The 72,089-nt window shown below is 37.6% G+C and overlaps 1 protein-coding gene across 1 annotated transcript; it reads right to left on the bottom strand.

The window, feature by feature from the left end:
• Nucleotides 1-28,885: 28,885 nt before the first annotated feature.
• Nucleotides 28,886-68,687, bottom strand: LOC149237948 (uncharacterized). The gene is made up of 4 exons (XM_089369433.1): nucleotides 68,421-68,687; nucleotides 55,677-56,571; nucleotides 55,052-55,516; nucleotides 28,886-29,136 (listed from the first exon to the last, which is right to left on the bottom strand). The coding sequence occupies exons 1-4, from the start codon at nucleotides 68,685-68,687 to the stop codon at nucleotides 28,886-28,888; spliced, it is 1,878 nt and encodes a 625-aa protein (XP_089225559.1).
• Nucleotides 68,688-72,089: the final 3,402 nt, after the last annotated feature.

Raw genomic sequence — 72,089 nt, 5'->3', positions numbered from 1 at the left:
ATTCTAAGTGGTCCCTATCTCTGCAAGTATGACAATCTCTAAAGAATCACCACATTGACCTCTGCTTGTTTCTCATGTGCCTTAGTAAGTATCTCTTATGATTGAATGATTCGGTTATTATCTTCTTTGCAACTCCTTATTTCTACTTTCAAACTTCTCAAAGTGTCTGCTATGTGAGGGGAGTACTCATCACCATGTTGCTCATCTGATTTATAGGGAGAATCTCATGACTTGTAGTCTACAATCTTTCTAGTCATCTTGATCTTCTCTTCCTGCAGGGTATATCATGTCAACTAAACCAAATCATAAACAACCAACGTACCTCAGTTTAGTTCAGGTGAGGATATCTCATCTACAAGGTCAACCAAATTAGCACAATACATATATAAACATAATCATATCAACATTTAATCATCATTTCAATCATTATCCAGTCATCAATGCATAGCCATACTAAGCACATACCATGACCTCATACATGCCACAACTGTCACCAAGTCAATCTATTCATAACAACATATAAACATTGACATGCATGACCAATGCACAACTGACATGCACTCATGACGACCTCATCCAACAACAACACCATCAACTTTTCACATGGTGACACCACTGCAACTATGATGAATTCCATGCATATGCAACAAGCACATAGACCACAAGCATAAGGAACACATATGTAATCGACATGCATGCACGACCAACACACACCACCCATCCAGTCCAAGGGGTGAACCATGCTCTAATACCACTCTGTAACCACCCCCTCCCACATTTACCCAAGTTAACGGTCCGTCGGGGTAAACATGTAACGAGAGGCTACTATGATGTGATTCAACTCCCCATTTACAGTTAAGGAAATGGAACCCACAAAACAAAACCATTGTAATGTCCCCAATTAAATTAATTTTGCTAAGATGAATTTATATTTTTCAATTGTATGTTGGGAAATATTTTGGCATGTAAACTTAGGAAAAGTGGGTGGAGGGAGTCTCCACTTAATTTTTTGGGAGATGGAGGCCACCAACATTAGAGAATATGAAATATTAAATTGATAGTGGAATATGGTGCCCACATAAAGTATGCATTTGGGGGAGAAAAAAATTGAATTCCTTAAGGCAAATCGAATTCGTGGAGGGACCCACAAGGAATGCATGGCCAGTAATTACAAAAGGAAGGAATGAGGGAGCAATAGGGGTCTTTTGTCTATTTGAAAATTGAATTTTCCTTAGTTGTTTAGCTGAGCCAAAATTGTGTTGTTTAGCACAAGAGCTTCCCAAGGAGAGAAGCTCAACATTTCTTCGGTGGACTTCGAGTGCCACCCTAGGAAGGATTTCCTTCATCACTGAGACTGGAAGAGGCATCAACTACAGGTCCCACGCATTTCTGGAGTAGATCACGCAGTCTGGGAGCCACCACTGCACAGAGGGAGGATTCACTGGTTGTTTGTGGAGCTAGGTTGTTGAGGAATTGACCGAAAAAGATACAGGAGTGTCCTTTGATCATTTTCATGAGTGTGGAGGGTAGCTACAGCGAAGAGGACAAACTTGCATGCAGCTCTCACTTTATCATACACAGGATTGCATCATCTCCTCCATGGTTGCGTAGTCATTGAAGTGAGACTCTTTTGGGGAAGCATCCTCCGAGGAATTTTGGAGTTAGGGTGATGGGAAATCATTGGGAGGGTAATTTGAGGAGGATTGCTAGAGTTTGGAGAGGAGATTAACAGGAGTAGCCACAGTGATAAAATTCAAATTTGGTGGAGGGCCAACCTGTGAAGGGTCAAATTTCGAAAGTTGGAACTAAGGGAAACCCTTTCTAGGTTTTTCTGGGTTTTGGGCAAGGAGCACTCTCTTAATCTTATAGAATTTTTTGGGCACTCTAGAGTGGGAAAATCAGGGGTGAAGTCAGGCGGAAATGTAGTTTTAGAGAAATAACACAGTTTTATGGAGGTGTTGATTAGTGCAGTCGTTTGGCTTTCTCGTACTCATCCCCTAGTGCTTGTAGCTTGCCTTGTGCAAGCTCAAGTGAATTTTCTCCAACTAATTTGTACCACAACAGATATTATTAATAAAATTTGGCCAGCTTGGGGATTTGTAGAAATTTTTGGTTTATGTGTATGCATTTCTGAAAATTTTTGTGTTATTTATTTGTGCATGTCTTTGTTATCATTGTAAAATTTCTACTAGGAATATTACAACCATTCTGACCTTCCACACATTCTATAGAACCTTTAAGAGCCAACCAACCCTTCTAGGTGACCAGCCCCTGAGACAACTTGACATTTCCCTACCCTAGAGCCTCAATCACTCCCATGACAAGGCATGCATGCAACAGTGGACTTTTTCAGCTAGTTTTGAGCCAGTGACCCCGGATTTTGTGCCACTTTTTCAAGGCCATGACTTAGGCCACTACGCAGAACTTTGAAAACTTTAGAAATGATAAATAACATTGAGATAAGATTAATAATGTAAATATTTAATCAATGACTTGATTGGACCCCTACTAGCCATGACAAACATTTCGTCAAACATGTCACAAATATGTAATCTACAGTTCATAACAATAGTTCTGAGCATAGGGGTCTCACACTTTGTTGAGATTCATAAGGAAGCATTGATTCCTTATCAAAATAGTTGCATTATCATCTATTAGATCATATATTCATAATTCCTTCATTTTCTAATCAAAACATGATGAAAGCATACTTCAAGATTGTCATAAAATATCCTCATACCAGTGTATATTCAAAAGAAATAACAAATATATGACAACCATAAAAACCACATATGAATAAGTATATTTACCCATTAAATACAAAAGGGAAGGAACTCTTATTTCCATATGCAAAATGAAACCAGGTCTGGGACTTCCACGTACCACCCTATCATAGATTGGTTGAACCAAATCTTTCTTTCAGCCAATCACCCTCGTGCCATATTCTAAGCATGAATGTGGGATCTCATGGAATAAATCCAACGAAACCAAACCAAGGATTCCATAGGCAAAACCACCTCAACCCTTGACCAATGATTCCACCTCATGGTCGAACATCACTAACCACCACCAGATTGGTCTCTACCCAAGTTGTCCAAGGATCTAGAGCACTTTTTCCAACCAGGGCTTCCAGGACTAGTAATTCAACCCACAAGTGTTGTCGAGCTTCTAGAGCGTTTGTCCAACCAGGGCTTCCAGTACTACTAATTCAACCCACATGTGTTGTCGGGCTTCTAGAGCGTTTGTCCAACCAGGGTTTCCAGGACTAGTAACTAAACCCACCAAGGGCTTCCACAACGTTTTTCCAACCAAGGCTTTCAGGACTAGTAACTCAACCCAAGTTGTTACAAGGCTTCCAGAGCATTTGTCCAACCAAGGCTTCCAGGAACTAGTAACTCAACCCATAGCCATAAGGAACATTAGAACCAACTAGAAAACAAAAGGAAATAAACCCACAACACTATGGCTATCCAAGAAATGGAAAGGCTAGGAAAAACCACTGTCAATCCAAGCAATCCTCCATGCCAATGACAGATCATAACCAAGAAACCACATGCATGTGTCATGCATGCCAAAACTAGCAAGGAAATCATACATACAACTTGGTACCTGCAAGAAAAACTCATTGTAGTTGTTGATCATGATGTACTCTTACGTTTTCCTGCTCTTCCTTTGCCTTCTTGATTTAAATCCCAAGTATGCCACACTCCTCCAAGAGTCCTCCAAGAAACTCTAAGTGTCCAAGAGTATGAGAGAGAGAGAGTAGAGAATAGAGAGCTCCAAGCTAAAATTGACAAAATCCACACATTGATCCTCATAAGCCTTTTTATTAATGAGGCCTCTAATTTCTTCAATTTTCCTTCATTTTCCTCCTCACATGCAACCTATGACCTTTCACCTTCCTTTTCTCCTAATTTCAATTTTTTCATAAATAAAATTCCAATTAATGACACTTTGCCTTTCCAAATCCTTTGCCAATTTACATAGCCGTTAATTAATCACAAGTGATCCCCATCACTATGTGTTCTCCCAACATTCAGCTTGGAATACATGTCCCATGACCATGGTTATTATTTTTCCTTTATTAACTTTATTACATGGATTTTTTATCAGGCTTATTACATAGAGCTTCGACTCTTAAGTGGTCGGATTTCTGAAGGGTCAGGAGGTCCCATAATTTAGAAACCTTAATATGCCCAACTGAAGTTGGGACCAACAATCCTACAGATTAGTCGAGGGTCGGGCCAACCTTTTATGCACAACTTCCAAGGAAACGGTTCCCAACTGGGTCCCACCCGAGTCGAGGGTTAGTATGGTTGGGGTCATTAGGGTCATTGGGGTCGTTGGGGAGTTAGCATTCAATCCTCCGATCATTGAATTTGTAACCCAAAATTTTGTCCCGACTATGTCTTAATTACATTCCACGAACATGATCCTTCCTTTATTGTATGCATGCCTTGTCTCGACCTACACACACTTTTACCAAACCACTCCTCTCTATACTCACTCGCATTCATAAGCATCCAAATAATTAATTAAATCAACACAGTCATCCAATTCATTAAATCAGCGCAATTTCTACACACAATATTAACATAATACACAATATTAGTAATATATCGAGAACGATGCAATACATGATGGCCTCGTTGGGCCAAGATACTCACCTCATTAAATTGTGTCAGCCCCCTTTTACAAATGCCCAAAGGCTACGATTTATAACAATAACAAATAAGGAATGGATCACTATTAAGGGTATGATCTTATCGCTATATTTGTTCATGATCCCTGGAAACAAAAATATCACAAAAAAATGTTAACAAACTCAATCAATTCAAGGAACTTTCATCCTCATGGGCACGTATTTTGACAGTTACACCTTCTCGAAGGTTTGGAAACTCAATTTTGACTCAAGAGGGTTGGATTCTCTTGGATCAGCATTTGAGGCGTTAAAGAAGAAGATCAATCAAGCATCGGTTCTATAATTACCAAACTTGCAATATCCCTTCAAACTGGAGACAAGTGTGAGTGGGTATGTTGTGGGAGTGGTCTTGATGTAGGGACAAAGGCATGCATGCTAGCATTCTAAATTATTTTATTGGGTGGTTCTTAAATACCCTATCTATGACAAGGAGATTTATGCCTTAGTACAAGATATCAAGAAGTGGAAACACTACCTAATTGGAAAGGAGACAGTAATCCACACTTATTACCGGCCATTATAGTACCTACAAGCATAGAGTAAGCTACAATAGACTAGGCATTACAAATGGATGGGGTTTATATATCAATTTCATTTAGTGATCAAGTATAATAGGGACAACACGAATAAGTTGGTTGACATGTTTTCAAAGCCACCAACAACAAAGATCATAGCTTTGGGAATACAGCAAGGCATATACATAGGATGAGGACATCAGGAAGTGTTTACACAACTGCAAATCCAAATTCATGTGCACAATGGTGACAACATCGTTGACTATCATCTTCGAAATGGGTTACTCTACAAGTTCAATAAGTTATTTGTTTCCTAAAAGTGAGTGACTACAACTAATTAGAAAGGCTCACACCTCCAAGGTTGCAAGAAATTTTGGTGTAGGGACGATAGTGTCCAAGTTGCATAGGTATGTGTATTGGCCCTGGATGCAAGAACAAGTAGCTAGGTTTGTAAGGGGGTGCATGCTTTGTAGTATCAGTAAGCTTAGAAACAGGAAATAGGGTCTACATCATCCCTTACCCATACCTACTCGTCCTTGCGAAAGGATTTCCATGGACTCTGTGGGAAGTTTACCAACAACCAGGAAGAGACATAATGAACCATCCATGATAGTTGACAAGTTTAGAAATATGTGTGTTCTAATTTCATATAAAAATACCATTATTGGGAGAAAAAAAAAATGAACTTGTTCTTTGGATAGGTCTAGGTACACTTTGGAATACAAAAGAGCATCATTTCAAATAGGGGCACAAGATTTCTTGGTGCATTTTGGAATACATTATGGGATAATATGGACACAAAGTTGAAGAGTTATATTGCATTCCATCCACAGACATATGGGCAACTAGAAGTAGTCAACAAGACTTTAGTGCAGCTTTTGAGGGGCTACAATCAGAAGCATCCAAATACTTGGGATGAAATGTAGTATACATACAACACTTTTATAATAGATCAATCCACACTTCTACTGGTAAGTCCCCTTTTGAAACTTATTTTGGATATTTTCCACCTTCACCTTTGGATACTACATATGGGAAATAAGGAGTGAGTGAGGATCTTACAGGGGATGCATTAATGGTAGAAAAAAAAAATAGAGGATTAGGAAGATCCATCTACAATTACAAGTTATGATGTCGAATTCATAAGAAAAAAACAAGGCTAAGCATGATCAGCATAGAACATAGAAGTCCTTCAAGGTGAGAGACAGAGTAAAATTACAGCCAAACAAGGAGAGGCTATAGGGTGTCGGTAAGAAAATCAAGGCTATTTGATGTGGTTCCTTTGAGATAATAGAAAAAGGTTGTAGAGAATGTCTATAAACTCGGTCTTCCCCCATACATGCACATTTATTTAGTGATGAATGTAGCAAATTTGAAACTTTATGAGCCTTCTATGTTGGATCGGGAAAATGAACAACTCCTCCCTTATATAGAGAATTTAGCACCAGATGCTCAAGAAGAGTTTGTAGAGGATACAATTTTGTGGAATATATCTAGAACTCTTAGATAGGGTAGTATGGCCTTCAGAAAATTGGGTTGAAAGGATAGCTTTCAAGATAGGCTAAGTGGTACACCCAAGAAAAGGTTGGGGGCAAATTTCCTCACCTCATTCAGTAAAAGATTTCAGAGAAGAAAATCATCCAAAAATGAGGATGTGTGATCTATATTGGATCATTATATTGTTTTTCATCGATCTTGATGCTCTTAGAGTGGAAAAAGTGGAGGAATCATATCATGGATCATTTTTATCGGTGGGTCCTAGTTTGGAAAATTGGGGTCTGAAACCTTCCAAAAGTAGTTTTAGGAATAAAAACAAAATAGGAGGGTACACTTTGTCCCTTGATTTTTGAACCCATATAAATATTCTACACACATATACCTTTCCAAGGACTCAAGAGTCACCTCAATTAAATTCCATATGCAAAATTTATGCCACCCAGAAGTTGACCTTTTTATTTCGACCACCATCATTTGATAGGATGGCATGTCAACCAAACTTTTTCATGGAAAATGGGATATCCATGTGATCATGTTGAATAAGACTCTATAAGAGTCCATATTGTCACTCTAGTAAGAATTAATGAGTCAAACTTAACAACTAGTAAGCTATCGGGCTTTGTTATAATCAGGCCACTAGTAGGAAAAGGGGTTCCATTCTATTCGAGTGCATTTTGTTCCAAAGATGAGTAGAGTAGATAAGACTCGATAGAAAGAGAGAAAACAAAGAGTTTTTGTGCAATATAGAAACCCACGGACCACAATTCTCACTACTTTATATTTGCATCCATTTCATTCAGAGAAGGAGAGAGCATAGTAGACTCACCTTCTAGTTGGGATTTCTCCTCAAAGGGTTTCCCAAGTCATATCTTGTGTTATTATTGTTGTGACTGATTGTAATCTAATGTTCTATATTTTCTAACTTTTCCATATTACATGGATAAAAACAATAACTTAACCATCATAGTATAGCTTTTAGATTTTCAGTATAAATTATCATATCTATTGTGACGAACTATCTAGTGGAATATCCACAACAATTTACAGATCATTTACTAAGTTAGTAATTTGATACAAATTTACAAGAACCATGAATAAAGCATAATGAATTGATGGCATATTAGTCATGTTTTTTTTTTTGTTGAGTTTATTGTCAGAGCCTTTAAAATGTTGTAATTTTGCAAGATTCAAAGTTTCTTATTGTTGAAATTGCTTTCATGATTGATATATTTTATGTATGATTTTTAATTATCACGTTGCAAGACTATGATATATATCTTTCTCATTCATTTCCCCACAAACACATATATAAAGATTATGTGTATTACATTTGTATACGTTGAATTTATCAATATCAATATTTTATCATATGTTATGTTTATTTCTCAAACATTAATTGTCTTAGTCATTTTATTGTATTTGTATTAACATTATATAGAGGTTATGAGTATTATTTTAGAGTATTGTAGGGTAAGAGTTTTTTACCTTGATCACCCACTTGTATTTATTTAGAAAATAATTAGAGGTAACACATTTCACATTATTATTATTTAAACAAATATGTCTGAGCATTTTATCATCTAGTTTCATTTATTTTTTAATGTGTACTCATAAATCTTGGTATTTTATTAACCAATGGCATATTGCAAAAATAGGAGAAAAGAGGAGAGGTATTTTGAGAAATAAATATTGAGATAGAAAAATGGGTATTGTGATGGTTTTTATCCAAAATTAGAGAAAATTGGATAGTATGTGAATTCATTAAAAGTTATTACAGCAAGTATGGTCACCATAGTGGTTAAAACATTTCATCGGTTACGATGGAGATTTATGTTTCTACCTTGTGGGGAAAGTGGAAATGTTTTGAGGTAAGTATTATTGGGGAAAAAATCATTGTGATGAATTTTATTGAGTCCTTGGTGTAGAGGATGGGTGGTAGGGAAATTAGTGGCCTAATTGACAGTGATACCATGAAATCAAAAGAGAAGATGGAGTTGTATTAGTTAATGATTTAAGAAATGAATGTATTAGTGAAGAGAGAAAATTTATGTTATTGTGTTATTTTCTTTCTCCTATTAGAAATAAAATTATATTCTTAATGTTAAAATTATGGTTGTTGCAACCTATTTTTTAAAAGACAGTCTTGAAAGTGAATATTGTAATGTCAAATCTTATTGTGCTGGAAACTACAAATATATTTTCTCTGCTAGTAAATAGTTTTTTAGCACAATGAATTTTAGATATTTTTGTTTGCGAAGGCAGTAGGTGAAGTATTTTTGAGAAGTTGGGCTTCGTGCACCAATTTGACATCGATGCACCAAACTACTTAATATAATTGTGCACCAAAGTGCTTAATATGATAGTGCACCAATGTTTCATGATCCATGCAAAGCCAAAGTGACAAAAACCCAAAAAATATTGAATTCTCCAATTTGACCTTGGCTCATTAGTTTTCCACTTTGATCTACAATTCTATGATTCATGACTAATGCATATCCAATTGGAAACAACATAGAGAAGATCAATTCTCCACTTGGTATTGGCACATCAGTGGGCCATTTTGGTTTCTAGAACATTAGTGCTCGACTTTGGTCTTGGTACATTGATGTTCCCCTTTGTCATATGCACATATGCTCCATTATTCGTATGTATCACATGTTGGTGGGGAGGGGGTAGGGGATTATGGAGTTAATTAGTTAAAAGAATCAAACACATGGAATTATGGACATCTAAGAACTACTCTTATTTTTAGAATTTACTATATCCTCCTCTTATTTTTCTAGTCCCCTACTAATAAATTAATTTATAATGTTAATGGCCCCTTATGGAAATTTCACAATTTTATTGCAAAACAATGTATTAATTAAAAAATTATCTTCAAATAGAACTTTAAAGTCTCCTAACCCTAACTATTATCATTATACCAAAACATATTTTAAGAAAATTATATATGTATATTATCAACTCAAGTTGTTTTTTCCAAACTTCAAGGGTGAACCCTTCATGCCATATAAGAAAGGAAACAACACAACAAGCATATTAGTGTTCCACTTTGGTATAGGTGCACCAATCCTCCATGATCAACATGCATTGAAGAAACAACATCACAAAAAAATCGGCAATTCTCCACTTTTTTCTTGGATCATAGGTGCAAATGTCCCTACATCTTGGCCATACACAACAATGTCCATATGTCCATACATCTCGGCCCTACACAACAAGTTACAACATATCTCATTTTTTAATACATCTTGCACATAACCATCAACAAAATATGGCACTAGTGTAGCCAATGAACCATAATCCTTCTATCACATATAACCAAATAAGCTTCGGCCTTCACTAAACGAATGCAATTCAAATATCGACCTCGTCCAAACTCAACCAAAGTGAAGCCGAACCGTAACTGTGAATTCAACCAAACTTTTTCTAGAATAAAGTTTTGCAATTGAACTTCTATTAAGATAATCAAGCAAGATATTTTTAATGAAAGAGATCATATCAACAAACTTTACTTTGTAACAACTAAGGTTTTTCAACTCCACGCCCTCAACTAAAGTTCTAATGCAGCCAACCTCAGACTTGCGCTAGAACCAAAATTGAACATTCATTCCTACAAATTGTGTTTACGTCATAGAAAGACTAGTGAAACTACACCAAGATACGCCTTGCAATCAGAAAATCACACTGATTGTTCATTTCATACAAAACCCATCGCTTCAATTCAATTTTTAACAACCCTTCGATGTTTATTTTACTCTTTCACTCTTTCAAAACTCATACTTCATTAAGAAGACCAGAACCATGAAAGAAATCCATGATTTCATAATCATTCCTCTGCAGCATCTACGAAATAGATAAAATAATGTTATCGACTTGGGTAGAGCTCAAACCCGATTTTGAATAGAACTTATATTATTTCAATTTTGTGTTTTTGAGTTCATTCCTCTCTTAAACTCATGGATGCCCATATATATACATGAACAAGTGGGTTGAATATAGCTTGTTTCATGCTTGTTGAGGCTAACTTGGATCGTGCCTTTAAATAAGGTTTCCATATTTTTTATTATATATATTTTATTTTATCTGAGTATTTGAACTCATGACCTTTGTTCAAAATCAATGGGGATTTTCCATATCAATATGAACTTTGTTAAAACCATGTGACCCTGTGATTAATAATTGAGCCAAGGTCCAAATAAGTTTCCTTGGGGCCGACTTCATGATATTGATGAAACCAATTTCATAATGATGGAAATCCTCTTTCGGAGGGCTGACTAGGTCAAACATTTATGGCCCATAATAATACTAGCATCATGAATTTTTAATGCCAAACTTGGACCAATCAAAGAGTTTCTTTTTGGGGCACTTTGACCAAACTTTGGGGGTTCAACACTAATTAGGCATATCTCCTCAACTGTGAAGAGTTTTCTGGCATGCCACCTATCATTGGAATCATCATGATGAGGACTACACAATGATGATGGTCTTGCCTACAAATTTATTGATCTTCTCATCCAATTTCTTCATCAAATGCAGGGCAACATGACCACACCACAGGGGTTGGGCTTCCTTTTCTTCCTTCCAAGGCTTCTTGCCTATTGGAGCTTTCAATTAATGCAATTCACAAATGAATATTAAGAGCGTTAAAAAACCAACATTGGAATCAATGACAACACCATTTAACACTATTTCCTCATGGGAAGAAATGAAAAAGCCTTCTTGGATAAGTATTAGGACTACTGTAGATATAGGGATCAAAGAGAGGAGTTGTTTAGAATTTTCCAAAGAGATGAAGAAAGCTTGGAAGACTATGTAGAATGTCTTCATTATAATTTATAGAGATCTAAGAATAGTAATTTTGATAAGGACATCTTGAAGACTATTTTGATCAAAGGAATGAAGGAGGACTACTTAGATATGCTAAATATCATGGGAAAAGGAGACATATATAAAGAATCCTATGATACAATTGTTGCACTTTGCTTGAGAAGTTATAAAGGATCAGAAAGAAGCAAGGTCTCGACATGAGATGCCTCTATCAAGATACAACGATCAACCAATGGTGGGGTAACAAGAGAATAAATTGGAAACCTATTAGAAATCTTCAAATATGACATTATGAGTTCCCTATCTACTCAGCTTGATGTGTTACAAGAAAAACAAAGGTAGATTGAAATAGAACAAGCTTTATCTATGTTCTACCCTAAATGAAATAAAAGGTATCCTCTCAAAGAATGCCCAATTAAAAGTATAGGGACCTATAACACTTGTGAAATTCTACAAGCAATTCCCATCATTGTCGGGATTAAAGATAATTTACAAGGAGTCAAGAGAAGAGGTTGAAATAGCATACTTTATTGGTTCCAAGAAGCCATGGCAACCTCCGCCACTAGATATGGTCCAAGATCCTTTATCTTATTTTAATGTTTGGTCCAATATGTATCATCCTCAGTATATTTCTCAGTAAATGCAAAACTTTATAGCTCCATGGTAGAATCCTAACCATCCTCTAGTCCAGTATCCAATACCTTGGCCCCAGTAGCCTTCTCCTCCAAATTAATCACTTTGATGGCCTCAATCATGGCAAGGAACCATTTTCCCTAATCAACTACCTATGCAGTTACCAATACAACAATAATGGCTACAACTTCCTTCAAATGTACTAGTAAGTGGTCCTCCTCTGTGACGCCAATTACATGTACAACCTAACCCTAACCCTAATAATAAGGTGGTGTAGCAAATTGAAACATCAATTCTCCCCACTTATTGGGTCTCACCTGTGGAATGTAATGAAGTATTATTACAATCAAGGACTAGAATAGTAAATCCAAGAGTTTCCCCAGTTATTACAGAAAATGAGGAAGATGGTTCGCCAAGGGAAGAAACTCTGACACAAGGATCATTTGATCAAAAATAGGTTGAACCCTCTATAACAATAAAAAATATTGCTTCTACAGTCAATACCATTGTAATAGCTAGTACTATTGTAACAGCTGATACCACCATGGCAGTTGATACCACTGTAACAACTAAACCTTTTGAAACAATTGATGTCACTACTATTGTAGGGCCTATAACAGTCGAAGTTGTTGTTATTACTGATACTTCTTTACATCCACCATATCCCGATACATTAACAACAGACGAAGCTACCCCTCAACCAGAGTCTGACTTTCTAAAAGAATTTAAAATTTTACATGTTTGAATACCACTACTTCAAGGAATATGAGATGTTCCAATATATGCAAAAACAATAAGGGAACTGTGTGTTAATAAGCCTAATAGAAAACCTCGAGATCCAACCATTGTGCATGTGGTAGGAAAACTATCAAAGTTAATGTTAAGAAAAAATTCACCTACGAAATATGACGATCTTGGGAACCTAACAATGATTGTTTATATTGGAGGAATAGCCATTCCAAATACCTTGGTTGATTTGGGAGTTGCAATTAATATAATCACCAAGGAGACATTTGAATTTTTTGGGTTTACCAACTTAATACCAACCCTTACTACGCTTGAACTAGATAATAGGTCTAAAATTTGGAACTGGATATTTGGTCTAAAATAGGTCTAACATTGGAGGATATAGTTATCTCAATTGATTCTTGGGAATACCCTGTGGGTTTTCTAGTGTTGCATCCCAAGACATGCTTAGGAGGACATCCCCTAATCTTAAGTAGGCCTTAACTACCACTGTAGATGCTTTTATTAGTTGTGGATCTAGATTTATGACCATATTTAATGGGACTACTACCAATAATATTGTTTTGTATTCTCTAACTAAGCCAAGTGTTCAATGTGAGAGTTATTTATGGCCATAATTTGTACCAAAGGGAGATGATACACAACCACTTCTCACTATTATAAATTCCTTATGATCTTTTGTTGAATGTTAGTTTTGTTGTGCTAATTTCAACTTCAAATTTATCAACAAATTCTTGTCAATTGCTTCATGTGCATAGGTTTTCTGATGTGGTTTGTGAATGTAAACAGATAAAATTTATCAAGTTTTAGGTGAAATACATGAGCAAAATAGCATGAAAACAAGTACTAAACAGCAGCAATGAAAAGTATAGCAAACCATTCACATGAACACTTAACACAGTGTTTTGATGAACGAGTTCACCCCTCTTGGGCTACATCTCCTTAGTCCAGCTGCGATGGCTTAGGCCTCTGTATTAGCTCAATATAAAAAGAAATAAAAATAAAAATAAAAAATGTTGTTTACAAAGCTCTACTACTCCTAAAACCTGCTTCAATGTGTTCAGAATGCTCAAATTAGCTAGGAACACCTTTTCCTGAGCTCAATTTGGTCGAATTTTGCTCCAGTTATGACCAAAACTGCTTTCTCCTAGAAAACCTCCTCTAAAACTGGAGGAATATCCAGTTAACTCCACTAAACTGGAGTTCACGCCAAATTTGGGGGTCCGCCATAATCTTCGTTGAATTAAACTCCAGTTTAATTAATTGTTAAATTGGATTAATTAAACACTAATCTGGGACTAGCGCATTCAAGTACGCGGTTATGAAATCGTTGACCTAGTGGTTTTCAGGATAGCAGAGACATGTTGTGGTCTTAACTGTAATGGTTATGTTGTCGTCGGTTATGGTATATGATGGCCATTGTATTAACCGTCATTGCCAGATGGATATCCTTCGTTACCACTGGAGCGTTCACATGGCAGGGTTGGCCCGCAGGTTGGCCCTCCTAACCCCCAACCTTAACCACGTTAAACTTTATAATTGCGAAGTGAATGTTATGGTTAAGAACTTGTGATGTGGTGTAACGGTATGGCACGGAGTTTGTTGGGAGAAGGTCCCGGGTTCGACCAACCTGCCATAAAATTTGTTGCGCGCCATAGTTTACCTTTGGGGAGGGACACGTGGCGGCCTTCGGGCTTGTCACTTGTCCCCTCCTCATTGGTCCTCCATTAACCAATCAAAATAAGCCACGTTATCGCACTCACAAACCAACCACCATATGACACATGTCGAAACATGATTGAGTGTTTACTGATGTTGACCCTGCCCAGTCATCTGCCACGTCAACAGGACAGAGTGCTAACTGTGCAGTGACTGTACATATTTTTTTGCAAAAAAATTTATGTTTGGCAAAGCGAACATAACTCATTATCTTCTTCATACGAACTCGGTTTTCAGTGAAACGAGTTGCGTTGGGATCGTTTCACCGAGACGGCGTTGTCATTCAGGGTTTGAGCCATTCTGGGAACTTTGATTTTTGAGCTAAATACTGAGCACCTTATCATTCCTCCCCACTAGAAGCCTTTTGGACCCCAAAATATACTATCAATTATTCAGCAGGTGAGAGTACAGCGCCCTCACCTTCTCGATTTGCAACCATTTGGCTTTAGAAGGCTTTTGTCCCTTGAGTCCCACTCTAAGGTATTTGGCATTCCCTCTCTTCAAAGTTATGGTTATTCTGTCAAGTACGAGATCATGCTGAAGCTCATCAAGATATTCTGGTGAGAAATCATCTATTTATGGCAGTTGAACATGCTCTCCTTAATCATCAATCAAAGGAGGCCCAAACAATCTCAAATTCTCAACATTAACAACAGAGTATATTTGCATATAAGGAGACAAATTTAACTTAAATGCATTGTTGCCAATCTTTTCCAGAATTTTAAAAGGACCATAACAGATTGGCTTAAGAATTTTACCTTCCCCTTGAAGTCTCTCTTTGCTAATATATAACCAAACTTCGTCTCCAACTTGAAATTTATGATCGACACGGTGTTTGTCATGCCTTTCCTTGTAGCTGCTCTGACTTCTTTCAAGTTGTTCCTACACTGTGTGATGTATCAATTGAATTTTCTCTATGAACTTCCTTGCCTTATCGATGTCGTTGTGACCATCGATGGTGACATCTTTCTCAAAGATGAAGTCCAATGACGATCTTGGCAAGCACACAAAACATGCCTCAAATGGTGATGTGTTTGTGGAAGAATGCTTTTCCCTGTTGTATGCGTGTTGTATGTAATGCAACTATTCATCCCACAACTTGGGATGTTTGCTGCAATATCCTTTAAGAAGATGAATGACTTTCATGTTGACCACCTCGATTTTTCCATCTATTTGTGGATGAAAGGTTGTACTCTTCTTCAACTTAGTGTCCATCATGTCCCACAAATTTGACCAAAAGTTCCCTACAAATTGAGAATCTTGATCACTTACAATGGAAGTACGAAGACCAAAATAAACCCAAATGTTTTGGAAGAAAAGATGAGTTGTTTGTTCAATTGTATTTTATTTTTTACATGGTGTTAGTATACACATTTTTCTGAACATGTCTACAACTACATACAAGTAATCATGACCTTTCTTTGACAATGGAAGACCTCCTACAAAATCCATTGAGATACTCTCCCATGGACGTGAAGGTACCAGAAGTGGAGTGTACACTCCTAGCTTCCTATTGCTAGGCTTACTTGTTGCACACAAATAAAATCCTCTTTAAAAAAAGATGCATTATCAAACATGTGTGGCCAATAACAATACCTTTGTAGATTTGCTATTGTCTTGCTTACACCAAAGTGTCCAACAATCAATGAAGTGTGTGCCTCCCTTATGACACTGTTTCTTTCTCCCTGTGGAATACATAACTTGCCCACGTGATACAACAAACTGTTATGTACATGGTAATCCAACTCTTCAATTTTGTTTCCTTGACTCAAGCTTGCATACACATCTCGAAAGTCATTATCATATGCATATTGCTCAATGTAACTTTCATGCAAAACAGAATTATGCTTGAGTATAACAGATGAATTTACAATAGGCCTAGAAATCATATCAGCTACCTTATTGTAGATTCCTTTTTTGTACTTGATAACCAATTGAAACTGTTGTAAAAAACCCATCCATCTAAAGTGTTGTGATTGTTGCAACTTTGACTGTGACTGTAAGAACTGCAATGGTTGATGGTCTGTATGGATAATGGTCTCCTTACCCATCAAGTAGTGTTTCCATTTCTTAACACTTTGCACCAATGCGTAAAGTTCTTTGCCATAAGTGGGATAGTTAGTCACATCTCCATTAAAAATTTCAGAATGAAATGAAATAGGCTTATCATGCTGCATAAGAACTGCTCCCATGCCGTAATCACTAGCATCCATTTGAATCTCAAATGGTTGTCTAAGATCTGGAAGAGCCAATATTGGTGTTGAACTGATCTTTTTCTTTAAAGCATCAAATGCTTTTTGTCATACATCTCCCCAATGGAAGACTTTCTGAACACTAGTCAATGCATGTAGTGGTGCTGCAATGGAAGAAAAAATAGCAACAAATTTCCTCCAATATTGTGTTGCCCCTAAAAATCTTCTTACCTCTATAACTGTATTAGATTTGGGCCAATTCAGAATGACCTCAACCTTAGAGGGGTCTATCTTCAGTTCACCTCCTCCAATAATGTTTCCCAAATACACTAAAGAAGTCTTGCCAGATTCACACTTTGACATCTTTAAAAACAATGGTTCTTTTCTCAAGACATCAAGTACTTTGTTCACGTGCATGACATGTTCATCTCTGGATTTGCTGAATATGATAATATCATCCAAGTAAATAATGACAAAATCATCTATAAATGGTCTTAATACATCATTCATAACTCTCATGAAAGTAGTTGGAGCATTTGTAAAACTGAAAGGCATAACAAGCCACTCAAACAATCCTTTTTTAGTTTTAAATGTGGTTTTCCAAATGTCCTCTTCAGTTATTCTAACTTGATGATAGCCACTTCGTAAGTCTAACTTAGTGAAATACTTTGCATACCTCAATTGATCAAGAAAATCATCAATTCTTGGGAGTGGATAACGATTCTTTACCGTGATTTTGTTCAGTGCATGGAAATCCACACACATGCACCAAGTCTCGTCCTTCTTTGGCACCAAGACAATGGGCGAACCACATGGCGAAGTAGATGGGCATATGATACCTTTGTTCAGCAATTCTTGAATTTGCTTCTTGATTTCCATGCTCTCCATAATTGACATGTGATACATACCAATGTTTGGAAGTGGAACATCGTGCTGCGGTTATATCTCATGTTGAATTCCCCTCTTGGGAGGTAACCCCTTTGGTTCTTGAAACATCTCGCCATGCTTTCTTACCACATCAAACAAATCAGATTTTAATTTGTCATCACAACCTTCAAAAGATTCATAATCAATATCATTCTTTTTCTTGATCATGAGAAGTACAAAATTTTTCCTTGCATTTACTAGTCTCTTCATCTAACCTGCATTAACCAAAGAAACGTTTAACTTTTTGTGATGGGCTCTCACAATGTACTCCACCACATTCTTGAGCAACAAGTATTTGTTCTCATGCCAATAAAATAATTCTTTCCTATCATACAATGGACTAGCCAAAATGATTCATGAGATGTCAAGTGGAACTAGATCTAACTCAGTTTCATCAATGAACTTTTCAGTAATGGCAAAACTTGAATAAACATTTCCTTGTAACCTGTAAATTTTCATTATTGACTATCCAACCCAATGGATATGGCTTCTGATGAGGTACAGTTTCAAGGTTAAGCTTTTTGACTAAGTCTTCTGAAATTAAGTTTGATTGTGACCCACTATCAAATAATGCATCAATCTTTGTATGATTTGAAATTACCCTTACATGGAACAATTATATTATTGATTCTTCATTTGGAGTGTTGTTCTGATTATGTGAGGAACTAGTGCTTGCAACAACTTCTTTTCCTTTTGTGACCATGGCTGAAATCTTGGTCTCATCACCAAAATCTGATCCAAGATCATGTTGTGTGGTAGCGGTCGTCTTTTGTTTTCCCTTATCGTTTTGTTTCTTGGGCCTTAGCTCGAGCTGTAAGTTCTAACCACAGGCTTCATCATGCCCAGCTTTGGAACAATGTTTGCATATATTTTTCTCCCCTTCTTTCTTTACACTTGCATTCTTCTTTCCTTTCCCATTTCCTCCCTTCTCTTTCTCCTTACCCTTGAATGGCTTCTTCTTACTACCTTCTTCCTAAATGTTCTTTCCCCTTGCTTCAAGGTGCGTGGCTTGCACACATACCTCATCCAAATTGCTTGGATTGAACATAAGGATAGTATGTTTTAAATAGGAATGTAAAACCCCATCATATTTCAACAATGTATCTTGGGAATTCAAGTTTACTCCTAACAACAAAGCCCTCTTTCTAAACTTCATGGTATAGTCTTGGATTGTTTGGCCTTTAAGTTGCCTAAAATTTTTCCAACTCATAATGGATTTTTGCATATAGGCTAAAGGATAAAATTGTATTTTAATTGCAGAAACAAATTCAACCCAAGAAATGGATATCTTACCATGAATTCACATTTCCTCTTGAGTCTTTGCTTCCCACCAGACTAATGTTGCTCCTTCTAGCCTCAATGAAGCCAATTGGATCTTTATGTCATCTTCTTGAAGGTTCTGAATTCTGCAATAAACCTCCAATTGTCGAATCCAATTGTCTAACTTTTTTGCATTCACCTCACCATTGTACATGGGAAGTTCAAACTTAATGTCCAATTTGAGTAAGGGAGTTTTTTCCTTTGGGGTTTTTGAATGAGTATGGACAATTTTTGTGGTGGAAGTGGAAGATGTTGTTGTTTGAGATGTTGAGGATGATCAATATGATGAGGAAGATGATGGATATGGAGGAGGCTTTCCTCCATTACCCTTTGAATCCTTCTTATCATTTTTTTAATCTCCTTAGCTTCCCTCTCCATGTGGAGCCTTAGAACTCTCTCCAACCATTCTAGTGTTCCTCTCTTCATAGAGGACTCTAACCATGTTAGTTAAGTCATACAAAGCTTTCTTGAATGCTTCCTCTTCTGAAAGACCTTCAGTCTCTCTTGCTCCAGACATGATGGCTTTGGATTCAAGCTCAGCTTCTAGTACTACTTGTACCTCAATCTCAATTAAAGGTAAAACTTGAGGTGCTTCAAGTGTAGCTGGAATTCGAACTTTGGGTGGAGATTATGGCCTTGTGGCTCTCCTTCTTCTGGGCATTACCTTAGGAGTTGCTACCAATAATTTCCCTAAAAAAAATAGTATAAATACATCTAAAATCAAAATTATTTAAAAATTAAAAAATGATTAATTGTAGGATGAAAGGATAAAAAAAAAAAAAAATAGTATAAATACATCTAAAGTCAAAATTATTTAAAAAATAAAAAATGATTAACTGTAGGGTGAAAGGAAATGAGCATTCTTGAAAAGGAAAAGTACATTTTTGAAATGCATCTACTTGCACCACTATTATCATATTACAATAGTTGTCTAAAACTCTAGCTTTATATAATTGTTGTAAAGAAATTACTTTATTAATTTGGCTTAAAACTTATCTTTATAGATTTTCAAAATGAAATAACTTTATTAATTTAAAAAATAAAATAGAATTTTTATTACATAAAATATTATATTTAAAAATTTATATAATTAATTTTTTAGTTTGGAAGTTTGGATTTACCACAATCATTTTGCAGAAATGTCTACTTTCAATAGATCTATAATTGAGAGAGAACAATATTAATATAAGAAATGAGAAACAAAATAAATGAAATGAAAAAATGTCAACAATTGATAATAATAAAAAATTTAATTATAAAGAAAACTAAAATATTTGATAATATAATAACCTAATTAAATTTCAATAATTTGTTAAAATATTATTAATATATTGTATAGTGAATATATTCTTAATAATGTAATAATTAGATATATTTATATATAATATTTTATTCTATTATTATTACTTAAAAAGAGATTAAACGATAAAACACTATAATATTATTATTATTCAAAATAATAATAATATATATTAATTATTATTCAATGTAATAAGAATATATAGTAATTATTAATTGATCTTATACATAGAAGTTAAATTAAAGTAGTTGTAATGTTATCATTCTTGGTTAATAATTTCTATTTTTATAATTAATTAACTTTAATATTATAATTTTATTAATAAATTAATTATCTATATTTAATTAATCTTATTATTATAATTTTATTAATAATTATAATGAAGTATTAATTCAGAATTATGTAAGAAAGAGAAAGGAAGGGAAAGGATATTACAAGGAAAAGGTAAGGAAGGTAGGAAATGGGGTGGGATTTAAGATTACAAAATTCTTAAGTAGGAGAATACAACCGTTGTTGATTTCAAAGTCATTGTCTCTATTTAGATTGTTAGGGTTTTTGATGATCTCCAAAGCTTTTCGAAGTATCTTTTTAAATAGTGGTTTTCTTTGGCGATAATTTTGGTGTTCTCAAGGTTTATATGGTGCTTGGTATCGTTAGAGTGCTCAGCGGGGATGGAATAGCACATTCATGTCTAATATCAGCAGCATGTTCTTTCATCCAGATTCTAAAGGATCTTCCAGTCTCCCCAATGTAGCATTACCACATGAACAAGTTATTCTATAGATCCCTTGGTGTTGATGTGGGTCAATATGATCCTTGACAGACCTCATTTCTTGATGGACAATTCTCATTGGTTTGAAAACAATGGATAAGTTCTTCTTTCTTAGATTTTGGTGATTCTATCAGTCATGCCTTTCATGTATGGAAGATAAATTCTTTTGCATAATGGTTGGGGTTCACATGGTTGGAGCCTTCTTTTCTATGCACTTTTGAAAGCTTTTCTGATATTTTTTTCTTTGTAGCCAATATTCTTGAAGGCCTTGATCAGATGGTTATTTTCTTGGTCAATGTGTTCATTGTCATAAATTCTTAAGGGCTCGTATGGCTAGAGTGTTAAGAACACCAGTGATTTGCGAGGGTTGATATGGGAATTCGCATGGAGGTAACTATCAGTGTGAGTTTTCTTTCTATAGACTTTGTGTCCTAAGGTTCCATCAACTTTCTTGGTGACCAACACATCAAGGAAAGGTATGATATTGTTTTCTTCAGTCTCCATTGTAAATTTAATGTTCTTTGATCTAGTATTAAGGTAGTAAAGAAAATTTTCAAGTTCAATATCACCATGAGACCACTTGACATTGGTGTCATCAACATATCTTTTCCCCTAACTGAGCTTCAATGGGTAAGATTCTAGGGCTTTTTTTTCAAATTTTTGTATTAAAAAGTTTGCTACAATAAGAGATAGGGGGAACCCATTGTTACTCCCATGGTATGTTCATAATACTTACCCTAGAAGCTGAAAAAAGTAGAGCATAAGCAAACCTTAGCAAGCCTGGAAGTTTGACGATCAACCATTTCTTTGATAACATTGATGGCTTCAGTAAGAGGAATCATGGTGTAGAGAAGGACCACATCGATGAATATAAAATTAATTAAAATATTTTATTATATCTAAAAATGAAGATAAATAAACAAATACACTTTTGATGAATATAAAATTAATTAAATATGTAATAGATATAAATTCCTATATTTTGAATTAATTAATTTACATTATTTATTTTATTTTTGAAATGTTATATTTATTTTATTATATATTTATATAATTTAGCTAATTTTATTGATAATTCACAAAAATTACATATTTAAATGTCTATTTTTAATCTTTGGTTTGTCATTTGGAAAATCAAATCATTGAATGCAATAAACATTGTGCCATAAGAATTTAAGAGTCTAAAATTATACCATATATAATAGAGTATTTGAACCAAAACATGTAATTCCTAAGTAGATTAACATACTAAGACTTATCTACTCTAAAATATTTGTAAAAACCAGAAAAAAAAGAAGTATAAATAAACAAAGGGTTCCACCTCAATAGGAGTCATAGCACATTAATTGTTTGTTCTAACTAAATTTTGGGTCCAAGCAATCTTCTATGTGCTCCATTCTATTTTACATAGCCTTCATTTGAAGCTACATTTCATCAAGCGTTAACAAGGTTTCATCTTTGGCATCATCTCTTTTCAAGAATGTCTTGCTAAGAAGAGTTTCCATCTGCCAGTAAAGGTCGATTGTATGAGGATACCAATTAAAGTATCCTTTGGTATGCCTTATGTCTGGAACCCATGTAGCAACATCTATGAACATATCTAAATTAAAGTGTTAATCTCTTCCCTGGATAACCTCCATCTATGCTTCTTGAAGCATCTATTGGATTTCCTAAGAAATTTGGTTATAGAATAGCCTAGCAGAGGACTCTACTTTGTAGCGAGCACACAAAAATCCCTAAATACCATGTCCTCTACTTCCTTGAAAACTCTATGCATGTTGGTGTGTCATTCTATATATTTATTTTATCATTGCTACAATAAACAACAATATAAAGTTCCAGTTCGGCTTATTTGGAGTTATTTTTGCTTTTTCTTGTCCCGAGATTGAGCTCCGAGGTTATTGCGAGTGTTGTGACCATTTTTCATGGGAAAATCCATAGTTTTCTTTGCATCAACTGAGCATTTGTGGAGTGGAGATCTAGTCCAATATACCATATCCATATTTCCAGGCATGTAAAGAAAAAATTGTCTTTTTTTTAGCAAAACAATTGATATTATCACGTCACATTATTACATTGTCCAAAAACAATTTGTTTCTAGTCTGCACCGTGGGAAATTAAATCAAAAGTTAAGACTCAAAGTCTCGAGGTTATAGAAACCCCTTCTAACTAGAGCATCTGATAGACAAAAAAGGTTATACATAAATTGAATGTAACAAGAACTAACATGTCAGTCTAGATGAGCATAGAGGATTATAAAATCTATTGTCCAAAAAATCAGTGATGCATAAAGATCATTGATCTAAGTTAGTTCGTTTCATAGTGCACTGAGAGCCATTCCCCTCGAAGGAGTGAGCACGGTTGATTGTCCTATTGATAAGGATGTCTAGCTTATGATCAATCCCTTTGAGCGTGGTTGATTGTCTTGTTGATAAGGATGTCTAGCTTATGATCAATCCCTTTGAGCATAGTTGATTGTCCTGTTGATAAGGATGTCTAGCTTATGATCAATCCCTTCAAGTTTCTCCTCCAATTCTACAAATCTTATGTTGTTTTCCTATTGTGTGTTGTTGATGTCGGTGAGGACACAACCCATAAGTACTTTGGTACGCCAATAAATATTGGTAGCTTGCATGTAGCTTGAGAAGCATGAATAGGTAGAAGTGCCAGTGTTGGGAATCCAATCACCAATATCTGCATTGACATGATTCTTAGGAGTTCAACACCTCTCATGGCGGACCTCATCTTCAGTGCTCTCAATCTCTTGACGAACCAGTGTAGGAGTAATTTCCTCATAGCAAGCCAAGGATTCTCGCACTTGTGCTTGGGCATGTAGTTGTGAGGTGGAAGCAATGTTGTTATCAATCGACCTAGAGGCAGAGGAACCTCCCCTTCCTTGCCCACGACGAGTGGCAACAAAATGTCGCATAGTTAATTAGGGAACGAGATCCACAATGAAATGACAAAGGTTGACCCAAGAGCAGCGCATAGAAGCAAGACACATAGCAGAGTAAATAGCAAAGGATTGGAAGCGACCAACAATGGATGAAATAGAGCAAGGCCAAAACAAATCAGAGATGTGGGATGAAAAAGCAGAGCCAAAGAGAAGATTGTACCGATATGAAAATAGAATCACCTGAGATACACAAGGCCCAGGGGATTGATTCTTAGTGTGGTTATCACGAAACAAAGGTGTGTCCATAATCAAAAAATGAAGCAAATTAACCAACCCATACACAAAAACTAGGAAAATACATAGCTTGATGAAAAATGGGCTTTACCATGAATGAGGTGAAGCATATAACCAAACTGACTCCATGGAAACTAAGAAAAGCCAACAGGAATTTGTTGGCAAAGAACTAAATTGAACCAATGAAGTGCGCGATCACCTGAATTGCCTACCTTAAGAAAAGCCAACAAGGATTTGTTGGCAAAGAACTAAATAGAACCAATGAAGTGCGAGATCACCTGAATTGCCTACCTTGAAATGCTCAAATTTTCCAAATTCAAGGAGATTTGTCTCAAATGAAATTAGGAGGAACCCGCCAATATAAGAGATACAGCAGTCCCACCCCAAATATGTTTGATAATTACACTAAGCACTGTCATGCATGGGGGTAGGAGTCCCCATTATGATTATTTCCCAAGAATTGTAAGCAAGGAGAACCAAGGAGTTGACAAGAACTATCATATTACAAAGAGCTTTACCAATCGCCCCCCTTGGTAATAAAAGTCGCTTATGTGGCATCGTATTTTCCTTCTTTATCCACCAACGTTTATGCTTGGGCTAAAAACCTGTGTGATGCAACAAGATGATCTGTGAACATGCAAGATGCCAAGTCACTTGCATGTCGTGGTAAATTTTCATGAAGGTTGTCATTAAATCAAGGCATGGGGGTCTCGTTCCAGGGCACCCTCCATGGGGAGAGAGATTTAATACTTCTATGGCTATGATATTCTAGTTGAAGCATCCTTCAAGTTTTTTGTGGACTTGGATTTTGAATTTCTACATTTGTTTTGTGTCATAGGTCCAAATTTTAAAAATTTAATCAAAACTCTACGAAATGGCTAAGCCATTGGACCAAATGTGGTAGTATGGTCAACCATGTGAGGGTGGTAATAGAACAAAGTCAAGTTGAAAGCTATGTGGAATGGAAATGTGTGGCAAAATCACCCACTTGAAATACCACATTGCCAAAATTCCAAGGCATGAAGTGGATATTTTCCCTACAGCTACCCCAAACATTGTCCTTATTGCAAAGAACTCAATTCTTGATACTACTAGAAAGAGAGATTGGAGGGAGGAACTGAGGAATTGCATAAGAACCATAAGCTTCTCAAGGGCGAGGGAAACTTAATCCTTGGCCACACATTCTTAGTGCATCACGATTATCGAATTATCGTTATAGTATATAGATGTCTCATGATGATCATCTCATGAGATACATTTAATTTTATTTTAATGTGATTTTGTATTATCCTGTTAGGACTTATGACTCATAACAAATATCATATTTTAGTATCAATGATTGATGTACCACTTGACATCTTATACATTTTATATTGTAGTTTTATTTTCATATTTGTGTGACAATGTGTTTGTTTGATGTTGACGTTGCTAGAATAAAAAATGAATATTTTTGTATCTTGATATTTTCCTCAATATTGTCGATAATTTAAATTTCAAAGCCCAACAATAAATTGCAAATAACAATAAATGTAATACTAGTCCAAACATAAGTCGTATGCATTTAAAGACAAAGTGAGGTTCCAAAAGGTGGTCATAACACATGAGGGATGGGCCTATGTAAAACGTTGGCTTCATTAAAGTAGTCGAGCCTCTCAAACACCAGCCATGAGAGTATGTGGGGTCAAATGAGCAACACAAAGTGGGGTCATAGCATGCCTGGCTCGCTGAGACAATGGTAATATTTCCGAGCTAGAGACTTACCATACATTGGGTCAAAAGGTGGATTGTTGAGTCAAAAAGGAAGGACAATGGATAAGAAAAGCAAGTGATAGGCCCTTCGAGCCCAGTTACATGCCCCTCTAAGCAAAGCAATCAAATTGTTTTAACGTATGTTGCATGATCAAGGTGATATTAGCCTCACGTGCAGCGAAATTCAATTCAAGGGACCAAGTCGAGCCAACTAAAGCAAGTTGAGTCACCTCAAGCTAGTCATTGGGTGGATCATTGAGCAAATATAAACCAATATTATCTATTTCTTCATCTTTTGGGACCAATGCAAAAGGGGATGAGATACTAAGGTCATTGTGAGCTAGGTCAGCCCCTTTTGTAGGCAAATTATTGATGTAAATATAATATTTTATAAAAATTACTTAGTGTCCAACATGTGGATGACAAGTAAAAAAAAATTATTTCCTAGAGGAGTCAACTAGTCATTAGCCAACCATTAAAAAAGTCTTATAAAAGGTTATTATATTTTGTGAGATCATATGCTATAATAAAAAGAACTTATTTTAAAAACATGTGTTTTATTACATTATGTGGGTTACTTTTCACTAGCTTGCATTTTCTAGGCTAATTGTGGTAATCAGACTATAACCTAAAACAATTACCATTAAATAAGATTACATAGTAGTTAGAGGAACAATCCATCGAAAGGCTACATGCCCATTCGGAGGACATACACTGGATGCTATTATTTCTTTGTTGCAAGTGGGTCACTTGGACAAAGGTTGAACCATTCCAAGAGGGAGCTTCAACTGGGAGAAGAGTTTGTATTTCACTAAGCAATCGATCTGAAGACCGAAGAACGCCCCACTAGGGTACTTTCCTAGTTGGATTTGAAAAGTGGGAAGAATTTAAGTCAAAGGTGGGGGCGACTTCTCTCTAGAGACCAAGCCCACCTCAATGATCAAGTGCAAGGCTAACTTCAATGCAAGTGTGTTTTACAACCTAGCTTCATGAGATAATTTGTTGCAGCACAAGGTAAAAAAGTTACAACAACCATTTTATATATAAAAAATACCAAAATATTTAATTTTCTATTTTAGCTTAGGATAATTATCTAGCTAATTTTTCAAGTTATAGCATAAGAAAGCTAGCTTGTTTACTTTGAAGTTGTTGGAAATAAATTCATATCTTAACCAAGGATTGATACATTGATTTTAACGTCTATATTATATATTTTTTCACTATGCATCAACTTTTCCATTGCATATCTGTGTTTTTTTGCAATTATAGAACATATCTGCAAGATTCTCAAGGTTCCACGCCCTCACCAAGTAAGTATCTTTAGTTGGAATCTTGTATATAGACTACATTTAATATACTTGTTGATCTATTATTTTAGTCTAAAAAACACTTATTTCCAGGTGTTCCTTCATTACATTTGTTACTGTAATTTTTCTGGGCATAGCACTCAGTGGCATTTAATCCCAAAACTCACAAATGCAATTTCTGGCTTGCTGGAAATTGGAATTTGTTGTTGTCCAATAATTTGGAACTGATCTAAAAAGGTCAATCTAATATCGCTTAGCCTCCCCACCCCTACATCTTGGATCTGGAGTGTTGTGGCACTAATTGTGTCATCTTTTAAGGAGAAATTGGTTGTTGTCCCCGCATTTTCCTGTGATTTTAAAGTATGCAGTCACGGGGCAGCAAATGAAATAACACTAGAACCTCTTTAATCAGAGATCCAATCACATGAATAATCTTAGATCTGGTTAGGGTATTTTTTGTACACTCATTTTGACTACTCACATTGATATATTGCATATTTAAGTATCATATCTCATTGGTTGAAGGGTTTTCATGCAGATTTTTACACAATTAACTAGTAGGACAGTAAAGAATTAACTCTTCCACTTCATTCAAAAACCCAGTTCAAGGCACTAATCTTTGTTGATTGGGTGAGGTATTCAAAGGGAATCCTTCCGTGGCCATTAAAGAGGCAGTTGGGTTTAAAGAGTGGGGATTCGAGCCAAGATGACAATGAACCCCAATTCTATGTATGCCAATCAAGAGCAGGTTGCAAGGACCTCAGCGACCCTGCCAATTTGATTTGTAACAGGCTCCAAGGCTACACTTATTTCTTTGGCAAAGTGTTGGTTTTGACTTCAGCCACACTTATTTGTTTAGAAAAGTGTTGGTTTTGACTTGACACCTATAGCATTGTTCCCACATGCTCCACATAACTAGCCCAACACTTGCTATAGACAAGGATATCATGGAAAGAAAAACAGATCTGTGTGGGTAACAACAAAATAAAATTGTCCATGGGTGCTTGAAAAGTTTGATCCATTGCACAACCAAAAAGTCATTACCCAGAATTCATAGCTCATTCATAATTGCAGAAGTTAGTTTTATAAGCATCTTCAGCCCTAAGTCACATGTAATAATAACCTGAGCTCAATTCTATAAAGTAATAAGCACTGTTGTAGGTAATTCTCTGAGAATGGAAACAATATTTTATCGTGGGCTTAATGCCCAATGATTCACACACATCCAAACAATCCATCATTTTTCCATGTCAAAACAGCCATATTTTAAAATAAACTTATACTGTGCACTATTGCTCCTAATTCCAAAATATCATGGACATCACTCTAAGTTTCCTCCTTAACAAAGCAAGGTTGATTTTAAAGAAACACTACAGTTGATATTGCGCCTGCCTTTTTAACACTGTAATGCGCTCCATACCCCAAGCAGAGGAAGCTCTGTGGGTAAATTTCCAAAATCATCTCACACAATGCATGCCACACTTTTTATCCAGTTTCATCAGCTCCTATATCCTTCTTGATTTCTAAGGCATAGGCATGGCCATGCAAGAAATAATCTGCTCCCTTTTTCCATTTAATATAAGGTGATAGTTTTGGAAGGATGTACTCGTATTCCTTGACGAAGATTGTGTTACCCTCGTGTGCAAACTTCGAAGACAACTCATCCATACTCATGGAGAGTTCTCCAAGCACACAAAACCCTTGTAATCCAAACATCAAGTCTACTCTGCTTAGCACTACAAGCAAATATGTTTTCAACATGTAGTCTCCATATAACTGGCTTGCATATGCTTGTCCGTGCAATCTTTGCTACCTCTCCCATGTGAATTTTCAAAATAGCAGTACTTTTCATATGAAAATTTAACTTCTTAATAGCTTCTCTATGTATACGTTAAACATATATACAATATTAAAGTTCAAACCTTCTAAAGTTGTTAAAGCATTCACTTTAATACAGGACTTGAGAATTGTTGGCGTAACCAGTAAGGGGACCGAAAACAACATGAATGGAGTTGCATGCAACTGACCTTCACCATCACTAGCTTCCTTTTCCTATCTTTCACGTGAAGTTCATTAACCTCTTCTTCACTGTCCTCAATTAACTGAAGAACATTTATTTACCTCACACATCTGTGCCCTAGTCCCCATTTCGTTGCACTTGAAACATAAGGTCTGCTTATTTATCAGCTAATTCAAAGGGTTTGAGTTGGCCCTTATCTCCTCTACCTGTAACAACACTTCTCATAGCTTAGTTACCACCATACAAACTTTTCTTTCCAAACGGGCCAACCTAATTTCGATTTGAGAACTCATTTTCAATTTGGCTAGCCATCTTTTGTTCATAGGAATAAGTGATTCATACAGATGACTCCAGTGAATTGGACTTTAAAACCCTAACATAATTTTTTATTTCATCTTTTAAGGGTATCGACAAAGAGAGTGCAATGGCTTCCTAATCCTAGATCTTGAACAGGAACATATGTATTTAGAAATTCTATCCATACATCTTAATACCTCCAGCTTGTTCAGGTTTTTCAAGGCAAAAAAATGGTCTTTGATTGTGCTGTCTAAACAATTTCCAGAAGCTTGCCAGTAATGCATCCTCATGTCCACACTTCAGGAGTCAAATCATCCTATGCCTTCTAAGTCATTGCAAAAAATGGCCGCTCTGGCAGAAATTTGGATAGCCAAATCAGTTATAAAGGTGGAAACCTCTGACAAATTGAAAGGTGTACTAGCATCATGAAAAGCAGACGACAACAATACTTCCATATAAAGGAAATGTTAGTTAAAACTTAAACCTGATCGTGTCCCACATAGTCCTCCCCTTACCATACCATCTAATTTTCCACAAACACAATCTCTTTCCAATGCAGTAGTGTAACAAAGAAAAGATTGAATACCCCTGACATTCAGGCCCAAAAATCATCACAACCTTGCAATTTCAGAAGACACGCTTTACTATGTTTGGCTTCTGACAAACTAGACATGGTACATTCATAAACCCTGTATGATGGAGTCAATCCTTGACTGCTAAACTATTATGAAGAGCCAGCCACCTGAGGAACCATGTCTTAAAGGAAGAGAGTGACTACCAGATACCTTGACACAGTGTATTCCATCATAGTTCATGATCATGAACATGCAACTTATTATCGAGGTAATTTGCAATTCATCAAGTTGGTCTGATGACTCTGATCTTCTCATAGAAATCCTTCATTCAATAATCCATAAAAGCTTTCCCATAAGACCATCTCCATTCCATCTAGATAGGTCTTGAAATTAAACAATCATCTGCAAGTATCTGATATTACTGTTGTAAAAGAAAGACACTTAACATCCCTATAATTTGTGGAAGCAATTAAGATCCCTCCAAAATAAAGACTAACCTGTATCCTTATCCCACAAATCATGCAATCTATAAAAACTTTTTATTGCCAATCATCTTCTGCAAAGGAAGTAAGTAACCCCAAGTTAACCTTTATCAGGTCTAGATTGAATGTATAGCAAAATCCCGACCAGGACTATAGTACAAATATCCTAATACAACTGCTTGGAGATTGACTGCCATGCTTGCATATCTGTTTAAAATAGACACATGGGAAATCTTCAAGGCATCAGCCACACCAACAATATCACAAAGACCTAAGCAGGGCAAGAATATCATTTACAGGTGAAGCATGCTAGATCCAATACCATATGAGAATTTTCCAGGAAGCATTACCACTAATCACCAATCATTTTCTGCAAAGGTAGAAAGTAACCGCTATCATCCTTTATCTGATAAAGGGGTCTAGACTGAACATGAAGCCAAATCCCAATCTTGACGATAGTCCAAATAGTCCCAATACAACGACTTGGAGATAGACTACCATGATTACCATGTCTTCTTAGAAACAAATGAGAAAGAAATCTTAAAAGCATCAGGCACACCAACAATATAACAGCCAGTAAAGGGGCAAAGAATACCATTTACATGAGGAGCGTGTTGAAATTGATACCACACAAGATATTGCTAGGGAGCATTACCACTCATTGCCCTAACAACCCACCCCATGGCTAACACAGTTCCATGAGCAAGAATATATCGTATGCCTTGTTGTTGCCCAGAGGCACCACGACAACGCTCAGGATGGGGGCTGTCATTCTGATCCCCACCCACTTCGTTCAAGTTGTCTCCCAACAACAGGCTATAGGGAGTAGTTCCTATGGAATGAAGTGAAGGAAAGCAAGTTGAGAATCAACTTACTTGGGAGACACAGATGAGTGGCCTAGCCACTTGGTTGAATTTAAGCAGGATTATGATTAAATTAGATTTTATATTATGAGACCAGTCCCTTGATGGAGTCACAAATTCTTGCTTCTTATGAATTGGAACCAAATGACCAGATGGACAACTGCTGATTGAATGATTGACTAACCTATAGGACCTATGTGAGATGCAATGATCTTAGTAAATTTTAATTAAATGCCTAGTCTAAGTGTAACCTTCCTTGAACTATTTTGAAGTTGGGCTCCAAGGTAGGTTGTCGGAAGGAGTCTAACAGGAAGCAGGCAATGGCCTGATTAACAAATACCTTATGTTAGGCTTCTATCACCCGATGCCTCTGATGCAGCAGAGACTGTGGCTCTGATGACTACAAGGTCACCGTGTTAACCACAGAAGAGTTGTCGAAGCCCCTCAAGCTAGATAAGAAGGATTGACCTATATCTCTATCAACCTAGCTTATGCTAGGAGGTAAGTTATTAATGCAAATCTAGATGTAGAATGCTTACGCAACTTCAAAAAATTCAGAGTTATCAATGTTGTAACAGCGATGCATAAACTACTTCAAATGGTGAAACATACCCAATACATTGAAACATAAAATTTTCAATTTGACCAGTGATGTAAATTAATTTCTTTAGCACACTTTATGATGGTGTATTCAACAATATTGCAGATCTGATTTTAAGATTACAGCAGTAAGTAAAGACAGATCAGCAAGATAAAAAGTTAAAAACTGCCCAAGCTAGATATCCAATATGCCCAAAAATAGCAAAATGCACCAAAACTTGAAAATTTCAATTTTAGGGCTTTTGGTGAGTTTGTCTTAGCAATTTTCAGATCTGATATGATTATTACAACAATGAGTTAACTACAGATCAACAAATTAATCCAGCTAAAAATAGATGCCCAATACTTCTAGAAAATAAGAAATTTTCACCAAACTTGAAAAAAAAATGATTTTTTTAGAAAATGTGATTCAGAAATTTCAGAACTAATAAACTAATTACAGCAGTAAGTTAGCTATAGATCAGCGAGCTAAAAACACTGAAAATGCTACCCCAAATGTCTTAAAATAGTAAGTTTTTGCTGGGGAACTGAAAATTCAAAATTTTTAGTCCTTATCAAGTATATGTTTCAGAAATATTTCAGCCTTGAATTTCACAGTGATGCAGTATTTTCCAGCAAGCTAATATGTTAGATCTAGGTCAAATTAGAGATGTCCAAATGGCCAAAACTCATGAAAAAATAGACTTTGCAATTTTAATCGATTTTGACCCATTAGAATATGATTTTAGGGCCTAGAAATTAATGATTTAACTGTTGTAATGAAACTGAAGCAAAATAAGGGTTTGGAGGTCAAACCCTAGGCCCAAGGCCTTGAAGATCCCACCATTGAAAATCGTTGAAACTTTGGGATTACCTTGCCACTTGCTAAATATGAATTTTGAGACCTTAATCCTACAAAACCACCAAGTATTTAGCCTTAAAACTTCAGATTAGGGTTTCAGGTCAATTTTGGGGCAAAAGAGGCCAAAAATTGGAGAACAAGGTCAAGGGAAGTGAATTTGCGGGGATAAATGGGCTAGGATGATAGATCAGGACACAAGGAGGCTGGAAAAGGCCAAGAAGGGCCAACGCTTTGCTCAGTGAGGCTAGCATTTGGGAAATAAGGGTTATGGGGCTAAGGCTAAGGCCTAAGGCCTAAAGGCTCCACAAGGGAGGGTCGCAAGCGCTTAGAGGGTTGCGGCTTAGGGCAAGAGGAAAGGAGGTCGGGGGAGGAGAATCGAGGAGGGGAAGGAGGGTCGAGGTGGCCTCAAGGAGGAGGATGGAAGGCCAAAAAGGGAGTCGCAAGGCTTCTAGGGCCTGCGGCTAGGGGAAGGAAAGGGAGCCATAGCCCCTAAGCGTCACAGCTAGCCCTAGGAGGCTGAAAAACCAAGACATAGAGGGCAGAAGGTGGGATATTGAGGGTTTGGAGGGCAGAACTGGGCTAGAGTCCCTGAAAAGTTTGAAACCCTTGCTCTGAAAAAAAATTACGCTTCAGCTCTTTGATTTTCTGAAAATTATTCCATGAGAACCCTGCAAAAAATTCCAAGAGACTAGATCTTACCCTCAAGGGCCTAGATCTAACTCTTCTTCCACTTAACTCCTTGATCTAACCTACAAACATGAAAATAAAGACACCCAAACCCTAAATATATAAAAAATACTAAAAATCCCCAAAACCCAAGTTAGAAAAATTAATTTACAAGTTAGATCTACAAACTTATTCAAAAGTTCTACGAATATACAAGGGTTTTAAAAAATTTAAATTTTTAAGAAAAATATTTTTATGGAGTTTTTCCCTTTGAAGAATGGCTAAAAATACTTTAGAAACCCCAATGTATACTATATCCTTAGTGAAGATTTAATCCACCATATAAATATTTGGAATCCAAGCAACAATGATTCTTGCCCAAGTTTGTGAACTTGGAGGCCAATGACTGAAGTACCTGCAAGCACTATGAATTTATCTCAAAATAATTTGTTAGATCACATGGGGAATCAAACCACCTAAGATTAGCCCAAAACTATCAATAGTATGGTTTTATCTCCATCTAATGAAAAAACAAATCTTACCAATATTCAGCACAACATAGAGATGTCCGTAGTCAGCACATACCACAAATCAATAAGCAAGAACACCTTGAATTGCACCCCAAAGTCTTTATTATGATTGAAAAAATAGTTCCCAGCGGGACAATAGTTACAAAGTTGCTTCAGCAGAAATTTTCTAGCCAGAGATCAAGATGACTAGAGACTCAAATGACTCTAATTTATAGATAAATCCTCCAAATGGAAAAATAACGGTTAGTTTCTTTGATCCTTGTCAAAATAATCTTGGCCGTTGATAAATACTTCAAGATCTTTTAATCTTGGCCCTTGATTTCTTATTTTTGAGGAATTTTCGAATTTATCATTTAATTCCATTTTAATTAGCTCAAAATTAATTATTTAGAGCTAATTTCCTCAAAATTTTGACTTTGACTTAACCACCAATGTCTAAGGGTCCAAATTTTCTTGAAAAAGACAATATTCCCTTGGTGGAGTACCTTTAAAAATTGATTCTATTTTCCCATGAAGAATTTATTTTCCTAGACAATTTAATTTTAACTCTAATTAATTAATTTTCTCTTTTAAGATTTAATTTTATTTTGTCGGGAAAATTAATTAATTTAAACATGAGGGGATTAATTATTTTTCCAACCCTCTAATACATATGATTTTTCATTTAAAGACTCAAATAGGGAATACAACCCATCTGCGACTCAATATGATCTAGTAAACCAAGTGATTTGAATAAAATAATTTAGCTAATTAGCTTAAATTACTCCCAAACCACTTTTATATCAAACTTGATTAAAACACTAGGACTCATCTAATAATTCGACAATAAATTTCACCCTAACTTTGGGGGTTTAAGCTGGAGGGAAAAAAATCTTCTAATTAGCCGTGTCAAAAAACACAGGGAATCAGTGAGGTTAAAAAACCTCCTAGGATGAAATTTGTCATCAAATTATAGGTTTACCTAGGTTGTTACATAGACTCATGGTTTTATTAAGATCATTTACAATATATAACTTGCAAAATGGGGTTCCTTGACCAAATTAAATTCTTCCAAGGCTAGTAGGAGCTTCTCTGGATGAAGAAGGCTCTCCAATGGAGGGAATTTATCCTTGAGCTGACAACTTAGCACTCCCTCTCAGCTAGGGAGAAATTTTTTACTGCATCATAACTCCCAACTCAAATGTTTCGTCATCATCATCGCTAAATCAAGTCATATTTCGTCTCTACTCATCTCTACTCATCTATTGAACATTCTCGAAACTAAAGAAGAAGAATCATCATAAGGGAGCTCTAGCTACCACCCTATATCCAAGGACAATAACCATGATACCACTTACCTTGAAAGATAAGGATCACAATCTATCGTATTGTCTGCTAGTCTTCCCATCTTGACCCTCAAGAATCAATGGTAGAACACCTGCATCCTAACACTTGAGCAAGATACCACTTACCATAAATGGTAACGATCACAATCTATCTCAAGTCTCCTCACCCATCGACCAGATGTGTGGCAATCCCAACAAGCCCAGCTTCTGGGTCAGATGCCAACTGGGGTATATTCTATAATGATGAGGATGTGGTCCAACGGTTAGGTGTAAAGGTTTGAATGTGGTTCAATCCTGGACAGGACTATGTATGCCTGAGAGTTGCTCCATGTTGAGAAATGTAACTAGTATCGGTCTTCATAATTGTATTTGAGTCATGATGTAATGTATTTGTCAAAAGAAAAAAAAAAGAAAATTATTTGCAAAAGAAAATTTATTTATAGGTATGGGTTTCATGCTTCATTTATTTTAATTTTAGATCAAAAGCAGCACCCATTGAGTTCTCTAGGGTTTATGTCATGAGACCTAGTCTTTGTCATCATGTAATAGACCCTTGTTGGGCTTTGCATGTCAAGAAAGAAGATTTATGTTGATGTAAATAAGTCATATAATCCTCCTCCACCAAGTCGGCCTCAAGTCCTTCAAGTCAGCCTCAAAGAGCAACATCAAACTACTATAAATACCCATGCTTTCGACCTATTGTGAAGCACATCCACAGTTCCACTCATGGCATTCGATCTGCAGCAAGAAGACAAGATGAAGTGCGAAATACAAAAAGGAGTACTCATCATATTACAAGAAGTAAAGGGAATCAAGCAAAGGAGTTTAGAAGCCTGGCGAAGGTCTATCTTCTGCCACACGTGCAAGTTTATTGAAGATTTATAGGGTCGAAAGGTACAACATTGTGTTAGGAGGGCGAAAATTGCAGAAGAAGAGAATGGTCAAAACCCTAGTCGACATGATATTTTTCCCTAACTTGATATTTTAAAGTTTGACTTGTTCATGGGAGAGTAAGGAAGGTCTTTAGTCTGGTCAAAGGTCTTGGTTGTCTCATTTGATTTGATGCTAAAGAAGAGAAGTAGAATCTTTTGGGTTTTCCCCTTAAGAGGGGTTTTTCCCTCACTGAGTTCCTACATCTTGTGTTCATCTTGTATGGTTGTGATCTTCATGTTTTTGGCATTTATTTGATGATGAGAACACTAATATAATCAACAGAAGACAAATATAATATCACAGGTAAATGTAAAGTAAGAGAAGTCAAGAATAAGTTTCCCTAATGCTGCCCTAATGGATTTCTCAACATGGTATCAGAGCTAAGTTCGATGACATAAGAGGCCACTAGAAGATCACCATTGCTTGGAAAACAAAAGTCTCATATCTAGACCTAAAGTCTGAGCTACCTATAAGGAGGATCAAATTAAAATAACTCATTTCTGAGCATGATTATTAGACTATACTTCAATGATTAGACCACAGCAGACCAAAGTAATAAAGGGAGCCGAGAAGCATTAGTTGGAGAACCAAAAGGGCTAAACTTTGAGCCTAGACCAGGACTAAATTTATGTTTGGTAGAAGCAAAGTTTTGTGCATGATGTGTAATCACTTCAGTAATCTGAGATCAAAGACATTTACAAAATTTCAATGGGTAACCAAAATAGTAAATACGGTTTTAAGACATCTTCTATGGATTAGTGTTAGTCCTTATAACTTGCAAATAGAAGAACCAAAACCAAACTATTTAAAAGCATTATACGACTATTACAAATCTACAATCACCCCAAATTAAAGGAACTAAGATACTTGGGGGGAAATGACGAGAATCTGAGCATATATATACAAGGTTCGAGCCTCACATAAAAAATAACCTAGAAGGATCTCATGTGTTTGGTATAATAAAAATTGTTTTGAGAAATCTAATTCAGTGAGACATTTGAAGTAGATCAACCTTGCAATTTGTGGAACGTTGAAAGGGATTAAGGTCTACAGTCCTTGTGGAATAGGTGTCTAGCCCTATTGAAGAAAATCTTGTCAATGAACAAGCATATTATCTTTATCTCAATATGAGAAGAAGTCTATTTGAAGACCTCTAGCAGCTCATTCTTGGAAGCCTCTACTACAGTGAAAAGAAAGCATTTAGCATTTTGGGACAAGCTTGAAGTGCTCATCAAATTCAAGTGAGTATTGTTATTACTCTTTATGTTGTAATTATCTAACATTATGTTTTCAGTGTGCAAGGAGAGCAACAAGCTCAATGGAACATGAATCCTTCAATCATAAAAGTCTAAGATATGTAATCTTGAGGTATGTATAGCACGTTCATTTATCTAAATTTTTAGGGTTTAATTGCTTATGTGATCCTACGGCTTGCAAGTTTTTAGGGATTGTAAACCCTAGATAGTTCATATGAAAACATCACCCTATTCGCTTGTTCCCTCTTAGAAACCCTATCCCATAATTCTAGGGTTTGTAAGTAGTCCAAGATATATGGAAAACTTGGCAAGAATGAAATTGATTGATGTCTAGGTTTTGACATGATATCCCTAGAAGGGTTTGTACTCAAAATCCCTAGGAATTCATTTTCTAAAAGGGTAATAGAAACCTTAGATAATCATAACGCTATTGTATCTGTATATTTTTGTTGTGCTTGTTAATAAATATTGTATGTATATATTAAGAATGATGACTTGGTAAATCGAGTTGGATCTTTGGACAATAAAAAAGCATGTCTAGGGTTTGCTATAAAATCATTAAGATTCCATATTGTTAGGTTGATTAATCTCTAGATTAAATAAACCCTTGTTACACATTCTATCTTTTGTTTACTTTAGTAAAACCCTAACCTTTAGGGTTTCTTACCGCTCAAACTAGCAGGGGTGCTAGGAGGGGATCCTATAGAGCAACTACTAGGTCAAATGGAAACAATGGAGCAATAGCCCAATGTCACCTCTGCTAAAGATCCCTGCTCTTTATAAACTTTCACCTGTGGGAGAAGTCTCAATATGAGAAGAATCAATAGGAAAGATAGAGCAATGATAGAATTTAAACTGATTCCAAAGCCTATTCACAAGAGAGGCTCAGATGAAAAGCTTACTTGCTTTAGAAGCAAGATGTATGGCTCTTTGAGAAGGGCTAAGAGGATACTTGGGTCTAGGGTTGAGAGGTATGTCTTGATAAGAGGTGCCCTAAACCAAAGAATCCTAGAAGAATAGGGTTTCTAAGCAATCCTTGTGAAGTTGGAGTTTCGAGGTTGCAGGACCACAAAGAAGCCCTAGTGGACCCAAACAAGTTCAAGGGTTTGGGGTTGAACACAAACTAATGGACTTTACCAAGTTAGGGAGGAGAAGAGGATCAAAGGAATTAGATTTCTCTTGAAATTTGAATGCAATGATCCTAATGAAGGCACTAACCCAAGGAAACCTAGGGAGAAAAATGGTTTTTGAGCTAGGGCTCACAATATCTTGAGATTCAACCGTCAGCATAACCTCAAATTTGGAGGACCTCTTAAGAAGACCCCAGCACAGTTCTTGATCGATTTTCAAGGGTTTTTGATGGCTAGAAACAATTTCGTGGGATGCCCTAGGAATCCTACTAGGGTTAAGCCTTAGAAGAGAGAAGAGGAAGGTGAAAGGAATGTTCGTTTAGTGATCGCCTAGGACTAGACCTGTGCCATAGCCTTTTGGAGAATGGAATCTAATGAAATCAATGTTTAGAGATTCTTATTCCCAACTAAGGAGTCCCTCGGCAACTTCATATGGTCTTGGGCAGCGACTAAGTCAGTTAGGGAAATTTATACTTCTTTGTGTTGCAGTTGATGACTTATCAAGGCAAATCATGAACAATCATGTACCCCTAGTACAATAATTCACCATACTTTATAATAATCATATGAAAAATCCCTCACAAAGGCAAGATTAGCAACTTCGCATTAGCATTAGGGCAGCTACACCAGCTTCATGAACGAAAATATTTCATAGATCATTACATGAGACAAAGTACAAGATAAAACATGAAAAGAGTACTCACAAGTATAGCGAAATTATTCCAATCATCAAAGTGGAAGAAAATTGAAGCTCCAAGACAAGAATTAAGCTCTTCCAAACATCAAAATGCATCAGGAAACCAATTCGTCCATCAAAAGGGTTAGCGAAAATCCCAGAAGAAACAAATGATCCAAATCCCAGTGATGGTCAAATGAAATGATCATCACATCAATATACATCCTCCATAACGGGTTCGATTTGCCTAATTAGGCCTAATAATGCCCCAACTAATAAAATAATGTGCAAAAATAACATAACTTGGTGACAAGCCCACCAAGATAGCTCCATAATACAAAGATAAGCCTCTCAAGAGGGCAAAATGATAAGTACAATAGGTCGAAAGGCCATTGAAGAGGCCTAATGGAGTCCAATGTGTGCCAAAGTGAAAGAATAGGCTCCAAACATAGTGATCAAGGGGGTGGCCCCTTGATATCCAAGCAAATGACCTGTGGTGCCCCCAAGTGGCTGTGGGGGCATAACAACATCCTCATGGGTCTCCAAATGAATCGAACAAGCTTGTATCCCATCTGTAAGGGTTGGAGGAATGATGCAAGCCCTCCCATTGTCTCCCGCGGTGAGACACATCCTCATCTAGGCCCTAGATCAGCTGCCAAGTGTGTGGTGCAAGAGTGGAGCCGACTAGGCAAGGTGGTCCAGGTGCATCATCATCGTCCAATAGGTGGAACACAAGCAAGCCATGAGTGAAACTGAAGGATCCCATGGAGTGGCAATCTGCTCTCTGCTATGGCAGAGACCTGTGGCTCTCAACGCTCACCCTACAAATGCCAATATGACCCTCTGGAGAGCTTGGACCCTATATAGGGAGACCAAACAAGATCCAATGTGTCCCCTCACCTTCCAGTACAACCAATCATTAGTGTAATTGAGTAAATGAGCTTACAAAACATGGAACAAGTGGACACTTCATAGTGGCATGCCCTTCAATAGTGGGCTTTAGATCGTACAAGTGTCTCCAAGTTCAAGAAGAAGGTTAACAAAGGACCCTATTAGGTGGTTTCCGCCTCCAAGGGGGTGACATGTATATTGTACATCCGTCAGATGGCAAGTGGCATGTGATATAATGGTAGAACAGAATGGTGCATTAGGGGAAGGTTTGAAGCCACATGCCACAGTACAAGGGTAGCCATAATAAGGGAAGCCCACACCTGGGTGTATGAATGCAAGAGGGAGCAATCGTGGTACATGAATTACCCCGAGCCTTTGTTTTTCCACCCTTCTTCATATACCTTTTTCCTTTTATTGATTTTTCTTTTATAACTACTCTAGGCTTCAGGGGATGAGAGCATGATGTGCAAGATATAGCGATGGATACCCCCCTTAAGGTGGGTAGTTCATCGCCCACCAAGGGTGGTTGGGGCATTCATGGATTCCTTAATGATGAAAGGGGTCAATATGAGGGACCCTAGGAACCAAGGTGATGGCCATAATGATAGCCTATAGGGATAGGGCTCATGTTTGGCTTTTGCCCAAGTGCTAAATGTGTATGTCTCGACCATCTTTTCCATTTTATGGTACATTTCCTATTGAAAGTGGCCAAATTATGTCTTTCTTTTCTTTTCAGCTACATCAACCTCTAGGGCATCGTTCCAAGCCCAACCCAAGGTGTGGACAAGGGGAAGGAGAGGCTAACTCCTTGTGGACCCAATGGACAAATGTGTACCCGGATAGGAAATATGGTGAATGGGGTTATAGTGAGCAGAGGGGAGTGATGTGTATGGTGTTAAGAAGCGGGGCCACACAACCAAAATTGGGATTTCCAATGTAGTGCCACCCCTAAAGCTAGTAGCCAATAAAGGAGATCCCACAAGATTAAGATACAAGGTTAACCATCAAATTGGACAGAGGAGACAAAAGTACAAACCAAGCCTACTCTTTTCGCTGAATCCCTGCACTAATCCATGCCCAAAAGTGTCCATGATAAGTAAACAAAAATACCCAACTACATAATGAAAGGCCATACCTTCGAGGTTGGAAGGCCCACCTTCAGACATACGACCCTGACAAATGGACAAGGGAGCATATGGTTGGCTCAGGTGGCGGAGATAATGGCACATCGAGCTATCTAGTGGCTACAAGGGGTTGTTGGCTGTCAGCTGAGGACCATCTACGAGAAAAAATTTCTCCTATGGATACTACCCACAAGTGGTGGGTAACAAGGTTCACTATAAAACCCTAGCCTTTTGATGTTTAGGGTATGTTAACATTAATGATGAAACCCTAGTCTACTTATGGTTTGTTGATGAAATCTAGAACATATAATGAAATCCTAATCTCTTGATGTATAAAACCCTAGCCTTTTAGGGTTTGTTGTTGATATCTAGGTTATATGATGAAACCATAGATTTTTAAGGTTTGATGAATTAGGGTTTATGACAAAACCCTTGTAATAATTAATCAAATATCCTATGAATGAAACCCTAGGGGTATATGCTTCTATATGATTGAAACCCAAGCTTGGTCAAAATTATTGAATATCTAACATTGAAGTTTTGATGTTTGTATCTAGGGTTTATGACAAAACCCTAGTAGAGATTAATATGAGATTCTAGGGCATGATAATAAAAACCTAGATGTAAAATGTTTTCGCTATGATCGAATTTAGTTGCTGATATCTAAAGTTTAGTTTTGGTAGAGGAATCTAGGGTTTGTGACAAAACCCTAGCATAGATTGTTGTGAAAGTCTAGGGCATGAAAGGTGTAAGTTGTAACCCTTGTTGATTGAAAATCTAACTAGGTTTAGGTTTTGATATCTAAAGTCTAATTTATTTCGCTCCCATTGTATCGACATGCTAACCCCATATTGATAAAGTTGACTTCATGCTCTATATTTGTGCTTGGATGAACTTGTTGAAGATTTGCAAAAATGGTCTTCAAGATGTTGAAGATGCTTACCTACCTCGTACTTAATGATGATGATGATGAGCATGATGAAAAGAGGGAGTTGTAAGAATCTTGGTAACATTGAAGTATATATTGTTGATGACCTTGTTGCAAAGTAAGGATAGAAGGAATGATGTTTCGGAAGGTTGAAGTTCTTTGATGATGTGATGATGTGAAAGAAAGATCCTATGTGGCTGAAGTTGATGAATTTGTCCCCTAGTAGAGAAGAAGATTGGATAAAGAAAGTGTATATCTCCCTAGTTGAGAGGGAGCTTGGTTGAAGAAAAGTAAAACTTCTCCATAGTTGAAAACATGATGTGAAGGCCATAAAGATGTTTGGGATCAAAGAATAGCTAAAGCACTACAAATGGTTATTCGTGAGTTGTATTCGTGATTAATAAAGTTGTGAACAAGAATTGGATGTTTTGGAAAGTGTTGAGACTGAATTTGGTGATGCTGGAGAAATTGAAGGAAGCTTCTGTCGAAATGTATTTGGATATTGTGAGCAACGTCAAAATAATTGAAAAACCGCGAAGATTATTGTTAAATTATGGTACGTTCTACGCTTAGGGCAGTTTACTTATCTTTCTTTTATTATCCACAGATTAGCAATCACATGTACATTAAGTAAAGCACAGATAGAACATTTAAACGATCAACAGAAAACAAGCCAAGACAAGAGACACAAGATGTGGCGACTAGCCAGGGACAAACCCCAATATGGGGAACCCTTTGATCAAATCTTCTTTTATCTTCAATAATTCAGCAGAGAGAAAATAGTACAAAAGTCTGATTTACATCAGCAGCATCAGCCCTAAACTAGGGCAGTCAATATCTGCCAAACCAGTGGTCGGATCACCTTGATTCCTTCACCAAAAAATGTGGCCTTCCAAAGAGAGTCAGCTTCACCTACTGCACAGTTCAAAGAGAGAGAATGCTGGTCAACGCTGGTCAAAGTTCTGATCTGCAGCTTCAGCCCTAAAATCTGCGTCCTCCTTTCCACACGTGTGAGAGATAGAGTCCTTTCTGCACAGGAGAGAGAAGAGACTCTTTTCTGCACAGGAGAGAGAGAGATGTGATGAGAAGTGTGTGTCCAAATGAGGAGGAGACATCCTGTATTTATATGCAAAACATTGATGATGAATAGATGCGTCTGTTGGGCTTCTGAGCCTACATAAGTTGCTGGCCGACTTTGACAATTAGTCCATAATCAAAATAAATTCATATCTCCATAAATACTTATCGGAATCAGATGATCTTTAGATCAATCCTACACCTCTCGATGAGAGGAATCTAGTAAAAATATTATCATCCATGAATAAGGTGACCCACATGAAGTTTGGCCCTAGTTGCCAATTTTAACACTCCCTCTCAACTAGGGAGAACTTCATCTGCAATCTGTCGGACTGTCACTGCTGTCCATCCATCAAATGCACTTGTCTGGTATGGCTTGACCCTTCTTGCTCTGCTCTGCTTTGCTTTGCTCTGCTCGGTTCTGCTCTGCTTTGCTCGAATTATGAAGAAGAAGAAATGATCGAGGATGTATCATACCATCCTCCACTGACCCGAAGTCAGTCTCAGAGTGTGTACCACTCTCACTGGTCCCAGACCAGTATCATTGATCCCAGATCAATGAAGGTCATCCTAGCATAGGGAGTACGATAGATACAACGATGCGTCCATCGATACTACTATGGTCCCTATCCTCATTTCCCTGCTCATTGATCAGATGAGAGGTACTTCCCATGAGTCCCAGACTGCATGGGTAGGATGCCTCGACAGGAGAACTAATCATCATGTCCATAGGAGAGCAAATCATCCTGTCCATAGGAAAGCGAATCATCCTGTCCAGTGGATGCCACGGAGAACTAATCATCTTGGCCCATAGGAGAACTTATCATCTTGTTCCACAATCGCCATGGAGAACACATCATCTAGGCCCACAGGAGAACTAATCATCCTGTTCCATAGTCACCACGGGGTGTCACAGGGGAAGGTTGAACCTTTTACCCTGTACAAAGTGCACCAACAAGGGATGGTGAGTCACCCTGTGGTCATATGTCACTCCAAGAAGTACCCCGCACCCCCCTAGAGCTCCCAGAGCTCAGTACATCATACTTGACCCTCATCAGAGGGTCTCTGAACGACACCAAGTCGTTCTCGGAAAGTCAGGAATTTGATCTTTCCTAGGGGCTTTGTCAGAATGTCGGTGACCTGTTCATCTGTACCGATATGTTGGAGCCTTATTGCTCCTCTCTGCACCATATCTCGAATATAGTGGTACCTGATATCGATATGCTTGGAGCGATCATGAAATATGGGATTTTCTGATAAACGGATCTCGCTCTGGTTGTCACATAAAATCACGGTGGTATCCAATGTAAATCCAAACAGCTCACTGAAGAGCTTTCGCAACCAGGCTGCCTCACAGGAGGCCATGCTAGCAGTAATGTATTCTACCTCAGCGGTGCTCAGAGCCACCAATTTCTGCTTCCTACTCATCCAGGATATCAAGGCAAATCCCAAAGAGAAACAACACCCGGATGTCCTCTTCCGATCCTCCACATTGCCTGCCCAATCAACATCAGTATACCCAAGTAGTCTCACATTTCCGGCAGTGTATCTTAATCCATGAGTGGTTGTGCCACGTAGATATCTCAGCAGATTCTTGGCACCAATCCAATGTGAGTGACGAGGCTCAACCATGAGTTGGCTCAAAGTGTTGACTGCAAAACATATATCCATACTGGAGTTCACCAAGAACATCAATGCTCCAACGAGCTGTCGATACTCGGTAGCATTTCGTAAAACAGGTCCGACAGCACTACTACTTAACTTCTTAAAGTTAAGCTCCATCGAGGTAGTTATAGACTTGCAGTCCACCATGCCGAATCTTTCTAGTATCTTCACCACATACTTTCCTTGAGATAGGAAAATCTCCCCTGGTTTCTGCCAGATTTCGAGTCCTAGGAAATAATGCATGAGTCCTAGATCTTTCATCTCGAATTCAGAAGCCAGCTCCCTCTTACATTTGTGAATGAGAGGGTCTACACCTGTTAGAAAGAGGTCATCAACATACAGCACCAGTATGAGAGGTTTGTCATCTTCAACCTTAAAGTAAAGGTTAGGATCGGCTTCACTCCTAGTGAATCCTAGCTTCATCAAGTAGCTATCGATCCTCTCATACCATGCTCAGGGTGCTTGCTTTAGCCCATAGAGGGCCTTCTTCAACCTGCACACATGAGACTTTCGATCATAAATCTCAAATCCTTCGGGTTGCTCTACGTAGACCTCTTCTTTGATTGAACCATGCAAGAACGCAGTCTTAACATCCATCTGATGTAGGTTCCATCCTTGTGAAGCCGCAAGGGCTATGATCGAGCGAATGGTGGTATATCTGGCAACAGGTGCAAATATCTCGTCATAGTCTATACCTTCCTTCTAGGAGAAGCCACAAGCGACAAAACGAGCCTTATACTTTTCCGTACTTCCATCAGCTGCATGCTTTATCTTGTAAAGCCATTTAGAAGTGACAATTGTCTTGTCCTGGGGTCTGGGGACCACATCCCAGACATCGTTCTTCATAATAGACTCATATTCTTCAGTCATAGCATCCTTCCATACTTGATGCTTGACGGCATCTGTGAATGATGAAGGCTCATTTTGGATGATCGTGCTTATGATAGTTAGCTATCCCTGATACCTATTCGGCTTCTTACTTTCACGGAAGGTTCCATGGGGAGTTGTGTGTCCTTCAGCATCATCAAGTGTCCCCTAAGCCATGAAGGCCTCTTCCTTGAAGAGGAAGGCTCAGGTGGAGGAAGATCAATAGGATCCATGGGTTCTTCCATATTGGGCATTGTTTCATCATCTTTTTCTTTCGGTTCCCTGGTGTCAACTTCTTGAGAGCTCCTCACAGTAGGAAGATTGTTCACCTTGCTGAGAACCATATCTTCGTCAAAGGTGACATCATGACTAATCACGACTTCCCTTTGACTGGATACATAGATTCTATAGCCCTTAGTATTTTCACTATAGCCCACAAAGATTCCTTTCTTTCCAGATGCACCCAATTTGTTTCTTTTCTCTTTCGACACATGAAAATATATAGGGCTTCCAAAAATTCTAAAATGAGATACGTCAGGTTTCTTACCGGTGAACATTTCTTCGGGAGTCTTGGAACCCAATGCTTGATGGGGGCATCGATTTTGTACATATACGACGGTGTTTGCAGCTTCGGCCCATAGAAACTTCGGAAGTCTTTGATCATGGAGCATAGCACGGACAGCTTCCATAATCGTTCGGTTCTTTCTTTCCACCACACCATTCTGTTCAAGAGTGTATGGTGTAGTAGTCTCCCTCTTAATGCCAGCCTCTTTACAAAAGTCATCAAAATCATTAGATTCATATTCAGTCCCATTATCAGTCCTTAAGATCTTGATCTTCTTTTCGGTTTGATTCTCGATCAAGGATTTGAAGTGTTGAAACCAGGAGAACACTTCATCCTTCTTTTTCAAGAAGTATATCCATGTCTTGCGAGAATATTGATCTGTAAAAGTGAGGTAATATGAATATCCTCCCAAGGAGTTCACAGGCATCATACCAGATATGTCTAAGTGAACTAACTGCAATATATCGAAGGTCTTGCTTAGGCTTGAGGGGAATGGTCCCCTTTTTAGCTTTCCTTCGGCACATCCGGGACATACACCTTCTTGCTCTAATCTGAACTCGGGCATCCCAGTCACCATTTTTCTTACATCAGGTAGAGCTTTATAATGAAGGTGAGCAAACCTCCGATGCCATAGTTCGGACTGAAGAGATGTGTCACAAGACATGACACCTAGCGGACTTCCTCCGACCTGATATAATGAATCAACTCGAAACCCAAGAGTGAAGGCATCTTTAATATTGTTTTTCCATACACGTACCTTGCCATCACTGAAAGCTACCTTGTAGCCTTTGTCTTCCATTGCCGAAATGGACACCAGGTTCTTTTTGAGATCAGGTACATATAATACATCCTGTAGGTGGATTGTATTACCTTGATTCAATTTAAGAGAGACATTGCCTACACCTTTCACGGGATATTTCATATTATCTCCAAGGACAATTTCCAGGTTGGTTTCTTTCTCTATCAGATTATGGAGAACTTCTTTGTAACCAGTGAAGTGCCTTGAGGCACCACTATCAATAAGCCAATTTCCCAGCGAGTCCGAAGGAGCAAAGGTAGATAGAGCAGTGGGTAGATAATATTCATCCTGCTTATTGTCAATAGTGTTAGATTCAAACCTGGAATTTCTTGCCTTCTTGAATGGTTTTCCTCTTCCTTGATTTCCAGCACTCCTTTTACCTCGGCCATTTGACCTGCCATTTCTTTGATTGCCTTGAAAGGGATTTTGATCCTCATCTCGGTGTGAATTCCTTTTATCAAGACACTCCCTTGCATAATGACCTGGTTTATTACAATGGTAACATCGTCCTTTTCCACCCTTTGGTCCAGTCTTCCTTTTGGATTTAGCCTCGGAATTGTTTCTTCTTTTAGCATGAGAAGAAAAGGCAACGGGATGACCTTTAAGTGTGGGCATTTCCTGTTCTTCCATTCTTGCTTCTTCTTGAATGCATCTAGCCATTAATTCCTCAAATCCAGGAATTACATTATTGTTGAGGAGAGTAGTCCTGAATATATACCATTCAGATGGTAGTCCTCCAAGAGTTGTGAGTGCCATTTCCCTGTCAGGAATTACTTCCCCAATAGATAGGAGATCGTTCTTGATCTCAGTGATCCTTATGAAATATGCTTGCATATTTTCATCTTTGCCCTTCTTAATTTCCTTCAGCTTATTTCTAAGAAACAGAACTTGATTTGCATCATTAACTTTAAATAAACTCACCAGTCTATCGTAGATTTCCTTGGAGGTGTTCAGCTCAGAAACATAGGCCACCAAGCGCTTGTCGATAGAATCCCAGATGATCTTCTTTGCTTTGACTTCTCCCTTGGTCCATTTGTTCCTGGTAGCAGCGGATGCATTTGATGGAGGATCGACAGGTCCGCCTCTCACATGGTCCAGCACTTCTTGTTCTTCTAATGTTAGATCGAGAGACATCTTCCATCCGTGGTAGTCAGACTTCTCACGGAGTTTGTCTTCAGCAGGGAAGTGTGTTGAGGACCCCATAGTTCTTTTTAGATATCCTTGTCTTCGGTGATTGCTCTTGCTCTTGCTTGGGCTTTATCTTCACCTCATCTCTGATACCATGTTAAATTATGGTATGTTCTACGCTTAGAGCAGTTTACTTATCTTTCTTTTATTATCCACAGATTAGCAATCACATGTACATTAAGTAAAGTACAGATAGAACATTTAAACGATCAACAGAAAACAAGCCGAGACAAGAGACACAAGATGTGGCAGCTAGCTAGGGACAAACCCCAATATGGGGAAACCCTTTGATCAAATCTTCTTTTATCTTCAATAATTCAGCGAAGATAAAATAGTACAAAAGTCTGATTTACATCAGCAGTATCAGCGGCATCAACCCTAAACTAGGGCAGTCAATATCTGCCAAACCAATGGTCGGATCACCTTGATTCCTTCACCAAAAATGCGGCCTTCCAAAGAGAGTCAGTTTCACCAACTGCGCAGTTCAGAGAGAGAATGCTGGTCAACGCTGGTCAAAGTTCCGATCTATAGCTTCAGCCCTAAAATCTGCATCCTCCTTTCCACATGTGTGAGAGATAGAGTCCTTTCTGTGCAGAAAAGAGAGGAGACACTTTTCTGCGCACGAGAGAGAGAGAGATGTGAGGAGAAGTGTGTGTCCAAATGAGGAGGAGGCATCCTGTATTTATATGCAAAACGTTGATGATGAATAGATGCATCTGTTGGGCTTCTGAGCCTACATAAGTTGCTGGCCGACTTTGACAATTAGTCCATAATCAAAATAAATTCATATCTCCATAAATACTTATCGGAATCAGATGATCTTTAGATCAATCCTACACCTCTCGACGAGAGGAATCTAGTAAAAATATTATCATCCATGAATAAGGTGACCCACATGAAGTTAGGCCCTAGTTGCCAATTTTAACAATTATGCTAGCATAAAAGAACATGTACATTGAAAGTTTGAATATTGATTGGGGTCGTGAAGCTACAGTACGTGCCAACAGATGAACAAGTAGTTGATGTGTTGACGAAATCTCTTCCCAACAGAAGTTAGTTTTAGGATCATGCTCAGATTGATGGATGTGTTGATCTCTTCCTAAAAAGTTGGTGCATTGATAATATGTCTCTGATTTGGTTAAAAGGGAGAGATGAAGTACCATAAAACTCCCTGTATGATGGTACTTGGGAGGACATCGTGGCTTAGTTAATATTGAGATCTCAGTTGATGTCTAGATCCCAGAGGGAGGGCATCAGTTGGAGCTCCAGTTTAGTGTTGATACCTAGATCCCTATAAGGGTTGGTGTCAGGGCATGGAGGCCTAGATGTGATCTATATCCTGTTGAATGGATACCAAGGTTGTAGCCCGATGGTACCTATAGTGGGACGATACCTTGGCAGTGAGGGTATCCCAAGCATTGTATATGTTGTTCTACTCTTCTTAAGAACATTTCAAATTGAGGTCAACCTTGTACCGGTTGAACAATTATGAATACCTCCCTAATTAAGAGGGAGTGTTGAGAAATGTAACGAGCATCGGTCTTCATAATTGTATTTGAGTCATGATGTAATGTATTTGTCAAAAGAAAGAAAAAGAAAATTTATTTGTAATTATTTTATTCCTAGGTCAAAAGCACCAATTGAGTGTTATAGGGTTTATGTCATGAGTCCTAGTCTTTGTCATCATGTAATAGACCCTTCTTGGGCTTTGAATGTCAAGAAAGAAAATTTATTTTGATGTAAATGAGTCACATAATCCTCCTCCACCAAGTAGGCCTCAAGTCCTTCAAGTCAGCCTCAAGTCATTCAATTCGGCCTCAAAGAGAAGCTTCAAACTACTATAAATACCCATGCTTTCGACCTATTGTAAAGCACATCCACTCACAGCGTTCGATCTGCAGCAAGAAGACAAGAAGTGTGAAATAGATAAAGGAGTACCTATCCTATTACAACAAGTAAAGGGAATCAAGCAAAGGAGTTTCGAAGCCTAGCAAAGGTCTATCTTCTACCACACGTACAATTTTACTAAAGAATTACATGGTCGAAAGGTACAGTATTGTTTTAGGAGATCAGAAATTGCAGAAGAAGGAAGAGAGGAGTCAAAACACTAGTTGACATGATGTTTTTCCCTGACTTGATATTTGAAAGTTTGACTTGTTCATAGGAGGCTGACTTGGTGGAGTAAGGAATGTTGTTTGGTTTGGTCAAAGGTCTTGGTTGTCTCATTTGATTTGATGCTAAAGAAGAGAAGAAGAGTTTTTTGGGTTTTGCCCGCGCTGAGTACCTACATCTTGTGTTCATCTTGTATGGTTGTGATCTTCATGTTTTTGGCATTTATTTGATGATGAGAACACTAATATAATCAACAAAAGACAAATATAATATCACAGGCAAATGTCAAGTAAGAGAAATCAAGAATAAGTTGCCCTAATGGATTTCTAAACATGGTATCAAAGCTAAGGTCAATGACATAAGAGGCAGCTAGAAGATCACTATTGTTGGGAAACAAAAGTCTCATATCTAGACCTCAAGTCCGAGCTACTTGGAAGGAGGATCAAATTAAAATAACTCGTTTTTTACCATGATTATTAGACTATACTTCAATGATTATACCACAGAAGACCGAAGTAATAAAGGGAGTCATGAAGCATCAGTTAGGGAACCAAAAGGGCTAAACTTTGAGCCTAGACTAGGCCGAGATTTTTGTTTGGTAAAAGCAAAATTTTTTGCATGTTGTGTAATCACTTCAGTAATTCGAGATCAAAGACATTTACAAAATTTCCATGGGTGACCAAAATACATTTTCAAGATATCTTCTATGAATTAGAGTTAGTCCTTATAACTTGGAAAAAGAAGGACCAAAGCCAAACTATCTAAAGCATTATAGGATTGTTACGAATCTACAGTCACCCCAATTTAAAGGAACCGAGATACCTAGGGAAAAAGGATGAGAATTTGAGCATACATATATACAAGGTCTGAGCCTCAACAGTCACATAAAAGCCGACTTGGAAGGATCTCATGTGTTTGGCATACTAAGAACTGTTTTGATAAATCTAGTTCAGTGAGACATTTGAAGTCCATCAACCATGTAATTTGGGGAACGTTGAAAGGGATTAAGGTCTACAATCCTTGTGGAATAGGTGTCTAGCTCTATTGAAGAAAATTTTATCATTGAATAGGCATATTATCTTTGTCTCAATATGAGAGGAAGTCTATTTGAAGACCTATAGCAGCTCATTCTTGGAAGCCTCTACTATAGTTAAGAGAAAGCATCTAGCATTTTGGGACAAGCTTGAAGTCCTCATCAAATTCAAGTAAGTATTGTTATTAATTTTTATGTTTTAGTTATCTAACATTATGTTTTTAGTTTGCAAGGAGAGCAACAAGCTCAATGGAACATGAATCCTTCAATCATAAAAGTCTAAGGTATGTAATCTTGAGGTATGTATAACATGTTCATTTATCTAAAGTTTCAAGGTTTAATTGCTTATGTGATCCTGGGGCTTGCAAGTTTTTGGGGTTTAATTGCTTATTCGCTTGTTCCCTCTTAGAATCACTATCCCATCATGTCTAGGGTTTATAAGTAGTCCAAGATATATGGCAAACTTAGCAAGAATTAAATTGATTGATGTCTAGGTTTTGACATAATCCCTAGAATGGTTTGTACTCAAACTCCCTAGGAATTCATTTTCTAAAAGGGTAATGGAAATCCTAGATAATCACCACGCTATTGTATTTGTATATTTTTGTTGTGTTTGTCAATAAATATTAAGAATGATGACTTGGTAAATCAAGTTGAATCATTGGACACTCTAATAAAAGTTGACTCATATAGAAATGAACCACGAAGATGTTGTCATAATTCAGAGGGAGCCCTTCAATAAGGAAACCCTACAAGGTTTATAAAAGAAGCAACTCAAGGTGTGCATAAAAGTACAAGATTTATAGTAGGTCTTCTTCATTAAAAGGTACAATCATTTTGAAATTTGCTTTGTATTACAAACTCTTTCATGTCCAGGGTTTGCTATGCTATAGAATCGTTAAGATTCTATATTTTTAGGTTGATTAATCTCTAGATTGAATCAACCCTTGTCACACATTCTATCTTTTGTTTACTTTGGTAAAACCCTAACCTTTAGGGTTCACTATAAAACCCTAGCCTTTTGATGCTTAGGGTATGTTGACATTAATGATGAAACCCTAGTCTACTTAGGGTTTGTTAATGAAGTCTAGAACATATAATGAAATCCTAATCTCTTGAGGTATGAAACATTTTAGGGTTTGTTGTTGATATCTAGGTTAAAAGATGAAACCCTATAATTTTTAGGGTTTGATGAATTAGGGTTTATGACAAAACCCTTGTAATAATTAATGAAAGATCCTAGGAATGAAACCCTTCTTGAAGAATGTGACTAGTGTCGGTCTTCATAATTATGTTTGAGTCATGATGTAATATATTTGTCAAAAGAAGGAAAATAAATTTTATTGACTTATTAAAGCATGGGTTTCATGCTTGGGTCAATGGTCAATAGGTCAAGCCTCCATTGTAGGCTTCTAGGATTTTTGTTGAGTCAAAGTCAAAATCATTTTTGTAAGAGACCCTTCTTGGGTTCCTTAAAGTCAAGAAAGAAAATTATGTTTTGTGTCTTATCTGTCCTCCACTAAGTCGACTTCCTCACTTAACAAGTCGGCCTCAAACACTCTGTCAAGTGGGCCTTATAATGCAAACACAACCACTATATATATATAACCATGCTACTTGACCTGTTTTGGGAAGCATTCGATTTTATAAAGATAATCTGCAATAACAAGTGCGAAGATATCCAAGAAACAAGTCATTTGTCATCACAAGAAAAGTATCAAAGGAAAGGGAATCGAGATTCTGCCACATGTGAAACTTATTACAGGGCCGAAGGTACAGATCTTAGAAGTTCAGAACAGGCCGAAATTCTTGGAGGAACAAACTTACGTTGACTTGAAGGAAGAAGCTTATTACATGGAAGCTGACTTGGTGGAGGAAATCTATGTTTTGGTCAATAGGGTCTTGGTTGTCTCAATCTAATTTGAATTGTGGAAGAGTTCACTAGGTTTTCCCCTTGTTAGGGGTTTTGGCTCTGGCTGTGTGCCTATCTCTGGTGTCCTACTTGGAGATCTTCTTGCTTGGCATTCATCTTGATGATAAACAAAGCATAATAATGATAATGAAGAATTAATCTAATCTCAAGAACTTGTCAAAATTTGAGAAATCATTAAATAAATCTAATGAAGCACTGCCCTAGATTTCTCAACATGGTATCAGAGCTTGGTTCGTTTGTGTAAGGGCAAGAAGAAGTTCAACAAAAGCTTCAAGGCATTAAGAAGAACCTAAATACCTAGGACCGAGCTCCTAGAGGCATCAAACCAAAATTTTGGGCACATCTAAAAGCCCTAGTCACTGTGTTAAGGTCACAGGTCTGGGGAGAAAAGACTGAGGGTTTTGAGAGGCTCATAAGCCTTGTTCTAGAGCACCGAAAGGCTAGTCTAATAGCATATTGAAAGCCGAATCCATTGATGTAAAGACCGAAATCCTAGGCATATTCCTCAAGGTCTCAGATCGCTATTAATGGAAACCGAAATCTCTTTATAAAGGTTTTGTGCATAAATATAATTTGGATCACTTGAATAAGGACCCGAGAAGACCTAAACACAAGTATTTTGGAAGGCTTGTCATCCATCTACAAGCTAACCACAATCTTGAAGGAGAAATGCAAACTCATAACAGTGGTATAAAATCCACGAAGTTGTAGCAGCCAATGTTTTACAACTCGGACTCGGACTCGGACTCGGCCGAGGATCGACTCGGACTCGGACTCGGACTCGGTAATGACTCGGCCGGCTCGATTTCAATGACTCGGTCGTTGTAAAAAATACATTAAATATTTATTTTTTTTATAAAAAAACATAATTTTAAATATTTTAAACATAATTTTAAAGATTTTCATTCAAGTTTCCAAACACACAACATTATAATATACATGGAAGACAACATATGATCAAAGTAGGCTCATGAACCAATCCATTATATCAAAATGGTACGGTGTACCCAATGGCAATAGTAAATACATAGTCAACTGTAGTCTGTCATACATGATCAAAGACTCAAGAGTCAAAACAAAATACAAATAACCAAGGAGGCTAGTCGCTACTGCCAGAGGAGCCAAGATCATCTCGACCAATCTCTGGATCATCATCATCAGAGTCAGACAAGGGGCCCCATGGCTCCTCCTCATCATCATCGTCTCCAACTGCAACTGTAGAAGTGGTGCCAGTACCACTAGGCTGTGCAGCAGATGCAAGCTGAGATAGAGTACAAATGCGGCCGCGCTTCTGTCGTGGCTGAGCAGAGGAAGCACCTACAACTGGAGTCCTACTAGCTGGCTGTGAGACTGAGGCTGGTGGATTGGGATCTGCATTCAACTGAACACGCTGCAGTGGATCTCCAACATCAATTTCATCAAGATCCTCATCAGGATCAAACTCTGGTAGACGACTCTCCACTACCCAATCTGATGTTGGGTCAATGTCTTCCAACACAATGGGATCTGAATCAGGTCTTTTGTTCAGCAATTGGTTTCGTCTGAGCCGAAGGTTGTATTGGACAAAAACTAGATCATTCAACCGTTTTTGCTCCAAACGGTTTCTCTTCTTTGTGTGAATCCTCTCAAAGACAGACCAATTGCGCTCACACCCAGATGCACTGCAAGTTTGACTCAAAATACGAATTGCAAACCTTTGCAATTCAGGGCACTGGCCACCAAAGGCCTCCCACCATTGTGCTGCAAAAAACATAGGAGTGTAATGAATTATGAGTTAGATGAAGGCTGAAGCTCAACAAAATTACAAATTATATCTAACTTTCAAATTATAAATGATTTAACAAACTTTAATAAAAAAAGTAAAACCATTAAGAAATTGAAAATTGAAATTTTTGTTTACCTGGCTCATCTGCTTCTCTTGCAATCTTTGCTAGGTTCTTCCCAAAGGTACCTGTTGCATTGCTGAAGGATGTGACCTGCTGATGTATCAGCAGCTGATCAGACTCCGATGGGACCATGCGCTCAATGCAATCAACCAGTCCATCTCTGACCTCCCCCCTCAAAGCTCCTGACTCCTTAGCTTTATAATGATACCGTGGGTTCAAAAAATACCCAGCTGCATGTATAGGGCGATGGAGTTGATTGTTCCATCTTTCATCAATGATTGCCCAAATGGGCCCATACTTTGCCACTCTATCCTTGTATGCTGTCTTTATTTGCTCCTTTGCTTGATCCATAGCCTCATAAATGAAGCCCATAGCCAACCTTTCCCCATCCACCAACCGCAACACCTTAACTAGTGGGTCAGCAAGCTTCACAATCTCTGCTGCCTTTCTCCAAAAAGTTTCATCATGGACTTTCCTTTTCAATTCTCTGCCTTCTGGTTTGTTAGACCAACTGCTTTGATTCCATTCATCACTGGAAAACATCTTTTGCAAGTTTCTATGTTGGGAAAGCATAGATTGCAATGTCAAAAAATGTGTAGCAAATCTAGTGATGGCAGGCCTAATGATATCCTTGCCTCCAGTGTGTTTCCTCATGAGACTCAAAACCAGTGTATGATTGTAGATAAATTTTGTTATGCTTTTGGCATTATCTACAGTGTTTCTGACCCAATCTAATTTTCCAATATCCTCAAGCATGAGGTCTATGCAATGTGCAGCGCATGGGGTCCAAAAGATGGTCTTGTGTTTTTCCTCTAACAGTCTACCAGCAAGAACATAGTTAGAGGCATTGTCTGTGATGATTTGAACAACATTAGCCACCCCCACATCCTGAATAACCTCTTCCAATAGCTGAAACAACAAGTGGCCATCTTTTACCTTATCAGATGCATCAACTGATTTTAAAAACATGGTTCCCTGTGGGCAGAAGGCAAGAAAGTTTATGATGGTACGGTTTCTTTGATCAGTCCATCCATCTGACATGATGGTACACCCTGTTCTTGCCCATGATTCCTTGAAATCTTGCAAATACTCATTAATTGATTGAATTTCTTTCTGCAAACGAAACCCCCTTAGCTCTTGCATAGTAGGGCCTTTGAAGCCTTTTCCAGCAGCATGTATGGCCTCAAACATAGGCTCATAATATGGTGAACGAGCAGCATTAAAGGGGATATCAGCATCATACCACCATCTAGCTATGTAGTCACAAGCAGTCTCCCTCAATTCTTTCTTCCAATGGTCATCTAAAGTGGGCTGAGCAAGACCTTTAATAATACTAACTTCAGGACCATGTGCATCTGATGGAGAGGAGCCTGAGTGAGTGAAAAAACTTTTGATAGTCCCATCACCCTTCATTCTACCCTTTCCCTTATCTTGAACAGAAGCAAAAGAGGGAGGAACATAACGGAAAGGGTTTGATGCATCAGTTTGAGGGATAGAGGAAGAACCCTCAAACTCATAGTGGGGGTTGGCAGCCATCATTCTTTGTATCTCCCTCTTCCTCCCAATTTCAGCCTGTATCTCTTTTTGCCTATTCTTTTCTTCTTTAAATTTTTCAAAGCTTTCCAACAAATTCTTTCTAATCTCCTCAATTTGATCAGATTGACATGCAATAATATTGCCTTTAATCCTTGCCAAGTGTTGTTTCAGCCTATTAATCCCCCCAGGACCTTCCTTAATTTTCCTATGGCAAAACTTGCAACACATCTGACTATCAACCATTTCAACATATGCCCAAGCAGGATCTTTTGCTCTAGGTGCCATTTTTTGACTAGGAAAACAATCTGAAAATGAAAAAAAAAAAAAAAAAAATTGATTCAATGTTCATTTATTTGACAAAAAACACTCTCTAAGCTTTCTTGATATGCAACTAAAATTTACTAAGCAAAAACAGATTTGTAAGGGTGGAAAAAAATACCTCCAGGCACAAACTGCCTCCTCAAGCTTGCTCCGAAAATCAGCTCCTCAATGCTGCTCCAAATGGCTGCCCAAGAAACTCCTCACTCCAGCTACAATGCTCCTCCAAGACTCCTCACTGCTGCTCCAAAACAAGCTCAAGAACTGCTCACTAACTCTCAAAGAAGACTCTCACTCAAATGCATAACACTGTTGTGAGTGAAATGAGAGCATTTGGCTGTCTTAAATAGAGTTTGGGAGGGGGAAATGGACCCCAAAAGCATTAAACAAATCACAATAACCCTTTCAGCTCCACAAACCCTAACTAACTTTATCAAAAATCAGCAAAAAATTCATTTTTTTTTGGTAAATACGCTGCCCAGCCGGACTTTATTGAAACGGCCGAGTCATTACGGGACCCGGCCGGGTTGACCGGGTCAGCTATGACTCGGCCGAGTCATTGGCTGACTCGGCCGAGTCATAGCTGACTCGGCCAGCCGAACCGGGTCATGGTCCGGGTCATCAAATTTGGCAATGAAACGGTCAGAAACGGCCGTTTCCGTTTCGGTACGGCCGTTTCGTAAAACACTGGTAGCAGCCCTATGGTGCATATATATATATATACAAAGTTCAAGCCCAAATAATGAGACCAACCTTGGGAACCGAAAAGAACAGTCACCCTGAGCACATATATATACAATTCGAATTCCATACGACTTTTGAAGCCTCCTCAGTGGTTATCAACAGTTGTTCTGAAGTAAGGGTATTTATTTGAAATCCAAAACTGTACAATCACTCCAAACACATTTGCTGATCCAATCTATATACAACAGTGTTTTCAGAAAGCCCTATTAAAAGGGTCATCTCAAGAAAAGCAACAATGATTATCCTTTAAAAGTCATCCTTTAAAGAAGCTATTGATATCTAGAAGAAGTTGTAACAGTGATTGAAGAAGCATCTCTAAGCCTTGAGAAGGAATAGTCTCTTGGATAGAAAAATCTCTTTGATTGTCCTATAGCAATCAGTGATAAAAGGAGCAACAGCATATTATATTCGTTTTATAACTTATCCTAAAGCTCTAAAGCAAGAAAAGCAAATTACAACAGAAGGGTGTGTTTGAGATCTTCTATTAGTGGTATCTCCATCGAAGAAGCTTATTGAGGATTTGTAATAAGCTCCCTCATTATAGTCATTGGATAGAGTTGTGATATCAAAAGGTATCCCTATTTGAAAACTCATTAAAAATAAAGATTGCATATAGAAGAGCATGGCATCCTTGTAGCAGACCTTGTAGCACCCTCTATGATCTTGGAGGACAAAGGTACATAATCATGAGGTACATATATTATATTCATTTGTTAAGGGTCTATCATGAGATATTTTAGGGTTAGTTGCTTATATGATTCTAGAGTTTGTTGTCTTTATTATCGAAAGTTATTGATATTGGTATTAATATCTAAGACTGCAAACCCTATGTGACACATGAAAACCCTAGTCATGTAGAAACCCTAGCCTTAATCACTCACTGCTCTTGACTTCTAGGGTTTGTAGATAATCTAGGGTGTCAAGTAAACATTATTGTTGATTGAAGGAGAAGATAATTTGATTTTTTTCTCGATCTAGGGTTTGTCCTTGGAACCCTAGGATAGAAACCCTAGATTGACAAAATTGACATCATGCTTTTGGTATCACATATTTTGCTTGGTTATATTTGTCAATAAGTATTGCAGGCATAAAGATTATGGCTAAATTCAGAAGGATCTCTTCAAGGAAACCCTACAAGGTTTGTAATCATTAGACTGAATCTACCCTTATCATATTATCTCTTGTTTGATCATTTTTGGCAAGACCCTAACCTTTAGGGTTAACTATAAAACCCTAGCCTGTTGATGCTTAGGGTATGTTGACAATGAAACCCTAGCCAATTTAGGGTTTGATGTTAAAGAATAGAACTCATGATTAAATCCTACTATCTTAATGTTTAGGGTTTTGATTGTGTTATAGTCATAGTTTTAAAAATTGGAACCGGTGACCGGACTGGTCCACCTAATAAACTAGGTTTCAAACCGGGACTGGTCAGGTCTTAATGAACCGATTTTAAAAAAAAATACATAAAATAATTAATTTTTAATGAAAAACGATTTTTAAAATTTAAAACCATGATTCCAAGCCAATAGAGACAAAATATGCAAAGTTTGTTCATTTATATACCATGTAAAGGTGAATATATCAAAATGGCACCAAGTGAAATACATATCATCGACAAACTACATAAGCAATGAGGCTCTAAATGGCCTCTAGAGTCCGAAAACAATGCTCTAAGCTATGGGACCATTGACCTAATACAAGTCTACATATCAATGATCAACAACATGATCACTCCTCATCATGATCAAATTCATCACCACTACTACACAAGAGATCATCAACATGAGCTACATAAATATTATGGCTCAAAGTTTGAGGACTCCTAAAACTCCTCTACAACATTAGTAGTAGTAGTAGCAGTAGTAGCAAAAATAGACATCAAAACTACAAATCATTGATCAACATGGTCACTCATGAAACAAAGCATTGATTCAGCGCTACTAGAAATGGGACCATCAACAAGAGATACATAAACATCATCTAGCTCAAGTCTTCAGACTTGGATTGCTCAACCTTATAACATGATAGAAATTGAAAAGGTTTAACATGCCTAACCAATGATTTTGGTTTGAGTGAAGGGTATAATGTGGTGGAAAAAGATTAGCATGCCTAACCATTTATTTTCCTTTGAGTGAAGGGTACATTCTTGTTAAGGCCATGGTAGAGGAGTTCAACAATCAATACTACCAACATCACTAAAGTTCAATTTTCAATGCCACCAACATCAATAAAGTTCAACTTTCAATGTCACCAACATCAAGGTTCTTAAAGGGCTTCATGTTCTTGATCAAATGCCAATCTCATACCCTCATGCATGATAGAATCAAATGGAAACATTGCAAACCCCCAAACCATGAAGTTTGTTGAATTTTGAGTGAAATCTAAAATTCTAGTTTCTCCATATGACATCCAATGAGGTTGAAACCACTCTCAAACATCCTGAGTCATTTCATGGTAATGTTAAAAAATTAAGAAAAATGATGAAAATGAAAAATAAAGGAAATGTCAATTTTACTTTAAGAATTTAACATTACCATTAATTGCCAACATTGCTAGGGTTGAGATGTGTCAGTAAAATGAGAAGGTAGGCATGCTTTTCTTGGAGGGACTATTTTAGGAGGAAAACAACCCCAAATTTCCCTCAAAACAGTGTCAAAACTCACAAAATTGCATTATGTGGTGTTTATAGTTGTCGTGGCAATAAATTGGCTAGTTTATGATGGAACTGTTGAAAGATATGTAACTAGGTTAGGTCTTCATAAATGTAATTTTGATATTTATACTTATTCAAGAAAAGAGAAATTATTTTTGTATTATTTGCCAATAAGTTTCTTGCTCATTGAAAATAGGTCAAGCACATTTTGAAGTGCTTCTAGAGAGCCAAAATCAAAATGTAATTATGATAAGACCCTTTGAGGGCATGTTACATCATGTACGGTATCATACAAGGTCATGGGAACACCTCCAAGCATAGTCAAATCCTCTCCTAGCATCAACGAAGTCTCCAAGCAGCGAAACGATGAATAAAAGTTGAATTATAGTGCAAACTGTAAGTCGGCCTAATGGACAGTCATGTCGGCTTGAAGAGGAGGGACACACCTCTATTTATAGAGGTTGTCCACTCCTCAAAAGGACAATAAACTCGCCCTGAAATCCGCACACAAGGAGAGGGCTAAGAAAGACGCAAAAAGCTAAGAGAGCAGGTCTACAAGAGCAGCAAGACGAGACAAAACAACGAAGGAGAAAAGACAATTTCTAGGGTTTTTGCAGCCACACATGCGAGGTTCAGGAAGGCCTGCCTACAACCTAAACAATAGAAAAGTAAAAGTCTTCATATATAATTGTTTTGGGTGCAAACTAGGCCTCTCTCTCTAGCGAAGAAGGAAGGAAAAGAAAGCGAGGAAAAGGAGGATTATTTTAGGGTTCTGTCCACACATGCAACAAGGAAATCTTTGCGGATTTGACAGCAGTTGAAGACAGCAACATGAGAAGCCTCATTCAAATATGCATCTAGGTCTACAAGATATCCAAGGAAAGCGAAGAAGTCTCTACCTATAATGAAGTAAAGAAGCCCTAATATTCTAGGGTTTCTCCTAAGAAGAAAAGAAGTCTAAGCAGCAGAAGAAGGATGAAGTGTTGAGGAGTAGAGTGCCTGAAGACAGAGTTCCATGTGCCAGAAGTTATAGTACAGAAAGAGGAAGGATTTGACTTATGCTTGGAGGATGTCCTAGTCAAAGGTTTAGGGTTTAGCAGTTGTTCAAATAAGAAGCTTCAATAAGAGAAAACTTACAAAGGGTTTTCCTCTCAAGAGTGGAGATGTTTTGTCCCTAGCAAAGAGCCAAACCTTGTGTTCTTGTTATTTTTTTTTGGTAGCAGTTGGATGAAGTACACACATAAGCATAAGCTAACAAGAAAAGTAAAAAGACTCCACAAATTGTTATCAAGTAACGAAGAATCATCACAACACTAATTTGCCCTAGATTCTTCAACATGGTATCAAACGGTAGGTGACACATCAAGGAAAGGGCAACTCAAGAACACTCATCAAAAGAAGCATCTACAAAGTTGAAGCATCAAGCATAGAAGTCTCAACCACTTCAAGGACAAGAAGGGTCTACAATCCATCATTCATCAAGGAGGTCTACAAAGCTAGAAGAAGAGCCTTACATAAAGGCACCTACAAAGAAGAGCATATTGGAGCAGGACCTACATCAAGCTACAAGTCATCAAGCAAATCTCATCATCAAGCAAGTCCACTTGAAGAAGGCAACTTGAAGAGCATCAAGATCCAGGGAAGACAAGCCACCAAGCCTTCAAGGAGGAAGCAATTCCATTACATCTCAAAATCTATCAAGTAAGTACATGTCCCCTTCTGAATATACATCAATGTCTTTTTGCAAGGAAAGCAATAAATTGGTAGGTACCAATAACTTTCTTGCATGGAAGAAGAGGACTGATCTACTTCTCAAGGAAAATGAACTCCTAGAGCATGTCAAAGGGAATATCACTATCCCTGCTATGGAGCAGACTCAAGCGTTAGCCAAGTACAATAAGGATGAGACAAGAGCTCAAAGGATTCTGATAGAATCAATCAAAGACTCTCACTCCCTATGTCTCCAAGTTTGAGACATCGAAAGAAATTTATGATAAGCTAGTAGAGCTATTCTCAGTATCCACCACCGAAGAAGTAATATCTTTGAGGAATGAATTATACAAGATGAAGATAACAAAGGAAGGAATAGCTCCCTACTTCATGAAAATCTCTGAAATGAGAGATCAACTTCAAGAGCTTGGGGAAGTCATGTCTGACAGAGAGATGACAATTGTTGTACTCAATGCTCTACCTAAGGAGTGGGGAAACTTCACATCTAGCATTTATGCCAAGAAGGAAGCAACCACTCTCAATGAAATGTGGTCTCTATGCAGGACAGAGGAAACCAGGCTTAAGGCAAAAGAAGATGTGGGATCAAAGGAGCAAGCATTTGCTACCATGGCCAAAAGAAAGGGTAAATTTGGCAAGTTTGGTCCACAAAGAACAAACAACAAAAAGACATGTCCAAGATCCAATATTTTGGATGCCAAGAATATGGACACTACGAAAGGAATTGTCCTAAGCTTAAGAAGGACAACAACAAAAGGAAGAGGGAAGAAGCTCACATAACTCAAGAGATGAAAGAAGAAGGAACGAAGCAAAAGAACGAAGATCCTTCGGATCTCTACCATGACTAGGTCAAACTCTTTACTTCTACACTTCTTTCAAAGTTTTGAATAGAATAGGAGCATGTAGGAATAAATTAAATAGCATGGCTAGAATCACCCTCTAGAATCTAGCAGCATGATGTACATAGAGTTCTAGACACTCATGTAGATGTAGCATTTATGATAAAAACAAAAATGCATAAGTAGAAATGTCTTCTAGAATATAGGAGCATGGCAGATATAGCTCAAGATATTCACGTAGAAGAAGCATACCTAGTATAGGGCCTCATCCACGATGAAAGGAAAATTGATCATGATAAGAATCTTAAACTACCTACATCATCAAAAGAAAGGACACATTTGCAAGGCAAGGATCTTTAAGATCCTGTGATGGAATCTTCAAAAGAAAGTTCATGGACCAAAGCAGATGTCTCATTGGGAATCCCATTCATGGGATTCAAGAAAAGGATGATATGCAGGCAAGCTAAGATGAAGCAAGAAGGGCCACACCAAAGGATGATCAAAGGAGAATCAAGATGAGGTATGTATGCATTAAAGTTTAGTCATGTTATCATTTGTATATTATTAAGTCATGGGTATAGTTCTATAACATGATCAAGCATGAAAGAATCTCTTTCACCAAGAACATGCTCGAAGGCATGTACCACAATGCAATGAAGGTCAACAAAATAATATGCTCACATAAGGAGCATAAGATTGCTAACTAAGAAGCAAGAAGAAATGCTGACAAGTCCAGAAAGCAAGCAATGAAGGAATGCTCTCACAAGAAGCATTAGATGGTTGACCTATCTATCTGAGAAGAAGCAAATGAAGAAAGAGATCAAGCATGTGAAGAACACCATGATCACCAAGAATCACTATTTGACAAAATGCCTTGAAAGATATCTCCCGAAAGAAGGCAGGACAACTCTGATAAAAGAAGAAAGGACCCTTGACACCTATGAAGGCCTTGGAGATACAAAGGTGCAGATAACTGATTCTACTCTACAGAGATGTCGTGATGAAGAAGCCATCCAATAAAAGAAAAAGCAATGTTAAAGCAATATCAGGATGAAATCATGAAGGGCTACTAGGTCAAAGCATGTAACCTAGCAAGCACTATGAAGCATCCATGGGGAGAGTATTCCAAAGCATGAACAAGATGACAAAGAAGTAGCCAAGATGACAAGAAAAACCTGATAGTCAATTTCCACAAAGTAATGACATGACAAACCAAGAAGGAAAGTGATCGATGGATGGTGCGCTACCTCGAAGAAGTTCAATCGAAGACTTCGTGACATCAAGAAAGAAAGGAGATCAAGCAACTGAAGAACCCACGAAGAAAAAGCTGTTGATGAAGGAAAGAGTCCCCAGTTAAGAGGAAGCTCTAACAGGTCCCTGATCAAGAGGGAGTTTGGATCACCCCTGATTACAAAGGAGTGACGATTGTGTTTTCCATTTCATGGGTCATGCACTAGACCAGGACTAACAGTCGTAAGTCTAGATGAAGGCCATGAATGGAAATGTGGACACAAGATAGACACATCATTCTTGTCTTCACTTGGGAAGAAAGAATAGGAGGATTAGGTAATCATCTGGCATCGATGCTCTTTGAGGATTGTAGGGCATCCAAGACAAGAGTAGGCAAGAGGACCGATATTCTTTGAGGGCTGGGAAAACAAGATAAGAATAGTCCTAGAAGGTCATACTCAGAGAACACCCAGGTGGATATGTACCTTGAGAGACAATGATGAAGGTGTCTATAAATCATTGGTCTCGCTAGCATTGTAGCTCATGGTCTCGTAAAGAGATGGAGTTGTTAGTCAAGGCCTTTCACTATGACAATGTTGATGAATATGATGATATAACAGATGGATTGCAAATCCGGTTTCTCTCATGTGAATTCTTCAAGATTGAAAATTGCCAAACACCTTGTAATTTTGTATGAATACCTCCCTAGTTAAGAGGGAGTGTTGAAGGAAATGTAACTAGGTTAGGTCTTCATAAATGTAATTTTGATATTTGTACTTATTCAAGAAAAGAGAAATTATTTTTGTATTATTTGTCAATGAGTTTCTTGCTCATTGAAAATAGGTCAAGCACATTTTGAAGTGCTTCTAGAGAGTCAAAGTCAAAATGTAATTATGATAAGACCCTTTGAGGGCATGTTAAATCATGTATGGTAACATACAAGGTCATGGGAACACCTCCAAGCATAGTCAAATCCTCTCCTAGCATCAACAAAGTGTCCAAGCAGCAAAATGATGAATAAAAGTTAAATTATAGTGCAAACTGTAAGTCGGCCTAATGGACAGTCATGTCGGCTTGAATAGGAGGGACACACCTCTATTTATAGAGGTTGTCCACTCCTCAAAAGGACAATAAACTCGCCCTGAAATCCGCACACAAGGAGAGGGCTAAGAAGGATGCAAAAAGCTAAGAAAGCAGGTCTACAAGAACAGCAAGACAAGGAGACAAAACAGCGAAGGAGAAAAGACCGTCTCTAGGGTTTCTGGGGCCACACATGCGAGGTTCAGGAAGTCTTGCCTGCGGCCTAAACAGCAAAAAAGTAAGTCTTCATATATCATTGTTTTGGGTGCAAACTAGGCCTACAAGGCCTCTCTCTCCAGCAAAGAAGGAAAAGAAAGCGAGGAAAAGGAGGATTATTTTAGGGCTCTGTCCACACATCCAGCAAGGAAATCTTTGCGGATTTGATAGCAGTTGAAGACAGCCACTGAGAAGCCTCATTCAGATATGCATCTAGGTGTATGAGGTATCCAAGGAAAGTGAAGAAGTCTCTCCCTATAACGAAGTAAAGAAGCCCTATTATTCTAGGGTTTCTCCTAAGAAGAAAAGAAGTCCAAGCAACAAAAGAAGGATGAAGTGTTGAGGAGCAGAGTCCCTGAAGACATAGTTCCATGTGCCGGAAGTTATAGTGTAGAAAGAGGAAGGATTTGACTTATGCTTGGAGGATGTCCTAGTCAAAGGTCTAGGGTTTGGTAGTTGTTCAAATAAGAAGCTTCAATAAGAGAAAACATACAAAGGGTTTTCCTCTCAAGAGTGGAGAGGTTTTGTCCCTAGCAAAGATCCAAACTTTGTGTTCTTGTTATTTTGTTTTGGTAGCAATTTGATGAAATACACACATAAGCACTAATAAGAAGAAGAAGAAGCATAAGCTAACAAGAAAAGTAAAAAGACTCCACAAATTGTTATTAAGTAACGAAGAATCATCACAACACTACTTTCCCCCAGACTCTTCAATAGGAACTAGCTGGTTTGACCATAAATCGGCCAGTTCCATCATAAACCGGTCGGTTAGGACCGGTTTTGTGAAATTTGGGCAAAATGGACCTTTCAACAGGGTTTTTTGGCCGGTTTGACCCAATCGCCCAATGAACCGGCCAGTTTGACCGGTTTTCGGTTCAAGCCGGCTGGTTTTTAAAACACTGGTTATAGTAAAACCCTAGTCCTTTAGGGATTTGCTATTGAGAACATATAATGAAATCCTAGGTCTTTAGAGTTTGGTGAATTAGGGTTTATGACAAAACCCTTGTATTACCAAATCCCTAGGAATGAAACCCTAAGTGTATAAGCTTCTGCATAATTGAAACCCTAGTCTGGTCAAATTGTTGAAGTTTGATGTATGTATCTAGGGATTACGATAAAAACCCTAGTAAGAGATTGATATAAGAATGAATCCCTAGATATGAAATTCTAGTATGTTAACTTGATTGTTATTTAATGAAATCTAGGGTTTGTGACAAAACCCTAGCAGAATTTGACATAAATTTCTAGGGCATAATATTGAAAATGTAAAATGTTATGACTGATTTGCTAACTTGTTTCAGCTCTTGATATCAAATCCTTAAGTCTTGATGATGGAATCTAGGGTTTATAACAAATGTCAAAAACCCTAGTAAGTTGTTGAAAAGATGTCACCATTTTTAACTATGAACCTAACTTGGTCTAGATATTTTTTATGCTTCCATTGTAATGACATAATTTTGACTTCATGCTCTTGTACATACATATTTGTGTTTGGTTGTACTTGTTGTTGAAGATATGCAAGTACAGTCTTCAAGATGATGAAGATGCTTACCTCGTATTTGATGATAATTTGATGATGATGTTGAGCATGATGGAAAGAGGGAGCTATGAGAACCTTGATAACATTAAAGTATACATTAAAGTTAGATAGATGACCTTGTTTCCATGTGAAGGAATGATGAAGTTTTGGAAGGTCTAAAATTCTCTGATAAAATTGTTGATGCAAAAGGAAGAGCCTGTGTAAAGAATCAGATAGTTGATGGACTTGTCCCCTAGTTATTGTTGAATAATCTAGGGCAATTAGTATTAGTAGGATTCTTCTCGGCTTGATAACAATTTGTGAAGTGCTTTTACAATTTATCTTAGCTTGATCTTCTTCTTATTATTAGTGTGTGTGTTTACTTCATCAAACTGCTACCAAAACAAAGAGACAAGAACACAAGATGTTGTATTTCTACCAGGGCCAAAACCTCTCCCTCTTGGAGAGGAACACCTGCACAAAATTCTTCTTAAAGAGATTCCAATTGACAAACACCAAGACCATAATCCTTGACCTACTAGGCCACTCCAAGACCAAGTCACCAATCCTTCCTCTTACTGTTGAGATTATCATCAACATTGTTGCTTCACCAAGTTCATCATTCATGCACCTTCAAAAAGATATTCATCACAATAAGGAGAACATAATTGTTGCACCATATCTCCAACTTCTCTTAGATCATTACTGCACTTCTCACTAAGATCATCATCATGTTGATGAGACTTCCATATTGAGATATGTGAACACTTCAATGATGTCTAGTGTGTATAGTTGAGAGCTTCTTGTAATAGGATCCTTATCATGATATATATGCCAACATTGTCCTAGTATGCCGAAATTGTAATCATGATGATCATTCAAAATGTTATACTCTTGTACCCTGTCTGAGATACTGTACTTTTTGGGCAATCCGAGATTTTGTACCAATCTGAAATTCTATACTCCTGTACCCTGTCCGAGATACTATCCTTTCTGGGCCATCTGAGATTCTGTACCACACCTCCGAAATTTCAGACAAGTCCGAATTGATACCTTCCTGTAATGCGGTGACACTAACTGGGTATATATAGTGGTTATGCCTCCATTTTTTAGCCGACTTGAACAAGTGAAGCGTTATGTCATTTATATGAGCCGACATGTTATCTTTTAGTTGTTTAATTCATTTTTGCAGGCCGACATGATGTTCTCTTCATCGTTTTTCTTGCAGTCTTCTTAGTGAAGAATGGTGCTTGTCTTGGAGGTCTTCTTGACACTAGTTTAACCCATGTACATTATATAAATGCTCATAAAGAACTCCTTAACATAATCTTGACTCTTTGACTTCTCTAGACCTATGGAATGAGCAAGAAACTCATTCATATAATTTTATAAAAATAATATTTCCTTTTCTTGACAAGTACAAAGATCAAAATTACATTGACAAATACTGAACCTAGTTACACTTTTCTTCAACACTCCCTCTTAACTAGGGAGGTATTAAAAATGGTACTTGGTTATTCTCAATCTGAAGAATTTCTCATAAGAAGAATTGGATTGGTAATCGCATCTGTATAGCATCATATAAATCCACATTGTCATAGTGCAAGGCCTTGACTAATAGCGCCATCTCTCCAGAGACCATGAGCTACAATGCTGGCGAGACCAATGATTTATAGACACCTTCATCATTGTCTCTCAAGGTACATACCCACCCGAGTGTTCACTGAGTATGACCTCCTAGGACTATTCTTATCTTGGGTTCCCAACCCTCAAAGAATATCAATCCTCTTTCCTACTCTTATCTTGGATGCCCTACACATCATCAAAGAGTATCACATACTAGATGATTACCCAATCCTCCCATTCTTTCTTCCCAAGAGAAGACAAGAATGTTGTGTCTATCATGTGTCTACATTTCCATTCATAGCCTTCATCTAGACTTATGGTTGTTAGTCCTGGTCTAGTGCATGACACATGACATGGAAAAACACAATTGTCACTCCTTTGTAATCAGGGGTGATCTTAATTCAAACTCCCTCTTGATCAGGGACCTGTCAGAGGTCCCTCTTGACTAGGGACTCTTCTATATATTAGCAACTTTTTCTTTGAGGGTCCTTCAGCTACTTGATCAACTTCTCTCCTTGATGTCATGAAATTTAGTTGAGCTTCTTCCTTGTAGGGCAACAACCATCGATCACTTTCCTTCTTATTCCGTCATGGCATTCCTTTCTTCATGGAAAGTGGCCTTCTTGGTACATATCTGGAACCTTCTTCATATGGCTACTTCTTTTCTCTCCATGCTTCTTTCAGGAGTTTCCATCCATCGCATGAATGTTGGTTGCACTTGTACTTACAAGTCTTGTTCTAGTAGCCCTGCATGAACTCATCCAGATATTATTCAAGAAATTAAAACATTATATTAAATTAAATCATACCTTACGAGATGGCTCTTCATCATGACATCTTCTTGTAGGTATCAACATCCTGCACACATATTGTCACATCTCCCAAAGATATCCATTATCAAGGGTCTTCATTCTTTTCAGACTTTCATCAGAGTCTTCATATCTTTCTGGGAGATTTCCTAGTCAAATCTTCTTGGTCTTTTGGATATTGATTGCCTTCATCATGGTTGCATATCTTACGATCTCTTCCTTCCTCACACACTCCATAGCTTTCAATTAGAGTTTCTTTATTGTAGTCAATCACCTCCTACTTCATATGAGGAAATATTATATTGATTTCATCTAGTGTGACTTATGCCTTCCTGCATCTTTTCAGAGGAAGAGATCATTTGTCTCTTGATCATGCTTCTTAAGATAGAAGCAAAGATCCATATTACCTGCAACCATACAACATGACATTATAATATTAAACACAACCATACATACCTGATTTTACCTTCAGGTCATCGAGGCTTCTTCCAACAGCTTCCTTGATTGAAAAGATCTTCAATCCCTTGATCTGCTTCATATCATATCATCATCTCATGGATTCCATACGTTGGAGTTCTTGTTGAAACACTTGCTTCCTCTCTAGATTAGTGAACCCTACGATGAGGATTCCATCAAAGAATTTTGAGGATCTTGTATATCCCCAACTGGCAGATGTTTCCTTTTTGACTTGATGTATGATGAGCCTTAGATGACTCCTTTCTTTCCTTCAATGTCCACTGAGGTTCCCAAGAGCTATATATCCTACACGTTGTGTTATGAAACCAGCTCACAAAAAGATAGAAAAGATAGATCAACGCCTTAGAATTCAGCCTCTTCAAGGGGACAACCTCCTTTACATTACACAAATGAACAATTCTTGGATGATACAAATGACATGACCTCCTTTCTATATATAGGAGTCTAAGGGGTCATAATATAATCAAAGCCGACATAACAATAATAATGTAAGGGCACAATAATAACAATAGTGGGCTTCTATGAGGCACAATAGTAACAATATGGGGAAGACATGGGTACAACAATATAATAAGGGGGTTGTACTAATAACAATAAGCGGTTACACTAGTAGTATAGGGACCTAACATGCCCCTCTCCTTCAAAAAGTGTTGTCCTCAACGCTTGAGTAGTTCTTGATGCTTCTGTATAAAATTCTTGTCCTCCCAATTGGAATCTTCAGCGGGTAAGTTCTTCCACTTGATGAGATACTCTGAAATTGATCGATTTTGTAGCTGTCGGTTCTTGTTTCTGTGATTGCTCCAGGTTCCAATATGATTTTTCCTTCCTCTTCAAGTTCTGGCAATATTGTTTGAATTGGGATCTTCTGCAACTTTTGAATGAGTGGCCATACTTCTTTGTCCTTCTTCCATTCATCCCTTGCTTCGTTTATCCAATCTGGTTGGATAATACAAATAGCACAAAACAATGCTTCCACATCCTCATCATTTCTTGAGAGTGCATCTGCAACAAAATTTTGCTTCCATTTTCTGTAGATGATGTCAAAGTCATAACCCAACATATTTGTGACCCATTTTTTTTGTTCTTCTAAAGATAATATTTGTTCTAAAAAGTATTTAAGACTATCATGATCCATTTTTACCTTGAAGTGTCTTCCCATTGGGTAAGGTCGCCATTTCTTAAGTGCATGTAGTATTGCCAAACTTTCCTTCTCATAAATAGCTTGCTTGAGATGTAGACGTAAAAATACTCAATCACCTACATCACAAATTTTTTCAGTACGATGTTGATCCACCTGTTGTTTCATTCGATTCCGCACCAAAGTGGCGTTATCCTTTAAAAGTTGGAGAACTTGTTGCTGATGCTTGATGTGATCTTTCACTGCTTGAACCTTTTTCTTCTTGATATGTCCTTCTATCTTCAGAGTTTGAGGAATGGTAATTTCTTCCAATGCTTTACAAGATATGGTCGGATTCATTTCTTGATGCTCGATGTGATCTTTTACTTCTTGAACATTTTTCTTTTCGATATGTCCTTCTATCTGGATAGTTTGAGGAGTGGTAATTCCAGCCAATGCATTACAAGATATGGTTGGATTCATTTCTTTTTTTTTTATGTGATCTTTCACTTCTTGAACCTTTTTCTTCTTG

Source organism: Pinus tabuliformis, chromosome 8, assembly GCF_031772625.1.
Source record: "Pinus tabuliformis cultivar Carrire ecotype Pingquan chromosome 8, CPIR1, whole genome shotgun sequence".
NCBI classification, from domain to species: domain Eukaryota; kingdom Viridiplantae; phylum Streptophyta; class Pinopsida; order Pinales; family Pinaceae; genus Pinus; species Pinus tabuliformis.
Note: the sequence above shows the minus strand (reverse complement) of the source record. Positions and strands in the feature narration are given on the sequence as shown.

Coding starts and splice junctions, on each gene's coding strand:
- LOC149237948 (XM_089369433.1), bottom strand. CDS start 68,687: ATGTCGGCTCATATAAATGACATAACGCTTCACTTGTTCAAGTCGGCT. Junction 55,517..55,676: donor AAGAGAAGCAGATGAGCCAG/GTAAACAAAAAT, acceptor TGTTTTTTGCAG/CACAATGGTGGGAGGCCTTT. Junction 29,137..55,051: donor ACAGAAGCGCGGCCGCATTT/GTACTCTATCTC, acceptor ATTTGCTTGTAG/TGCTAAGCAGAGTAGACTTG.